The sequence below is a fragment of the Halichoerus grypus genome, chromosome 5, assembly GCF_964656455.1.
Source record: "Halichoerus grypus chromosome 5, mHalGry1.hap1.1, whole genome shotgun sequence".
Classification (NCBI taxonomy): domain Eukaryota; kingdom Metazoa; phylum Chordata; class Mammalia; order Carnivora; family Phocidae; genus Halichoerus; species Halichoerus grypus.
The window spans coordinates 132,635,968-132,708,056 of record NC_135716.1 but is presented as its reverse complement, the minus strand read 5'-3'; the positions used below and the strand labels follow the sequence as shown (position 1 = coordinate 132,708,056).

At 41.7% G+C, this 72,089-nt stretch overlaps 1 pseudogene; it reads left to right on the top strand.

The window, feature by feature from the left end:
- The first annotated feature begins 70,140 nt into the window (after nucleotides 1–70,140).
- Nucleotides 70,141–71,568, top strand: LOC118555140 (flotillin-2 pseudogene; annotated as a pseudogene).
- Nucleotides 71,569–72,089: the final 521 nt, after the last annotated feature.

The following is a 72,089-nucleotide window of genomic DNA, read 5'->3' as shown; positions in this document are numbered from 1 at the left end:
ATGTCACCCTCAGTAAGACCCACTGAAAACCCACTGAGCATCTACACCCATCATGAAGATTACAGTGCAGAGGGGAGATTCATGCCACCAATTGTGCATAGGTAGAAACATGAAGTTACCCTACTCGTCTTTAAGATTTTGATTATAACTACTACACCTAAAAGGTCTAAAATGTGTTAAACTTAACATGTTAATATCACGTGAAATCATCCGATATTCACATTAACCAGTGAGGTTGGTGCCATTTCTTATAAATGAAAAAAACTGAGGCTTTTTTCTTTGTCATATCTTCTCACTTAACCTATATTTTCTTAGAACATATATGTATTTAGATATTTCTTTATTCAGTTTATTGGATTTGTTTTGGTTCATTTTTTGTATTCTTTTAAGCTGTCCTGTGAGGCAGATATATAAATAAATAGTTTACTATATAAATATGTTGCTATTTATCTATCTTAAACCAGGTTCATGGGGCATCTGGGTGGCTCAGTCGGTTAAGTGTCAGATTCTTGATTTCAGCTCACGTCATGATCTCAGGGTCATGGGATTGAGCCCTGTGTTGAGCCCCGCATTGGGCTTCACACTGAGCAGTGAGTTTGCTTGAGATTCTCTCTCTCCCTCTCCCCCTGTGCCCCTGCCATGCTCTTTCCCTCTAAAAAACAAAAAAGCAAAAAACAAACCAGGTTCAGCTTTAGTGACTTGATCAATATTGCATGCTTAATGCAGGACAGAACCTAACCCAGTATTTTTCTGGACCCAAGAGCAAAAATAATAAAATCCTAAGTGTATTCTCCATTTTAGATGTTCTTAAACTCCTGGGTCACACAAGGCTCACATGATTATTAAACACAGAGAAAACTGAACATAGTAAATAATTTTATAAAGTAATATCTTATTTCAACTTCAGTTTACTTGAATTATATTCAGTAAATATTTATTAAGTGTTACTTGGTGGAAGGATCTGTGTGCTTGGAGCACATCAGTGAACAAAACAGATACTTTTGCTTGTGAAGAATTTAATTTCTAAACATGGCATCTTGTAAATAGAAATAAGAAATCATTTTATTATGGGGCTCCTGGGTGGCTCAGTCGGTTAAGGGTCTGCCTTTGGCTCAGGTCATGATCCCAGGGTCCTGGGATCCAGTCCTGCATTCAGCTCCCTGCTCAGCGGGGAGTCTGCTTCTCCCTCTGCCTCTCGCCCGCCTCTCCCAGCTTGTTCTCTCTCTCTCTCTAATAATAAAATCTTAAAAAGAAAAAAAAAGAAAACTTTATTGTGCAAAAAAGGATTTGTGAATGCATTTGGGCAGGATATTGAGTAGGAGCTTATAATGATGATTTTATGGTATCATTTTTTTTTTTTTTTAATTTTCATCAAAGGAAATTGAAATTTGGCATTCATTCCCAGGAATCTATGTGAGCTTTACCCCTGGCAATCTCTCTCTCAGCCTTGCATTCCTCTGGGCGTTTGAATCAAAGCAATGATTTTTATACAGATTCACAATTCATAATCTAAAGATTTCTACATGTCTCCTACCACCACTCTGTCCTTTCAGGCAGAGTCTGAGAGAAGACTCTCAACGTTTCATGATGACCTTTCATTTATTCTTACCCTTCAAAGTTGAATGCAGATTTGGGTTGAAGTTCAATAAACATCCATTTGAGGATATAGATCTGCCATTTAGGGGATATCTTTTATCATCTCACAATCTTATTTATCACTTTTTTGGTTACTGTTTTTCACTTGTTATAAAATTAGAAGGACAAATGCAATAAACTATACACATAACAGAACAAACAAAAATTGTTGCCATCCTGGCAAGAGACGCTGTCATTTGAGAGTTCAAATTCTTGCTCATTGGGTGATGTGTAGAAGGCTAAAATTAGCTTAGAATTGTCATTTTAGGAGTGTCAATGTGTAGTGTATGCAATTTCATACATTGAAAAAATACAAATATGAAAATTTGAGAACCACCTTCGTAAGAACAGCTCATGATCCCGGAGTTCTAATGATTCAGCTAAGAAGGCCAGACAGATACTGTAAAATGAGAGGTCACAATGCAGGGCAGCATAGGACAAAAGGCAAAGAAATGACATGAGGACTAATGGATGGGGCAGGAAACAGGATATTTTGATGCAGATGGCGTACTGGGTGCTTGGAAACATTGTATCATCTAATCCTCCCTATAACAGTTTTACTAATTAGAATGCTGAATGAAACACAAAAGCCATAAGAAATGCTTATGGACACATGATTAGAGAGAAATAAATCAGTTTGTCTAACTTTAAAGCTCAAATAATTGACATTTGAATTTATCAACAATTCAAAATGCACTGACTTCAACTGAATTGAACCTTTTCCAGGTCTTTCTAGATTTTCCATAAGGCTTTGAAAATACCACAAAGGAATGTACTTGGAATTAGAAACACCTGAGTTTGAACCCTGACTCTGCCATTTCCTAGCACTTCCAGCAAGTCAGTTTTCACATCTTTAAATAGAAAGGATGATACTCACCACATACGGAGCCTATGGGCTTAACGAGACACCTTGGCGAATGGGACGTGCAAAGTGCCTGGTAAAGGGAAGGTTTTGAGTAAATGAATACAAGTTGAACCTGGCATGATTGTTCTTCCTATTGCATCTGAGTCTGGAAACAATAGAAGAAAAGGAAGAGTTATCCCAGTCTGGTTCTTACGTGTTCACAGACTCAAGAAGGAGCTTGAAATAGTTTTCTAAATGAGGTTTGGGAATTCTTTGTGGATTTTAATTACCCATCCTATTGCTGGACCTCATTAGCAGACGTAATTGAAAACTGACTCTGTATAATAAGGACAACTGGAATCTCCAGCTCTGAGGCAGTCACTTTGGTGTTACTCATTCCCCATTCTCTCAGAACACACCAGCAGCCCTCCTGCAAACACACCACCTTAGAAGCTGGGGAGAAAGAACTGAAATTCTTCCATTGCTGAAGTTCCTGTGATTTCAGCCTAGGTAGGAGCTTTTGTTTCATGCCATATTTTTGTAACGTGTAGATAAGGAGTGGCAATATAAAAGCCTTGCAGGGGCACCTGGGTGGCTCAGCTGGTTAAGTGTCTGACTCTTGATTTCGGCTTGGGTCATGATTGCAGAGTTGTGCGATTGAGCCCCATGTTGGGCTCGCTCCCTGCTGGCCATGGAGCCTGCTTAGGATTCTCTCTCCGTGTCCCTAAAAAAAAAAAAAAAAAAAAAAAAGAGCCCTTAGAGAAATCCTTGACATTGGCTTCCTTACTCAGAACATGTTTTCTTAATGGAGGATGTTATTGCCAAGGAGGTGAAAATTGGTTCTTAGAAGATGAGTAAACCAGATACTACAATGGTCTGTGTCACTTCATAGTACATAAATAGATAAACAGCATATCTGTGGTATTAAACGTTTATGGGGAGAAGACAGAAAAAAAAAAGTCTAAGGAAGTTGATGATAAAAAAAAAAAAGGTTCAGAAACACTGCCTTAGAGAAAACATAAAATTCTCCAGCTCAGCTTTTGACTCCAGGAAGAAGACCGGAGACAGGGCTATTCTTGGTCCTCCATTCTATGACGGCAATTTCAATGGTTCCAGTTCATAATGATAGTGGTTAAAGAGAAGGGCTCTGAAGACAGGCGGCTTGGTTTGAAGCCCTGGTCAACCAGATTACAGTAGTGTGATCTTAAGCCAGTTAACTAACCTTTCTGCCCCTCATTTTTTGGTTTCATTTGTAAAATGACATGTAAGGTTGTTGTGAGGGATGAAGGACCCAGCCTATATGTGTGTGTGTGTATATTTTTAAAAGATTTATTTATTTATTTTAGAGAGAGAAAGGGGGGAGGGGCAGAGGGAGAGGGAAAGAAATCCTCAAACAGACTCCCCATCAAGCACAGAGTCAGATCCCGGGACTCGGGCTGAAATCATGAGTAGGACACTTAACCTACTGATCCACCCAGGCGCCCCAACCCCAGCCTATATTTTGAAAAAGAGTCAGCAGAAGTCACTCCTGCCTTTATGAAAGAGTTCTGGAGTCCTTTAATCCATATCCTCTAGGTGACCAAATCCAGGCAACATCCTCTTCTTTTAACTTTGAGAATTTTTTGGAAAAATATAGAATATATATAGAATACAGAAAAACAGACATATTTTTCCACAACCTGAAAAGTTGACTTATGTTAGCATTTTGTCATATTTCCTTTAGTCTTTTTTATGCATAAAAATTTTCAATTACATAAAGAATACATATATATATTTATGTTTTATACTCATGTTCCCTCTGGTCTTACATTGTGAAGCAGACTTTTTATAAAAGTGCCTACTGCCTGCCAGGCGTAATTTCCTTACAGGTTTTCTTTCTGAATGGGTAACCTGAGAGACTTAGCTATCTTGCGAAGCATAATCTTCTACCCAGATAAGGTAAATGTCCTCGTTCAGGTTAAGACCCAAATGACATTTTCTTCATTAACTGAAACAATATATCTTGTGCACCTACTGCGTCGGAGATGTTTTTGAACTGGGAGAACTATAGATAGCATCAGGCCCAGAAGTCAGCTTTTCAAAATGAAAATCCGGGTAACTGTGAGACAGTTAGGGACCATGGGAACAAGCCCCCTGTGAAAAACATTACGCACCTGAGGCGCTTGTTGTTGGCTGTTGTTAAACCATTTCTCTTACAGGGCCGGACCAGGATGCGGCCAGGGCGGGACCCTACAGACAAAGGACTTAAAGCAGAAGACCCCCGGCTCCAAAAGTCACCAATGAGCCGCCCGAGTTGCCTACTGATATTGACCAATCAGGACAAGGCCCTTCCAACCAATCAGGACAAAGTATTTTTTTTTCCTCTCCCTGGTTCGCGTGTTGTACCTAGTGGGAACTTGAGCGGGAATTTTCTCTAGGTAAGCAGGGCCTCCCTGCTGTTGTGGGAGGCCAGCATAACTACTTTGCTATTGTTGTGTCTCCCTTCAGCTCCAGCTCTAACCCCAGTCAAGCTTTGCCTGTGCCTTTGATTTTTGGATCCAACCTCATTTCTGTTGTTGTCGGGCTCAAGAACCCACTCCGGTAAGGGCTGGAGTGAGAGTAAAATCAGTCTCCCAGCCTGAGGTGGCATTCCAGATGTTCCTCACAAATGCTAATGACTAACCCACTTCCCATATTAATGACGAATCCAAGGGTGGCATTTGCAGATGACTCAGTCCTTTTGTCTTAAGAGTGTAGATCTCGGCACTGGTTTAGGAGCAGACCTGGGAACCACACTGGTTTGCACACGGGCCGAGAGACCTGGCAGCGGGGAATTCTGTGGTCAGCAAATGCCTAGGAGGCAAAGGAGTCCAAGTCTTGAGTTCTGAGCGAGGCAGCCCTTGGAAGCTGATGTTGCCTCAGGCACTAGGCTGTGACCCAAGGGCCTGGAATCTTATGTAGATGGCAGAGGGCCTGCCTGTCCTGTCTTCAGGTGTGGTTATCTACTCCTTCAGCGGAGCCAAGGAGACAATTTGTTTAGATAACCGAGATTTGCAAGATAATGGCCACTGCCCGAAATGGAATGTTCTCTCCTGGGGGTAACTGTTAGATCTTGGAATTTGGCTAGGAGGAGGAAACAATATGTAGAGCTCTTGCAGAGGTCTGGAAAACAGAGCTGTGGAGTGTACCACGTGGTTTTAATTATGGCCTGAATGTTTTTTCTTTCTTTCTCTCTCTACTTACTTTAAAAGCAAAACTAAATATTTTAAATGTTTTGGTATAATCCACTAAACTGTAAGGATTGATATTAATAATGATAATAACAATACCATCTATCGTGTAGGAAGTGCTTCTCAAGGCCAGACTCAGGGTAAGGCTACTCTCACAACAGCACCAAGAATCTGGAGGAGGTATCTCCGTTTTACAAATGAGACCATTTCACTAACTCCCATCATGCAGACATTTTCTGAGACTTCTCTGCGCTAGGTGCTGTTGTCTCAGAGTCTACAACCTACCACAGCTAACAAGGGAAAATGCTGTAGCTAGAAGACATTTTTATTTTGCTTACTGGAAGTTGCTGGAGGAAAAGAGAGGAACTGCTACAGAGCACTGGCTTTTCAGCACATGTCTAAAGAAAAAAAAAAGATCTCATTAAGTTTGTTTCTATTTCCAAACGAATTCCTGGGGTGGGGAGGGGATGGGAAGGAGAATATATGAAGCTAAATGTATTTGTAGAAACTGCAGAGAAAAAAACTCCCTGTTTAGTGCTTCTTTCTTTTTTTCCAGCTCTCTTTCCTGGGTAAGTTACCTAGTGCTTGGTGCTAACCTATCATAGAACAGTGACTATTAACCAATTGTAGTCAGAGTGGAGGATATCTTATCTTTTTTCCTCCCAGTACCTGGGGGCATTTTAAAGATTTTATTTATTTATTGGGGGGGTGGAAGGGGAGAGAGAGAGAGAGCACTGGGGAGCTTGCGCATGCAGGGGAAGGGGCGGAGGAAGAGGGCAAGAGAGAATTCCAAACAGACTCCATCCTGAGCTTGGAGCCTTGGAGCCCTGTGAGGGGCTTGATCCCATGACCCAAGATCAGGACCCGAGCAGAAATCAAGTCAGATGCTCATCAGACTGAGCCACCAAGGCACCCCTGGGGCACTTTTAAAACCTCATTTAATTTCATTAAAATGAACAGGTGAATGGATGAATGGATGCATGGATGTCTCTTGCGTGATTCACCTGCACACATGAACATGGACTCACAGCTTCATACAGAGGACAAAATCACACACATTCATATATATGCCCAGAGGAAAAAATGACACTGTTGTTATTACTGAAGGCCTCCCTTTGGTGGTGCAACCCTCTTGTATGGTCACCTCTTCCATCTCTCCTCTCCCAAGTCCAATTGTACCAGCTCAACTCCTTCCACCACCACCATCATTCCAGCACTCTCAGCTGACCGAGGAGACACTAAGCTTACTGACGAGCTAATCTAACAGTATGCCTAGAACAAGACCACAGCAATTTCCGGAAGTCCTGACATTTTGACTCTGTATGGCCTTGGAAGGGATTTTGCCATCATTTGTTACCTATTAGGAGAAACTCTTATTTGGGGGAATTTTCAAGTGGATAGGAGAGAGGGTGGCAGGCTCCTAAAAGAGTCAGTTGGATCCAGATGTGAAGACTGTGGAGCTTCCTCAGTGTTTAGGTGTGTGTTCAGGTAGGTGTGAGGGATCAGAAGAACTAACTTTACTGCTTGTCTTTGATGTCCTAGACTCTCTGCTAGATGCTTAAATGAAATGGCTCTTCTAATTGCTGGGAAAATGAAAGTTTCCACATAGGTTCTAGATTTCTCATTTTGTAAATGAGGTAGCTAAGGCTGAGAATGGAAAGGGCCATGTCCAAAGCTAATAGTTAAGAACTGACCACCTTAGGAACTATTCAGATTCATCATGCTGGGGTCATTAGGTAAGTTTTCTTCCTACCTGACATCATTATATATACACAAAATATTGTCTTTAGTATTACTGGTCATCCAGAGATAGGGCAGATCTAGTCTTTGCCTTTAAAACACATATATTAGAATATGAGGGAGTAAGACAAGTGCACACACCATTATGATATTTGCAGAAATGCTCTAAAAGAATTAGCAAATCTCTTGAAATGTTCGAAGAAGGAGTGAACACATCCTAATGAAGGAAAAAATGTAGCATCTGAGCTGGGCTTTAAGGGTGAGTATTATTTCCCTAGGAGGAGATGATGCTGGCAGGGCGGAAAAACTTTCCTCTACCCTCTTATGTTCAGTAGCTGGGAGGCCTGTGAATTAAACTGACAAAAGACAGATTAGCATGAGAAAAGACAGATTTTTATTTATATACATAATTATGGGAGTTTATAGAAAAAATGTGACCCCAATCCAATAAGCCTTTTTATAGCTTACCCATGGATGTAAAAGGTACCCCCAAAAGGGTGCAGAAAATGCAACCCCCATGATCCAAAGTCACCCCTAAAGAGAAAAGGGAAAGAAAGACCCTTATTGTCTCAGACAGTCTCTGAGCTAGCAAGGCAATGAGGAAAGATAGACGAATCCATGAGAGCTGGCAATGGTCAGGAGGGCACCTGCTACAAATCGGGTGCCTAGACTCCCACATTTCTGTAGTTTCTGGGGCCTTCAACCTGATGGTTGGCTGCCTGCAGATGCAGGCCTAATAATCTGTATCCCCTGGCAGGTGGAAACTCAGAGAAAATTCTCTCACTGAATCCAAGCCAAGCTCTTAGGACACAAAATGAGGTAAATAGGATACAATGCCTATCCCTAGTAGGGAAAAGATATATGATCAAACAATAGTCAAAACTGAGAGTCACCCAAGGGTTACAGTACCCCAAAATTAGTTCCTTCAAGTATTTCCTCCTGCCAATCTAAATTTAGAAAGAAAAGGCAAAAGGAAAGTCTTAGCACTCTAGGATCCAGGAGATAGACTGAAAAAGAAACTTATTTCTTTTGAAGTTGCCACCTTCATCAGAGGTCTTGTGGTCTCAGCTTCAATCTCTGGAGCAAGTGGGGAATCCCAAACATCCTATTCTTGTTGCCAAACTGTCAGGGAAGAAATCTCTATCCTCTTAGGTACAGTAACTGGGGATATGCAAATTAAACTAACAAAAGACAGATTAGCAAGAGAAAAGACAGATTCTTATTCACATATGTACACCGTACATCGGAGTTCACAGAAAAATGTGACTCAGGGAGGTGGTTAGAATTTGGGGCTCGTGTGCTATCTTAACAAGGGAAGGTGGGGGAAAGACACTTACTGAAAAACAAATGACTTTTAGGAAAGATAAATGGGCCCTTATGAGAATGGTTAGGAGATATGACAGTTCTGTGAAAATATATGTTTAGATGTGGTGCTGATTTCTATTCACCAGTGATTAAGAGTCAAGCTTTCCTGGTTGCTCCTAAGGGGGAGGGGGTTTATGAATATTGAGTTCTCTTGAGTTCTTTTGGGAGGCTCTGCTCCCAGGCAGATAAGGGAGTTAAGGAAAAAGGCCTTCTCAAATGCCTTCGGCTCAACATAATTTTTATGCCACAGTGACATATTCTAGGTTTCTTCAATGTAAAGAAAGGCAATAATGTCTTAATACTTATTAATGCTTTTTGAAAACTGTGCCATGGTTACATCTTACCTTAAATTAAGCAGGATGTTTTCACAGGGCACTTTTGGCTCCCTGGCATTTGGAGACCTGAAAAAGCCCACCACTAAGCTTATAGTTCTTCTCCTTCTGTTCATCATCTTCATTGTCATCATCTTGTTCACTCTTCTCTAAGCTTGAGGCTGGAAGTGAACTGAGTGTAAGAATAGGCATAAAGGCCAGCACTTGGTTTGCAGAAGATGAGTAGCACATTACGTGATTTTTATTTATTTTTAATTTTTTAAAAAGATTTTACTTTTTAAAGTAATCTCTATCCCCAACATGGGGCTTGAACTCACCACCCCAAGATCAAGAGTTGCATGCTCTACTGACTGAGCCAGCCAGGCGCCCCTGTCTTCCAGAGATGCTGACCTAAATGGAACATGTCCAAACAGAGTGACAGGACCATTTAAAATAAAGTTCTTAGAGGGATGAATCTAAGGTTTATAATCTAGATAGGTTTATAAAATACAAATAGGTGGTTGGGTATAAGAATGAATCTCTGGGTTCTCATATCCAGGTGCTATGGTCCTGGCTTGCAAATCTCAGGCTCCAATGTGGGATGATGAATTTTCTAAGAAGAAACACAGGTTTAGATTTAACTATTGGAAATGAGGGCAGAAATACATCAAAAGGGACCCCTGGAGTGAGAAGCATTAAAAATAAATTTTTTCTGAAACTATATGAGTCTTGGATTTTGATATGTTCTGCAACTGACACCCAATGAGTCCTTAGGGTAGGGAGATAATACTTTCTTTTTTTTCCCTTAAATGTCTTAGACTAATTGGGGGGGGGGGGAAGATACAATTATTACATTAACATTTTTTTTAGATTTAATAAACTCCAAATAACCTAGCCTAGTAAATGTTCTTAAACTTCTTGCTTCAAAAAAGACTAATAACCATTATAAATATGATTTTTTCATGATATTTTCATGACTTCTGAAAAGTCTTTTCATGGATATTTTATTTGAAAACAATAGTATTAGCTTAGTATATTCATGGATGTCTTGTAAATTGGCAAGTCTAAAGAAATAGGCCAGGGCTTGAATACAGGTTTTACAAATTAATCTTTTCCCCTGATGACAGTGTTTAAACATGAATTTATAACACAAGCCCTTTCCTGTAATAGTGCAAAGTGAAGAAAACAACAAAGATATTTTACAATAAAGTGAAAATTAAAAATGAAATAAAAATACACAGTAGGACCACTGCTAGACTCTAAGGAGCATTTGTGGAAATTTGAAGAAAGCCCCCTTTCTTTAGAATGTACATAGCAGGACCACAGAGCATACAGTGTGGCAAGAGAAGCATGGGCTGGATTTCAGCCCCTGTACCCTTTCCAATGGGTGCCCTTGTATAAGGCACAACTTGCCCAACATGATGTGTCCACCCTGCAGAATAACATGAGAATACACTGTCATGGGGCGCCTGGGTGGTTCAGTTGGTTAAGCATCTGCCTTCGGCTCAGGTCATGATCCTGGGGTCCTAGGATTGAGCCCTGCATCAGGCTTCCTGCTCAGTGGGTAGTCTGCTTCTCCCTCTCCCTTTGCCCCCCACCCCCGCTCATGCTCTCTCTCTCTCTGCAATCTCTCAAATAAATAAATAAAATCTTTGAAAAAAAAAATACATTGCCATTTGTGTACATAAATACACACACACACACACACACACACACTATCTCTAAAGAGATACACAAGGAATTGGTAACTTTATGTGCCTCTGGGGAGGAGAACTGGGGAGGAGGTAGGAAGCAGACATGTTTCCTCAAATATCCTTTGGTGCTTTCTGAATTGTATAATTATTGTATGTGTGTATTATTAAAAATATAATAAAAATTTTAAAGGAGTTTTTATTATGAAGTAGGGGATAAAGCAAATACATAAAGGAATCTTAAAGAACACAGTGTATGGGATAATGAGAGGGTTGTGGCCATCAAGAGAAGAGTGGCCACCTCTATTTGGGAGGATCAAGAAAGGGGAGTGGTATTGATCATCTGTTTGGGGGTCTCAGTAAGATTTCAGTTACCAATTAAAAAAAAAAAAAAAAAAGATTTCAGTTACCAGATAATGGGAAGACTGAAGGAGGCATTTCAAGGGGGAGAGAGAAGGGTAAGAGCAAAAACCAGAGGTTAGCAAGGGGACTCACCTCCTGGAGGACTCAGTAGGCCAGGTTGTAGCATAGTGGGTCTGGGCAGGGAGGGGTGGTGGATAAAGTTGGCACGAGTCTCGAATCATATGTGGAAGATTTAGTTTCTAGGCTGAGGCATATAACATTTGTATAACAGATAAATAAAAGAAAGATTTGTAGCTAGAGATGACATCAAGTCTCTTCCTAACAGGTTTACATGATATAGTTTTTCTTGGAAAAGGGAAATTTTTTTAAAAAGTGCTTATTGATTAGCAAATGCTGGCAATACTATGTCAGTTATCTGAGGTTGTATTCTTTAAAAACTTTCTTCAAATTTTCTATGCTAAGTAGAAATCTAACGGTTATTTGTTAAATTATTATTGAATTTTAACTGAATTTAAGTTTTAATCCCATCTCTGCTAAGTAAGAAAACTGCAGTATAACAATAAATAAGATCAAGAAAGGAAAGGAAAAAAAACCACCCAATAATGATCCAAAAGACCAAAATCAGAAAACATGATTCTCTAGATTACAGGTCAGGTTTTGAGCAAGTATGAGGCAAATAAAAATAGAACTCCAACTCTGAGATTATGACTTTCTGTATTGTTGGAGTTTCTCTCTCTTTTTAAACCTTTGAACATATTAATTTAAAATTTTGTGTGCGTAAATGCTTTTTGTAGGTTACATCCAGAAAATGAACTGCAGATATCATATACAAATTCTGGAGGAATGGAAAATGTATTTAAATTAAAATAAGAAGCTTAAATTGGATAGATGAGAATGAAATGCTTCATGGAAGGTATCCATAGAAACCACTTAAAATAAAGAGAAATGTTAATTCTCTTTGTAAATTGAGCTCCCAGAATCAAAATGAGAGTGAGACATTTAGTATAGGTATGAATACACTTTGGCCTTATCTACATGAAACACACTAATTGACAATTATATTTTTTTGGGCATGGTCTCAGCTGATAGTCACAATTTATGGCTATACAGTTGATGGGATTCAGCCAGTAAAATAGCTGAGATACATCGGCCTAACTTGTTGATTTAATCAACCATGTGATCAGAGAACCATGGCTTTAAGTGTCCCAACCTTTCAGCAGTTTTTTGACCAGACAAGAAATAAAACTTTACCATTTTAGAGTGATTATATAAGCAATGTGGGGACACTGTTAAAAGTAATTTGTAAAAGAACAATTTTTCTATGCAAATTTCCCAAGCCAAATCTCCATTTTCCACATTCCTATTCTAGGCCTGTGCACTAACAGTCATGTGTTACATTGCTGCAATCACAATGTTTGGAATTCAAAGTTCTTTCTCTGATACATACATATAGTATATATATATATATATATATGTATATAATGTAAACATTTTCTGGTTACTATATCTCTTCTTAATTTGTTACCTTTCCCTTGTCACAATCAGAAATGATGTCCCTGAGTTGATGATCATTTGAGAAATGCTAACTGTTCATTATTACTAAATATAATAATTCATTATTGCTAACTGTGTGGCTCTTTCTTACTCCTCCCCATTATAGGTAGTTTTATAATGAACTACTTTTTAAAATTTTTAAAAAGATTTTATTTATATATTTGAGAGTGAGAGATCATGGGTGGGGGGAATGGGCAGAGGGAGAGGGAAAAGCAGGCTCCCCGCTAAGCAGGGATCCCCAACAAACACGGGGCTGGATCCCAGGACCCTGAGATCATGACCTGAGCCGAAGGCAGACGCTTAACTGAGCAACTCAGGCACCTCTACTTTTTTTTTTTTTTTTTTAAAGATTTATTTATTTATTAGAGAGTGAGGAGGGGACAAGGGAGACAATCTTCCAGCAGACACCCCGCTGAGCATGGAGCCCAATGCAGCCAGATTTCACCACCCAGGAGATCATGACCCATGAGATCATGCCCTGAGCCGAAACCAAGAGTGGGATGCTCAACCGACTGAGCCACCCAGGCGCCCCATGAACTACTTTTGACTTCACTCACTTCATATTCCAGCTGATGTACTCTAGACCTGCTGTTTATAATGGTCTCAGATATTCTCAAATATTTTGGCTACAGGACATCTTTACACTCTTAAGAATTATCGAGGATCCAAAGAGCTTTTGTTTATGTGAATTATATCTACCAGTGTTCACTGCATTAGAAGTTAAATCGAGAGCTTTACAAATATTTGTTTTAAAATAACAATGGCACATATGTTAACACAAGGTACTCAATTTTTATGAAAAGTGACTATATTTTCCCAAATAAAAAAATTAAGTGAGAAGAGTGGCATTGTTTAACACTTTGCACATCTCTCTAATATTTGTGTCAATGGCAGACAGCTGGATTCTCATGTCTACTTCTGCATTCCATCTGTTGCAGTGTCTCACTTCATGTAGCCTCTGAAAAACTTAGGGAAAAAGGCATGAACATCTTAGTATTATCATGAAAATAGTTTTGATCAGAAAGGATATTGGTCATCCCCAGGGACTTCAGCCACACTTTGAAAACCTGCTGGTGCAGACCCTGGCAAATATGCAAAAATTATTACATGGTTATGGGGCAACACGGTTTGTAGTCCTTGAAGACACTTCCCAGAGAAAAGTCGTCATTTCTTTTGCTGTTCGAAGAAATTGCTAACAGTGGTTGTTTATTGTCAAGGTCTCTTCCTATTTTCCTTTTTCTGCTGGTCAGGAAGTACTCACTGAGTGCTAGTGAATTAAGTTTCAAATTTAATAGTCATTAATATTAACTTTTCTAATTAGAATTGAAGCATTTGAGAGCTGGAAATGCTGAAAGAGAAACAATATCATCTGCTCAAATATGAGATGGGGACTTCTGGTTGTATGCAAAAATATTTTAGGTGAGGTAACTTGAGGTAGTACACAGCTAAAATGTTAAGTCACATCGAGGAAGGGAGTGAGAAGGCTGTTTCCTGTTGGATTCTCTTCCCACCTGGTTACATTGAAGAGAAAGGCTCAGTGTGTATTTGTCAGTACGTCTTCTATATACCTTAACTAACTTGCAGTGTCTTTGACTAACTTTCGTATTTTCCAATTTAACATGAGGTTAGCCTAAGTCTTAGAGCCTTAGGCTGGCAAGAGTGTCTCGCTAGAATTTAAAGCTATTATTTTTAATCATCTTATTTTTATTATTACCCTCTCTTTAGAGCAGGTCAATTTGGTTTTTAACTTAAGTTTACTTCATTTAAAAATATTTAGTTTTTAAAAATACATTGAATTAAGGAAGAATAGTTACTAAATAATGATATGAGTGGTACAAGTAATAGAGTGACTGAGGTTTGGAAAAAAAAACTGATTTAATTCAATCTTCAGTTGACAGGTAGTGAAATTAAGGCATAGAGAAAGTGGACTCGATGGAGCTGGCCACAGTCAGAGACTCTGGCCTCCTTACTCTCCACCAAGAGCTCTTTCTACTGCAGCACAGTGAGTGCTGATATCTAACATCTAACACTTCAGCATTAGGGCTTGCCCCTGAAGCCAGACAAATCCAGGTTAAAACCCCTACGCCATTCCAGGCTGGCTGTGTAATCTTGGGCAGAAAGCTTAGCTTCTAACTGCTAGGTTTCTTCACTTACGAAGTCGACATAATTCCTATTTCACCTTAATATTTTGCCAATATTAAATGAGATAATATTTTAAATGATTTAAAATGGCTCCTGGCAACTCAGGAGACAGAGCTATTTTTATTAGCTGAAGTTACTCTTAGTGAACTGCGGAGCATTTGGAGCAAAAGAATCTTCTTAGCCAGGGCTTGGCTCCAGTGTGTGTGAACTGCATCTGCCACTTGGATCCTGAATTAATTAAAGGCTGGAAATCACTGCATTTTTCTCTGGAGGAGACTAACATGTCTATGGTTGCAGGGAGTGAAGGTACCAAGTGTTAACTGGAAAATTGTGTAACCAAGGGTTAAAATAGCCTTGAAGCAAAAGCAGAAGAGTTCCGGCCTCTGGCTTGTGATGCAAAGCCAAGTGCATTTGCCTTTGTGAGCCCAGGAATGCTTCTGGTGAGCCTTGTTTGTTGTGGAAACTGACAGGATCAAAGTGGAAAGAATTAAAACGATCCATCAGAATAATAGTCGAAGCTGTATATGGACTCCCCAGGCAGAGACTTGAACCTAAACGTTCCCACCGAGGACAGACAAACCAGCTGACAGCAAGCAGCTGCAAAGGAAGGGAAAGTGTCTCTCTAGGCAGACGTGTGCAGCTGGGCAATAAAGACCCTGGGTGGGAAACTAGAGGAGAGTTCAGATTTGGAGAGACGGAAGAGTGAGATGGAGTGCTGCCCTTGTGTTCTTTAGGATCCTTGGAACACCTAGGCTGTGGTTTTCAGGTGTCAGTTGGTGGAGCGGAGTTACTGAGTGAAGCAGGCACTCACAGTATTGAAGCCTTTGGGAGTGGGAAAAGTGCTAATTTTGATGGAGATTCTGTGCCAATGGCACAGCTCTAAGTGTTCAAGGCATTACGTCATGCTTCTCCCCCTAGCAATCTCCAAAGGTTGAAAACTTCTCATTATGATTAAGTAGAATTAAGAGTCTCTAAGTGGCTGGCATGATTTGGGATTGTTTGCTCACTTAGTCCTTTATCCCACGATGAGGATTAAACTCTTTGATATTCTATCAAGTATGAAATGACCTTGGAGGCCCAGCTGTTGCTAAGTTAGGATACCTAAGCGAGGCATCCAAGGAATCGTAAGACAGAAGGGTGGGATAAGATCTTAAAGAAGCCCAGTCCTACTTATGTATTTCAGGGATGGGGAAACTGAGGCCTGGAGAGAGGGAACAACTTGCTCAATATTACAGAGAGTCTGGGGCGCCTGGGTGGCTCAGTCAGTTAAGCGCCTGCCTTCGGCTCATGTCATGATCCCCGGGTCCTGGGATAGAGCCCCAGGTCGGGCTCCCTGCTCAGCGGGGAGCCTGCTTCTCCCTCTCCTCCCAGCTTGTGCTCTCTCTCCCTATCTCTGTCTGTCTCTCTCAAATAAATAAATAAATAAATAAATAAAATCTTAAAAAAAATATTACACAGAGTCTTCTGCTTTTCAGGCTAAGGCTTGCCTGTTGCTATGTCAAGGAACCCCCAGAAAATGGACTATTGGCTTAGAATGATGCCCACAAGAGGTAGTGGCGCATTGTGGGCACATGTAATTTGAAATACTGAAGGGTTATCACTGTTTTTATTTTCGAAAATAATAATGATCTCACTTTTTGTTTGCTTTTTGTTTGGGCTTTTCTTTGTATATATTGGCATATCTTTTTATCCCTGTCCTTCCTGGGCCACATTTTACCAGGACTCTCCTGGACAGCGGCTGGTAGATGCAGAGTGAGGTTTTTATAAAGATCATTAACACACCCAATACTGGGGGCCCAATGAGATAATTTAATAATCATAATACCTTCTATTGAATGCTTTACAAATCACAAAGCACTTTTTAATCTCTTCTTTCATTAATCCCTACATAGTCCTATGAGAGAGGCAGAGAATTATTACCACCATCCATCTTCTGGATGCGCTGAGAGCCCGGTCACTTCCCTCGGGTCACGAGGCCCCAGAGCAGCTGAACAGGGCCCAATATTGTCAGGTTCAGCCCCTCTCCCAGTGAGCAGACGCCCCGACTCCTGGATTCCCCAGGGTACATTCTCTGAGCTCTCGACTTGATGGGGGTTTCAGGAAATTCTTTTTGCAGAATTTGTGATTTTTTTTTTTTTTTCCCCAGAGGTAGGGACTAGGAGAAGCGGAGAGAAATACTTAGACGGAGCTGGGGCACGGTGGTGGGGAAGGGGAGGGTTGAGGGTGTGGGTGGGTGGAGAAGGCAGCCTGGAAATCTTGCATTTAAAAAGGTAAGAACTGGGAAAAGGAAAATGTTTGGGTCTGTAGACTTCAGAGGTGAAATCCCAAGAAGAGGCTGATCCTTGTCCTCTCTAAGGGCTCCCAGCAATGACTTACTTGAGGAAAACGTTTGGCGTTTGCATTTCTTGTTATCTGCCTTGCTGGAGCACCCCGAAGAGTTTGGGCTGACTCCGCTTCCAGGCCCTGGGCTCACTCCGTTTGGCAGTGAGGTACGGGGCAGAGCCTGCAGGCCTCCCGCTGAGCAGCCTGGGGTTGGGAGGGGAAAGTCGGCCTGGCATCAAAGCAGTAAGGAAACCCTGGGGGGCTATTGGGCTGCCTCTCTCCTCTCAGCCAAGGCTTTGCCCCAACTCATTTCCTGCCAGGCCCTAACCCAGGTACCACCCCTTTCCCACCCTTCTTCCAGATCCACTCCTGCTCTAACGTCGCTAAAGGAGGGAACCCAGAAAAAGAAAGCTGGGCCCTCCGGGTTTCTGTTTGTCTTTGGAAACCACTTCTGGAGCAAGAATTGGGGCCCACAAATGTGGCCCCTCTGGAATGACCCCCACCCCCACCCCCCAACTCTAGTTGAGTTACCAAATGAGGCCAATTCATTCTCTGGAATGTAGCAGCCCAGGCAATGATGATTGATACTGACAGGGAAGCTTTCATGTAGCAATATCCCCGGCCACCGGCTGTGAGGCAAAGAGAAAGAACTCTCTGGAATTCACAACATTCCCCCTCCAATTAATCCCCAGCCACCCCGCTGTGTGTGAATGGGTTGTGCTGGGGATTCGTAGCTCTGATGCGGGGGATTTGCTGATTCCTTTGAGCCCCCTGAGGAGAGGTGATATGGAGAGCAAATAATCAGCATGCAGCTCGGAGGCAGGGTAATGAATTGGCTCAGCTGGGCCTGGCTTCACTATTTGTACACTTTTAGGCACCTCGGAAACTGGGTTTGCAGACAAAAACCTATGCTGAGGGGCCCTCCACCCCCGACCTTTTGTGGGCCTGGATCGCTGCCGCCTCTCCTACTAGCTTACGACTGGAGCCTTGTCTCGGAACGGAGGAGCCAGAAGTAAAGTGGCCTGTGCCCCAAAGCTAACCCTCGCCCGCCCCCCACCCCGGTCGAGTCACACACTCGCCCGGGTCAGGCCTAGAGTTGTACTCTGTGTGTGCATTCGACTGAGTTTTCAGTCTAAGTCCACTGCCTTTTAGAATGCGATTTACTTTTCATTCATAGCTCCAGGCTCCCCACTGTGAAGCTTTCCCCCCGGCAAGATTGAGCTGCGGCTTCTCCGTGTTTTCAGAGCATCGTGACAGGCCAACGTGTGAGGGGTCTGTCTCTGTCCACTTCAGTGCCTCCCACAGTGCTCAAAAATCATAATAGTGCCCGACTAAAAAACAGTGACTAACATTTGCTGAGCACTTACTAGGTGGCGGGCACCAGGAGTTTATGCATGCTCACTGTTCAATCCTCACAGTGATCTCTGAAGTAGGTGCCGTTCTCTGCTTTATTTTACAGAAAGGACAAAGAGGCTTAGGAATTCCGAACCCGCACGGAGTCCCAGACTGGAAGTGGTAACTGGTAAGTAGGTGGGGTCAGATTCCAACAAGGGTCTGTCCCTCCATACAACCTCTGGTTCCCACAACCCCTCACTTTTGTTTGGGCTCTCATTGCTTCTCACCAGGAGCACCTGCCACAGAGCTTCCAGCTTCCAACCTTGGGGACCTTCAACGCCCTCCACATTGCAGGCAGGACGACCTCTCTCTCTCAGAGACACCCCAACGGGTCCCTGCCCTCTTTTAAGATCTTCGAAGTTTCCCCACAGCACCTAGAAGAAAGTTCAAATGCCTCAGCTTAGCACACAAGCCCCCTTATGCTCCGGCACCTGGCAAGAATTAAATACAGATTGAGGTGATAATCCTAATAACCCCTTGGAGGAGTCCACTGGGTGGGGCTGTGAAGGGAATGTGGGTCTCTTTTTTCTTAGGCTCTGGAGTCTCCTCTGGGCCTGGCCACGCAGAGGGCAGTTTCCAGTCGACCCTGCCCTCATCTTGTCATTCTTGGCAGTCGCCACTATGTACTTGCCCTCCTGGGCCCCTTGTCCTCCGTTCAGGATGGAAGGTATTGGGTGCAGATTTTTCCTCTGGTTCCCCAGTATCTGAGGGGAATTCAAGAAGAACACTTTCATTTAAAACAATTTTTTTTTGCAATTTTATTCGCTTTAATAAGGTCCCCTAAGCATTGCCCTGATTTCAAAAGGATAGAGATATATCCAGGCTCAGAATTAGGAAAAAGTCTTGTTGATAAGTTCTTGATTCCAATGACTCAGTTATGTTAAGGTATGGCAGTTATTGCACATTAATTAATATCTTCAATGTCAAAATATTTTAATTTCTGATTATATGTATAAATCTCTATTGCTCACTTTGTTATTTTTGATTACCTTTCAACTGGTAAACAATATCCATTGGTTGTTATTATTGATAACTGTTTTTATATTTAATAACTAATGCATAATTTTAAGTATATATTTTTAAATATGTTGACTCAATATAATTTATCTCCATTTTCTTTACCATTTAAAATAATCAGGTTAGCAGTTATTATTACTATTTTTTTAAAATTTTATTTTATTATGTTGTTAGTCACCATTCATTACATCATTAGTTTTTGATGTAGTGTTCCATGATTCATTGTTTGTGTATAACACCCAGTGCTCCATGCAGTACGTGCCCTCTTTAATACCCATCACCAGGCTAACCCATCCCCCCACCCCCCCTCCCCTCTAGAACCCTCAGTTTGTTTCTCAGAGTCCATAGTCCCTCATGGTTCATCTCCCCCTCCGATTCCCCCCCTTCATTTTTCCCTTCCTACTATCTTCTTCTTCTTCTTTTTTTTTTTAACACTTTCATTTTTAAGGGTTTTTGTTGCCAGGAACCACAGGACACTGGACGAAAACTCTGACAGTGTCCCTAACTCTTTGATGCACATTGTCAACCAGTCTGCGTTTTCATATCTTGCATGCCAAGAAATTGCGTTTTGTACCCTAAATTTGGGTTTTCCTTGATCACTGACAAATGAGCCACTCAGGCTCTCCCACAGGTCCTGCCGGCCAGTCCCCAGGGGGTGTTCACAGCAGCGGCTTTGTTTTCCTAGCAGTACTACTACAGTTGTTTAAGGATTTCATCATAAGCTGTCCTTATTTTATAAAAACACATGTAAAACTGACATAGTCAACATCCTATCAGCTAGTACTTACTGAGATGCTGTTATAAGTGGGGAGGCGGACGGTAGCAAACAGGACGGTTAAGGTCCCCGCATTATGTGGTTTATGTCAGAAGGACTGAGAAAGATCATGTACAAACAAATAAATATGCAAGATCATGGTTAGCAGCATAAGGAAATAAAACGGTGATGTGATAGAGAAGTGGTAGGGACTGCTTTAGATTAGTTAGAGGAGGGGCTTTCCAAGCAGGTGATATGTGAGCTGTGACCTGAATGTCAAGAAGGATCCATCCCTGCAAATAATAGAAAGTAAAGCATTCCAGGCAAGTGCTAAGGACCTGAGATGGGGAGAAGCTGGTCTTCTTTGAAGGCACAAAAAGAGGCTAGAAGAGATGAAATATTTTGAATGAGCAGGCGATGGGTTGGGAGATTAGGTAGGGGATGTGAGCCAACAGATCTTTAAAATCTTGTAGGCCAATGGCTTTCAAACTCCTTAAATGTGACCTATAGGAAATACATTTTTCATTGCATTCCACACACACACACACCCTTCCTTCCTTCCTTCCTTCCTTCCTCCCTCGTTCTTTTTCTTTCTCTTTTTCTCAAGGGCAGTGCTTTTCAAACTTCAAATGAAATCTTAATTAAGTTAAAGCTCCAAATAGAAAATGAAAATGGAATAATGGTACCTTCTCCTTTCATTTGTGTAGGGACCTCATCAGCAACTTCATGAAATCCTGGGGTTCCTCAAATGATTAGTGATCCGGATTCATTTCCTCTTTGAGGAGCCTTCAGGTAAGAGAAGTCTCTTATGTCTATGAGCCAGTTATTTACCTAGAGAAGGTAAATAAAGATGATTCCCTGTGACAGGATCACTGATAGTATTTCACCCTAGAGGAATAGTGGAGAGCCGGAGAGCTTACACAGATTGCCTCTTACAGAGAATCATATTTCATTAGTTGATCAGAAATATGGTATACCCAAGGATTTAAATAATTTAATAAAAATACATTAGTGTGATTTTTTCCAAAAGGTAATAAAATATAGTTTAAATAATGTTCACTTCAGAATCAGAAAACTTGAGTTCAATCTCTGCTTTACCTCTCACCAGCTATAAGCCTGGCATAAGAGCAAATAATGTAAGGTCTCTGAGCTTCAGGTTCTTCATCTATTAGTTGGACAAAGAATCTTCCTCATAGGTTTGTTGCAAAGATTAAATAAAAAATAACATGCAGAGCACCTAGTACTTGGCAGTTTTGTCATACAGTAGGCTCTTAACATAAGACAAATAGTTATTATGATTATATTGTTGCCTACTTTGAGTGACAAAGATGAAGGCCTGGGTTAGATATGACCTCCAACCCTATAAATGCTGATGAAAGGAGGGCTGATACTGAAATGGAGCATGACATGTGTTTAAGGGCTAAGTGAAATGGATTTTGTAATATATGGTCATACTTTGGATGACTTCTCAGAAATTTGAGTCTCTTATATACCTAAGGAAATGAAAAAGCCAAAACTTTCTGGCACCTGGCCTAACGGCCTGGATTCTTTTGAGTCAATATAGTTTGTCCTCTTTGTTCTTATTTAATAGAAATTAGGTCCCTAGCACAGCTCATTTCTACAGTCCTTCATCACTGGGATGCCTCCCTGAGTTTTCAGAACAGCAGACCACAGAGAATAAACATAACTGAGACTTCATATTTATGGAAATGGGGATCTGCATAATTAAAATTGAGATTCATTTATTCATTCTTTCATTCACTCCATAAATATTTTTTTAAAGATGTATTTATTTATTTTAGAGAGAGAGACAGAAAGAGCATGAGCAGGGTGGGGTGTGTAGGATCCCAAACAGACTGTGCTGAGCGCGACACCCAACTGGGGGCTCCATCTCACGACCCCGAGATCATGATCTGAGCCAAAACCAACGGTCTGACACTCAACCGACTGAGCCACCTAGGTGCCTTCACTCCATAAATATTTCCTGAACTTGTGTACCGAGAACACATATATACAGACACTGAATTGTGAAAGTGACAAGACAAACAAAACCCCACCCTGAGGTGGGGTCAGACAATAAATAAATACATAAGTAAAAAAAGATAATGACAGGTTGTGGTAATTATGATGGGGAAAATAAGCACAGTGCTGTGATGTGATGGATATGTGATGGAGACTAAGAGTTAGAGAGGGCTTCCCATAGGAGACGGGGTTCAAGATGAGACCAAAAAGCCAGCCATGGGAAGAGTCAAATGAGAAGCTCCTCCCAACTGAGGCAACAGCAAGGGTGCTGAGGGGGAAAGAGCTGGAAAAGTTTTAAGAACTTCAAAAAAGCCGGCATGACTGGAGTGTCATGAAGGATAAAAGGGGAAGGAAGGCAGGAGACAGATCACACAAGCCTTTAAGGTATTTAAAGATTTTCTACGTCTATGGGAAGTCACTGGGGGCTTTGAAATAGGAGAATGACATAAGCTGGTTTTCATTTAAAAAAATACCAAAAAAAAATCCCCAAAAAACCCCCACCTCTGTAGAGAGGGCCGATGGGAGAGGGGCAAGAGTGGGCACAGGAGGACGTCTATGTGGTGACAGATGAAAATGGACGGTAGCTTAGAGCAGAGAGGACTAGAGAATTACAGGATACATTTTGGAGGTGGAGCAATAGCCCTTGCTGACAGATAGTGAGAGAAAGGAAAAAAATCGTGCTTTCTGGCTGTAGCAACTGTCCAGTGGTTCTGTCATTTTCAGAGAAAGGGAAGGCTGTGATACGATCAGCTTAGGAGTTGGGTGAAGAGGGACTCATGTGTTCCATTTCAGAAACGTTAATTTTGAGATGTCGGTGAGAAATCTGCAATTCTGGCAGGTATGCCAGAAAGTCATTGGATGTGGAAGAAAAGTCTAGAGCTCAGAGGAACTGCTAAGCTGGAGATAGAAGTTTAAGGATCTTTAGAAATTAGTTTATGTTTGCATCTAAGGGGATGGGTAAAGTCCTGTAGGAGGAGGAAGAATTTAAAAGGGCCCAGGATCTGCCTTTGGGGACTCCAAAATTAAGATGATTGTAGAAGAAAAATTAGCAGAGGAAACTAAAAAGCCATGGCCTTGAGGTAGGAGGACCATCATAAGTGATGACTACAAGGGAAAAAATAAACCCCTCGGAGAGGTAAGTGTGGTTAAGAGTGAAGTAGTCCACTGTGTCAGAATCCACGTGTATGGGGCGCCTGGGTGGCTCAGTCATTAGGTGTCTGCCTTCGGCTCAGGTCATGATCCCAGGGTCCTGGGATCGAGCCCTGCATCGGGCTCCCTGCTCAGCGGGAAGCCTGCTTCCCCCCCTCCCACTCCCCCTGCTTTTGTTCCCTCTCTCGCTGTGTCTCTCTCTGTCAAATAAATTAAAAAAAAATCTTAAAAAAAAAAAAAAAGAATCCATGTGTAACCCCAAACCTTTCTATATGATACTCAACAGCACCCATCGGGGCAAGATTGATTTTGGCTAAATCTCTTGTAAATATCAGATAGGTAATTTATTTAACCTTTTTTTTTGAATTCAATATAAGAACTTTATTATTTTTAAATTTCAGCTTTATTGAGGTATAATTGAATTATTTATACTTTTTGAGTGTTCGTTTTCTCATTTATAAAATGGGGCAATATATGCATTTCATAGGCATTTGTAAACAGTGACTAAGATAATTTATATAAACTATTCACAAATATTAGGTACACAGTGTTCGATAAATGGCAACTATTATTATGAAGTAGCATTATGTTTAGAAACAAGAAGACCTACATTCTAGTGATTTTGGTGCAGATCCTGCATCAAACAGTGGTTTCCTTGGGCAAAAATAATCATCTGAATTTGTTTCCTTACTAGTAAAAAGGGGAAAATAGTTCCTGTCCTGCCTTCTTTTCTCATAGGGCTATCAGAAGGATTCAATGGTGTAGTGAATATGAGAGGGGTCTATAAGCCATCCAGTGCTAAGGAGATATGAGGAATTTCTATTTGTCCGGTAGAATTTCTGTTGGTGCAAGTGCAAAGCCATATTCACTCCGATATTCCTTTGACAGAGCAGCATGGTCCTACCTCAGGGCCTTTGCACTGAATGGTTTCCTCTGCCTGAAACATTCTTCACTTATATATCTGCATTGGCCCACTCCTCATTCCTTCAGGTCTACTCAACGTGCAGCTTATCAGACCCCTTTCCAGACCAACTTCTTTAAATTAGCACACCCACACTCAGCACCCCAACCCTCCACTTCATTTTCCTTCTGACATTGTCACCATTGTACATGTGTCATGTTTTGTCATTATCTGGCTCTAGTCACTAGAATATAAATTCTATAAGGGAAGAGATTTGTTGGTTCTTTCAATCTTCTTTTTTTTTTAAGATTTTATTTATTTATTTATTTATTTATTTATTTATTTATTTATTTGACAGAGAGATAGAGTCAGAGAGCACACGCTGGTGGGGGTGGGGGGGAAGACAGAGGGAGAGGGAGAAGCAGATTCCCCGCTGAGCAGGGAGCCCGATGTGGGGCTCTATCCCAGGACCCTGGGATCATGACCTGAGCCGAAGGCAGTTGCTTAACCGACTGAGCCACCCAGGTGCCCCTGGTTCTTTCAATCTTTTATTTCTAATATCTGGTGTATATCAGGCACTGAATAAATGTTTGCTGAATGAACAAATAAATGAATCAAAACCTGATGACTCAGAAAAGGAGCAAAGACACTAGGAGTTTAAAAAGACATGGAGATAACTCTTAATTCTATCTTTCTCCATCCAGGAGCCTTTAGGCACATTATCAGTCTCAGTTTCTCTGGCCTCTGACGTGGGCTACCTGACTGCCTCCCTTAGAGAGCTGTGGGGATTAAAGGAGACAGGGAATTTACCTGTAATCAGGGCAAGAGAATTCACATTTATTGAGCATCCTCTATGGGCTGGACCGTTTACATAAAATCATTCTCATAATACTCTTGTAAGGCAGCTGTCATTTTTCCAATTTAATTGGGATCAATCTGAAGCTCAGAGAGTTGGTACCCACACCACACAGTAAATGGCAGAGTTAGGGTTTTCAGCCGGCATCCCTGACCCTTTTCACCACGGGCCACCTTCACATGTCCGTGGTCATTTTCAGGACGGCGTCAGGAGCCAAATGTGGCAGCCAAAGTTGCACATGGAGTTGTCATCAAATCTTGACAGAAGGACAACAAAGTGAAAGAAGAGCTTTTGGCCAGTGAAACTTGTCTCCTTGTTGTGGTTAAATCTTGCCAAGGTGAGTGCAGCCGGCTCTCCTGAGAGCACTGTAGTCAACTGCAGGGTCGGTCACCGCTTCCTCAGTCTCTGCCTGACCGGGGGTCCTGACTTGTTTCAAAGCCGCTCTGGAGCGTTTGCTGGCTCCTTTCACCTCGGCTCTTTGGCAGACGTGGGGTCTACCATTTACTAAAGAAATGCACCACACTTGGCAGGCTCTCTTTGTGTGCCACAAAATGGAGAGAGAAGGGCCAGGTCAAAGCAAAACCCTGGCTTTCTTCTTTCGAAGCGCGTTCTGGTCCTTCCTAATGCGTGGTGTGATTGCTACCCAAGGCTCCGGGAATTTCATTTTTAGCTCTTCTACGTCCCAAATACATTCTCAGTGAATGATGTCTTCTCCCCTTCAGGGTTTCTGGGCCACCTGGGTCCAGGTGAGTCACCTGTCTCAAAGGAATGCTGCTGATGCTGATAGAAAGCTCCACGAATGTGGATCTCTGTCTCACTAGTCTTATTTCCCTTTTGGTTGTACTGGTGAGGAAAAAGCACTTTTGGGACATAATAAATTGCTTTTACAAGCAGGGTTTCCCATTTGTTTCTCAACTTGGGCGGGGTGGCAAGTCTGGTCACATAAATAGGTTTCTTAGAACAACAGTTCTCACACTTTTCATGTTCCTGGTATTTTTAGTGGCAAGACTTGAAAGGATTGAAAGATTCATCCAACAACAGTAAACAAGTCAGCAGTCATTACCAATCAGTTTGAACTACAGAGAATAGTGTTGTCTCACATTTTAATTTTTTTTCAGTATTCCCTTGATCTCCCAGCACTGCTGTTGCTGTTTGATAGAAAATTTGACTATCCTAACTACTCTTTCTTATATACACAGAAGACAACGTTCTCAAGTGTTCCAGTAAACACTTCTTTCTTTGGTAGCTGCTTGAATCTGTGATACAAACCTTTCTGGTTCACAGCAAGTTTTGCTCTGACTACACCATGTTACCCAAGGCACTGAACACAATGCTTAATTGGTAGGTATCGCTGAAGAGAATATCCTTAGTGATAGCCGAAGTGTATTGGGCATGTTGATAAAGAATTAGTTACACATCCAGATTGTTTTGGGGTACATAAGTGTTCTATGTCACACTATTGGTAAACCATTGATCTGGACAAAAGCAGTCCAAGATTCTGACTTTCTCTGTTCTCATTTATTTTCCTCTTTTACATATAACTGTATTTAACTTCTGCTTTTGCCAAGATAGTTTGTGGCAAATACCAACCTTCCTTTTCTTTGAGTCAAATAAGGTCACAAAACAGCAATATCTAAACACAACTCTGGGGCGCCTGGGTGGCTCAGTAGGTTGAGCGTCTGACTCTTGATCTCAGCTCAGGTCTTGATCTCAGGGTCATTAGCTCAAGCCCCACATTAGTTCAAGCCCCACATACTTAAAAAACAAAACAAAACACAACTCTGGTTCTCAATAAAGGAATCCAGTTTGGAGAAATTCCATTAGCGAAAAAAATATGAATTTGATTTCCAGCCACTTGGTAAGTGGATGGTGTTGGTCTGAACTCCTATTCCTTCCTCTCTAAAATAGAGATAAAAATACTTGGTACCTGTGAAGACTGGATAAGATAATATACGGAGTATACGTGGCACAGTGCTTAGTCAGTATTCATTTCCTTTTCTCTGTGGCCTTCTCCTCTTCTGGGGACCTCTGTGTGTCTGCTGGCGCTGCTGTCTGAAGCACTGGGGTGAGGTCTAAAGGACAGATGACTTGGAATTGACAGCCAACAAGTAAGCAAGAGCTAGAGGCTGACTTCCTGAAGTGGTGAACAGATGCATATTAATGATACTCTTCGCAGGATGTTAAAACATAGCCCCCTCTTTTCATATACCTGAGATATATATGTATATATATATATATATATCCCCCACCCCAGAAAATCTTAGTAATTCCATTCTCCCTTGGCCTCGGTTCTTTTACTCCTAGACAGCAGGGCTGAGGAAGAAGGAGGGGGAGATAGGGATAGTGGGGAAAAGCCAATATAAAGGTGCAATAGCAAGCTGGTCATGTGTGGTATCAGGTGAGTTTGTTACGTGATCTCATGGGGCTTTCTGAGAGACCACAAAAACAGTGTCTTCTTAAGGCAGTCCTTCCAGGGGAGAAAAGAAGGAGAATTTATCTATTAGCTCCCATTTCTCATTGGCCAAATGTTTGCTCCCTAGAACATTAATTCCTTTGTACTTCTGGGCTGTGCATATGTGGTACCTAGCAGGTCCCATGTCATTGCATCCCTCAGCATCCCCTGGAGTTGAAGGCAAGATGTGCATTGTTGGACATGTGTAAAATGCTGTTAGGTTGTGCTCACATTAGATTAGTCAGAGTCCAACCACAGTTTGTCAGTATATTGGTTATTGGTGCCGTAACAGTGTGGCATCGCCAGAAACATGTGAGGTCAAGAGAATCTGAAGCAACCGTAAGTGGTATATGATACAATCCACCCCCTTGCACTGTTCACATCAACCCATGTGCTCTCATGATATCTGGCTACCACATTACAGTAAGATCTCTCTCTCTCTCTGTCTTTTTTTTTTTTTGGCGAGAACAGCATGCTGTCAGCTTCAGTTGATTCCAAGGGTATAATAAATATCATCTCCTTTCTTCACCATCTGTTCTAGAATTACCTCACCTTCAGTTGCTTGCCTGCTGGAATGACATGGCTCCTCATCTCTGAGGGTATGGATCCATAGTTGCCTTGCCTTTGTCAAACTGTGGTTGCTACAATTGATTATTTGCTCAGCATAAAACCACCAAGAGATCCCTTAGTGAATTCCTAGGTTCCTGACACATCCTTTTTTATCCCTATTGTATGGTAGTAATTCTGGATTCCTTCTCATGATAATGAAGATTAGTTACCCTGGACAAGACACTAACTCCTTTCTTGTAAACTGACATCATTACTAGATTTCTATTTCAGTGAGACAAAATCACTACCCTTTTCATGGTAGAAGTGGCCTATTGTAATCATCCACTGCCAAAGTTTTGGTTGCCTCAAAGGATGGTGTCGTAATGACAGCTCAGAGTTGGTCCCTTCTCCTGGGAAACTGGATATTCACTATGGCAGTAGCTATATCCATCTTGGTGAGAGGAAGTCCATGCTGTTAGGCCCATCCAGTGTCTTTCTTCCTACCATGTGGCCATCTGTTGACTGGCTCATTTCATGAGTCTTGAGGCTGCTAAGGAAAGGCGCAAACAATGACATGTATAGGAAGTCATTCTGTTCCCTTCATTGTTGAGAGCTTCTTCTGCAGTGAACACTCTAATGAGCATTATGGTGAGACACAAAGATCTGCACACTTAGTGCTCACTTCCACAGATTCATTTACATACTTCTTCCCCGGAACTACTTGTCCTAAATCTTCCAGTGGTGTTCAAGGCCCCTCGGCAACTAGCCAAGTCATGCAACCACTTACCAGAAGTCTAAGTACCTCAAGCTACATGTCCCTCCATTAGAATTCGATGACCAAGTATACAGCTTGCAGCTCTGCCCCCGGGAGTATTTCTCTTCACTATTGTCCTCTAGAAATACCCCTAAGTGGAATTGCAATGACAGTTATCCCTTTTCAGTCAGCACCAACATATTATACCAACCCATCTGTGAACCAAGCCCAGATTCTTTCCTTTTCTGACAATTGGTTGTAGGGAATCCCCCTATGAACTATAGGTTTGAGTTTTAGGAGAGAGATTGATACAATAAGGATAAGTGAGGGGGAGTCTAAGCTACCTGTTTTTGCAGTTTTACTTGTGCCTTGTTGAATTACTTGGGCACAATCCCTAATGTACCATTTCCATAGATTGTGTTACACCTGTTTGAACTTAAAATGCAGTGGATCAAACAATATCCAGCATATGAGGGGCAGCTCTGGTCACAAGTCCTTGATATCAGTACTTAGGCCCTCCTAGGGTCTGGTAGAAGGCCAGGTATTGATTTTCAAACAGAAAGTCCTTCTCTGCTACGAAAGGTATGACTTTACCCTCAAGTTCTAGGAGATTACATAGCAACTCTCTTATTGGGGCTTGCCTGCTTCTCCACCCAGCATCCCCACCGGCCACTGCTACCTTCCATTTACAGCCAGAGTGGGAGGGCAAGTAGGTCTACAGCCTCAACTTACTGCAAACCCCTCTCTTGCTCTGGGTCCTATGTGAAGCTGTCAGCCTTCTGAGTCACCTTATAAGCGGGAGGGAACAGTGTTCCCCATTACCTCGTGCTTCTCCAGAACCTAATGAGGCCACCTTAGTGCTTGGAGGCGCAACTCTTTCTTAATGGGAGGAGGGGCAAGATGCAACACTTGTGTTTATCGTAGAGATATGCTGTCCAATAGAGTAGCGGCTAACCCCATGTAGCTTTTTAATTGAAATGAATTAAAATAAAAAATATATAAATTCAGTCTCCCGGTTTCACTAGCCACATTTTACATGCTCAGTCGCTACCTGTAGTCTGTGGCTATTCTGTCGGACATACAGACACGGAAATATGACTGGGATGGCAGACGTCCTGCCCAGCAGCGCTGCCTTTGAGGCTATGTCTCTGCGTGGCAGGTTAAGATTTGAACACAGGCCGATGTAATGTTAAAGGCCATGATTTTAATACTCTGGCAAGTTGCAGAGGGTCCGAGTCTAAGCAGATCCTTCGCCGCGATTGTGTTCAAGGGCGACATGAGCTCTCCAATTAGATTTCTGTGCATCGAAGTTTTGGTTCATGCAAAAATTCTCTTTGCATTTCAACAAATGAAAAAGGCATTTTATCCAAAGGCCAGGTCTGCTGTGGCAGCTTCCCATATCTCACCTCGATTTGTGGGCAACAGTCGACTCAGAAAGCAGTTTTCTTTTCAAAGAAAGTTTTCATACAGCTCAGAAATATTATGCATTTCCAAAGCAATAGGGCTGACTAGAATTCTGTGGCAGACAGCAGAATCTCTCTGAATGCCGCAGTTCTGCATTTCCATCTGCGCTCCATGAAAGGCAAGGATCATTGTCCCCACAGAATGCAGCTAAATGGCAGCTGGAGCCTGAATGGACAGGAAAAACACTCTCCTCCCTCTAATAACACCACTTACAGCAGACAGGCGAGGTTCTCGTCTGAATGTGGTAAAGAGATGCTGTTATGATAAGAGTAATTATTATACATTAGTTAAAATCCCATTTAGGGAACGTTATATTGCTGCTATTTTAGGAGAGGTTTGCTAACCTTCCAAGTTGTACGGAGAGATTAATTAGTGTCAATGGAAGGATCGCCAAGATAAAAGCAAATTAAGCCTCCTCATCCAGCCTTGCCTGGGTGTCCTTGAGTTGCCGCTTCCTTTGTGACAGAGATAGTATTTGGTCTGATCTATTCTGGTTGGAGAGAAAGGAAGGGGACGCACATTTGCTGAAGGGAATCTGATGTGTCAGACACCATGATAGGTACTTTAAAAGAAGAAGGCACCTTTGAACTAGAATTTCCCATTGTTCCCACCCAGCCCACAGGAGAATATTGCTAAATTGAGGCATTTGTGCCCTAGGACTGTGTTTGTGACATAAATTGAATCGTCTATTTTGGGTGGCCCCTCCCAAGCCATTCTAGATGATTTACTTCCGTTTCATTCCAACGGGCAAAAGAAAATGGGGGATTAAACACACACACACACACACACACACACACACACACACACACACACACTTCAGTTGTTTGCTTCTTTTAAGTTCTTCTATGAATACTGAAGACATTTGCTCTGGGATTGCTGGCTTAGAGGACATGTTTAAAATATGGCAGGTCCAATACCACCTGAAATAAGTGTTACTCATTTTTATCCTTTGTCTAGTCCCTCTGGCTATCATATCTCATCATCCCTCCCATCAAATGTTTTGAACTTGTAGCCCAGATTTTCTGAGACAAACCTCATTTCAGGCAACTCTTGCCAGGCAAGGCAAATCACTACATAGGTACTTATATGGATTTTGATTTTTTTAATCTTTGTGAGATTTGTTAGGTAAATAATCTCATGGCATGTACCTATTTCTAGTTTCAGAAAACTTATGCACCTATCACCAAATCTTGACCTATTCCATGGTTTTCAGTTGGTTTTACTAACTGTGTAACTTTAGGCCAATTATGTAGCCTTTCTGAGACTGAGTATTTTGACCAAAAAAAAAAGGAGGGGGGGATGATAACATTCACCTGGTGAGGGTTTCTCTGAGGATCGAATTAGATGATGTATAAAAGCGTTTGTGACTTTCCGTTCAGGGAAAGATTGGGACAACAGGGACCAGATTTACCCTTGCTAAAACAGACCCAAACTGGCTAAAATATATGAAGCAATAGTTTTTAAGACATGGGGCGACAAGCAACAAAAGACAGTAATTCTTGAGGTGGGAAACAAATGAGGGGAGCCTGCAATTGTCCCAGCTTCCTGCCTTTAAAGAGTTTCTAGGCAGTGAAGCGCAGAAGCAAAGTAAATTTCGGAGCAAGGAATATTACCACGAATAATAAATGTCATTTCAATAATGATAAAGGGGTCATTCCATCAAGAGGACAGAACAGTCCTAAACACATATGCACCTAATGACAGAGCTTCAAAATACGTGAGGCAAACACCAACAGAACTGCAAGGAGAAATAGATCCATCTCCAGACAGCTTTCTTAAACAGCTTTTGGTTTTGCCTGGGATGAAACATTTGTCAATAATGTGACAGATTAGAAAAGTCAACATGTTTTGCAAGTAATGTTGTAGAAAATAACAAATGAAAACACAAATGAAGAGCAGCTCAGCTGCATTTATGAGCCAGGGTGTCTGGATCAGGGAGCATTAGGAAGCTGTGAAAGGACTGGATAGTGAGCAGCAGGTGCGTTCTAGAGAGAGGGGCTGAAAGTACCGTGGAGCGCTGGCAAACGGGGCGACCATGTGGAAGAGGGCAGGGTGAGGAGTTAGGTGGTAGTGTCACAGCCTAAGTCCTCAGACTTTCCATTTTGTGAGATTGCCTTCCTTCAAGGTTGAACCAGATGCTCACTATAATCCAATCTCACTTGGATACAAATCTAAAAGGATGATGTATTGGTCAGGATAAGCTATTGCCCAAAATCCAGTGGTTTAACACAATAAATATATAATTTTTCCTTTGATGTGACGATCCAGTAGAGTTCTGCCCAATGTAGTCATTCAGGAACAGAATTTTTTTGTCTTGGGTCTGTGTTCCTTCTCTACCTCCCAGATTCTGTCTATTTAGCTAGTGGATGGGGAAGGAGGACCAGGAATGCATGAAGGAGGTTTTAATATATATATATATATTTAATAAGTTTGACTTATTTTATTTTTAAAAGATTTTATTTATTTAATAAACTTTATTTATTTATTTTTTAAAGATTTTATTTATTTGGGCATATGTGCCAGAGGGGGGTGAGGGGCGGGGGGGGGGGAAGGGGAAGAGGGGGAGCGAGAGGGAGAGGGACAAGCAGACTCTGGCTGACCACAGAGCCCAAAGTGGGGCTCCATCCTGTGACCCTGAGATCCTGACCCCAGCCAAAATCAAGAATCAGATCCTCAACCAACTGAGCCACCCAGGTGCCCCAAGGAGGCACCCCAAGGTAGCTTCACATCCCATTGGTAGACAGTCAGACACGTGGACATGGCCTCAACTAACCATAGGATGTGGTCCAGCTACGTGCCCAGAAGAAAAGCAGAGCCTGGTATTTGTAAACACCAGCAATCTGTGCAATCAGTGTCCTTATTCCATCTATTTATTGATGCTCTGAGAACCACATTACTTTGTTGAACAAAAATCCTAATTCCCAATTTATTTTCTAAGTGAATTCAGTGGTTTTTATTATAGTAAATGCTCATGGAAAGAATTTGACCTGAAGTCAAGCATGAATATTTTCTAACCTCACTGAATGGAAATAAAACATTATACAAAGATATAAAAAGGCTTAATACATCATCACGTTTTGGAATGCTAGAAGAGAGCAAGAGTCTTAAAAACCATCTAATTCAGTCTCCTAATTTTGCAGCTAAGTAAATTGAGACCAAGAGAGGCTAAATGATGTGTCCAAATCTAAGTAAACAGTGAGTAAGAGAGGTGGGGTCAAAACCTAATTGGTGTGGCCTCATGCTTTAAATTACCAACAGGAATTTAACACATCAAGATAAAAAGTCTCCGTGTTATACTTTCATAAGACACAGAACAGGTAAACAGTTTTGAATTTAGTAGGTCTTTAGATTACATAGTCACATAAAGGAAGCTCACATTTATCTTTGATAGACATTTTGCTATTTCAATTAATGGGAGGATAAGGGTCTACCAGAGAAGCACCTGCTGCCCATGGACAATGAATTGAGTTGTTATAGCAGTCAGGGTGGGTCTTCTTTAGGAAATAGTTGACCAATTTTCTTGGTTTTCATCATTATAAATTCAGATTAAGTCAGAAATCTGACAATGTACAGCCCTTTGAGTTTAGGATAGTTATATTGTTCAGTTCTACACATAGACTTGCTTTGCAGTCAATGTTCTTTCCTCAATCTGATCTAAGTGCTCTCATTTCCCCCTTCATCATTTGTATACACTGCAATAGCTCACTTACTTGGATTTGACACTGGATTCCACATGAATGGGTTTTCCAGACAAATGAAGTTTACCCACATTACCAAAAATCCAATAATTTTACAAGGAAATCTTTCTAGACTATATCGTGTACTTATCCATCACCTTAAAAAAAAACAAAAACAAACCAAAACTTTGATGTCTTCCTTTTAATATAGAACTAAGTAATCAAGAGTAGGGGCCTGAAGCCCTATGGCTTCAGTTTAAGACCTGGATCTGACTCTTAAGCTGTGTGACCTGAGGCATGTTACTTAATTTCTCTGTGTTTGAGTTTCCTCATTTGTAAAATGAGAATAATATTAGGACATTCATCTTAAAGTGGTTGTAGAGATGAAAAGTTGATACATGTAAGACACTTAAAGCAGTGTCTGCTCTATAACACGTACTGAGTACATAGGAGCTCAAGGCATCACAGCCTATACTGTGGAGGGGGGAAGAGGGAGGGCAGGGATTAATTACTGGAAAATACAAATACATTTTGTAACTTATGACAAGTTATAGGAAGGGAAATTGCTAAGTGCTATTAGAGTGTTAACAAGGGAACCAGATTTAGCCTGGCATTGTATTATAGAGTTCTTTACATTTTAGTTTTTCCCACTGATGTGTGAATTTTTTGAAAGCAGGAAGCATGTCTTAATCTTCCTTATGTAACTGTCAGTAAGCACAGAATCTGGTGCATAGCAGGGGCTCGAGACTACTTTGGAAAGAGAGATTAAAGGAAAGAAAGAAAGAAAAATCATGAATCTACAGGTATCACTATGAGAATATAGAGATGTGGGAGGCAAGTATTCCGCAGGGGGTAGTGAATTATGCTCCCTGGTGACCCCCACCTGCAGAGGTGCAGCACCTCCTGCATGAGGGTCACCATCCCAGTGATTCCGGGCATCTGCAGCTTAATGAGGATGTATCCATTTATGCATTAAGGCTTATTCACTTTGTTCAAAGCAATCCCTCAGGTCTTTCCGGAGGACTGGTTTGCTTATTTTATACAGGATTCTTAGAATACTGCTGACATGCTTGATAATCAGGGAGTCTTGGTTGGGGGCGGTGCTTCTCTTGGGGAAAGGCAGGGAGCTACATTTGAAGGCGGGCTTTCCTCCTCTCTTGAGAGCTGAGCAGTTTGAAAATAGGCTGCCTTCAGTCTTGCCTGGAATCAAGGGTGAAGGAGAAATACAGGGACTCAGTATCCAAGGGGCTCTGCCATTTTCCTGGCCTGGAGGTGAACTCATTCCATGGATCACCTGCTAAGAGTAAGCCATAGAGGAGAAGAGGGAGGAGTGGGTGGCCAGCCTTGCCCCAGGGCACGCAGTGGCCGAGCTTGAAGACCTCAGGCCTGTATGCTCCCAGTCTGTGACCCTACACCATAACAAATGGGATTTTGAACAAATGAAACAACTTTTAAAAATCAATAAATAGGAGAGAGAAGAGAGACTGAACTGTGTGAACCTCCAATTTTAAATTGTGTTAGCCTGGATGAAAAGTGCAATGAAAATAGCAGCAAATACTTATATGTTACTTACTATTTGCTGAGCATCATTCTGAGTTTTATATGTATAAGCTTATTTAATTTCCATAACAATCCCATGACCTGGGTTCTACTATTATCCCTATTTTACAGATAGAAAACTGAGGCATAAGAGGTTAAGCAACTTGCCCCAGGTCCCACATGTGGTAGGCTGAGGAGTTAGGATAAAGATTTAATTAAAGGAAGGCAGGGTCATTATTAAATGCCTACTATGTGCCAGGTGCTTTCCATCTTTGTCAGGGTGCACTCCTCTGTCCCTTTAAACTGGCCCCATTCTCACCCATGGTAGGGACAGATCTTTCAGTGTCATTATACATCAAAGTTATGCTGAGGAGACAATCAGGATCGGCAAGAGAGGCTTGTTTCATTTCCGGAGCTCTGCTTGGAAGGTGCCTGGAATAGGGCTTGTCCCAGGCTCAGCCACGAGGAACAGATGGTACCCATGGCCAGGACCCAGGGCAGAGGCTAGAAAAGGAAAAGGAAGTAAAGAGGAAATAGAGATCACAAATTCTCTGTGGACTGAAAAACAATGTTTGCAGCATCATCTGGATTCCAAGTGGGTTTGTGATCCAGCTACAAGAAAACCAGGCTCTTTCTGGTAATGGTCGATATCTGCATGCCTTCCCAGATGCTGTAGAGCCTAAAGGTAAAAACCTCATCTTGTCCAACTGTCAAAGTTGCCCGCTGAGCTAGATAGTTTATTCCCATGTATAGAACTAAGTAGGCTGAGATCGAGATAGCTTACCCAATATCAGACAGCGAGTATAAGGCAGAGAGGGCCTGAGACCCAGGTCAGCAGTGTTAATTAAAATGGATACACTTTCCCATACTCCAGATGTTGGTTAACTATCTATCCCAGTCCAGAAAGACTTCCCCTTTTCTCATAAGTTAGCTGAGTGAGGATACTCGTTGTATGAGTATAAGTTCTGGGACCCTCTTCTGCCCCTCAGCCCCTCAGCCCCTCCTCCCCTGACACTGCCCAGAGTCAGCAAAACCAGGGCCAGGTTGGGAAGTCCGAGGAGCTGAATGACGGGGCTGTGGCAGGCTGTGTCACTGGAGGAACTCAGGGGTGGCCGTGGGCTCCCAGGGGCCCTTCTCATCACCTAGGTGCTCACTAACAGACTATCAATAACATCTCGAAATAGAGAGCATCAAATAGCCCACCGACCCAGACGGCCAGCACAGGGAACATTAGCACATTTTGCTCTTCTAGGAATAAAAGAACCGCAACTGTGTCCTTGAATCTGTTAAACAATGTTAACTAGAGGGAGGGGTCAGGAGAGAGGTACGTGTGGTGGTTTATGGGCAGGAGATGAGAGAAACCACACGGCTCATTTGCGCAGCGCTAATGGATCTGAAGTGAGGAGCCTTGATGCCAAGGGGACTGCTGTCTTGAGATGAGAAGAACTGAGAACAAGGGAAGTCCATTAGTGTCATGTTTGTATTTCTCCTCCTCTGAAGCTGCATTCCGGGCGCTCTGGGAGAAAAGACCAACAATTCCCATCCTCAATAGTTTTGCCCATTAGTGTCAAATTATCCCAGGAGGGAGGAGGAAAAGAAAAAAACACCAGCAGTGTAAACAGAAAATTTGGAAGCTCACTAGAAAGCCTCTCTCCCCTGTCCGTAGTAGTCGGACGTCTCAGGAAGGCGATTCGTTGGTAATTGGGGCAGGGGCTTTTTCCTTCCCCCTCTGCACCTACAGGTTCTCGGCAAGAGATGGCCTCACCTATAGAGGGCGTGAAGCAAGTTCCACTACCTAAGTTAAGCCGTCATGAATTTCACCACAACAAAGTGGTTTTGATCTACAGAAATCAAAAATAAAGAAATAAAATAGAAATATCTAATATTTGTAAGCACTTACTTTGGGTTTGGTATTGTTTTAAGTGCTTTACAAATTCTAACCTGTTTCACTGTTAGAGTAGTGCCTTGAGGTAGAACACGTTCTCATCTCCGTTTTCAATCGAGAACACTGAGAGCCAGTAGGAGTAAGTGTTTCATCATCTCTTACCTCTTAACAAACTACTCCAACACTTAGTGGCCTAGAACAAGAATTTATTACTATTATCTCATGCTTCTTTAGGTCATGGATTCAGGTAGAGCATAGCAGAGTCAGCTTTGTTCTGCTCATGAACTTTAAACAGCAGTGGGGATGACTTGATTGTCTGGTGGGGGGGGGGGCGTTGCTCAGGCATCTCTTTCTCTTCCTGGTCTCTCTACATGGCCAGCTTGAATTTCCTCATAGCACGGTGGACTCAGTTGGGCTTCTTGCATGGTGCCCCAGGACTTTGAGAGCACCTATTTTCAGCATGGGCTGAAACTGCAAGGCTTCTTATGATATAGCCTCAGAACCCCCTGAAGGTGACTTTACCACAGGCAAGTTATTAAGACTAGCCAAGATTCAAGGAGAAGGGAATAGGAGGGGCAGCAAGGATTTAGACTCATTTAAATTTGCTGCAGAAAGTCATCAATCAAGTCCTATAGCCACTAAGTTGGAAGATAGCATTTTAATTCAGACACTCATCCACTACACCAAGTTTAGTAATCTGGAAATTGAATTTATGTATCATTAAGACAAATCCAGCAGATGATGGATATTTTGGCATTCATCTGTAATTTAGTTGTTTGGACTACAGATTATATTGTCTTCTAAAAATATGATGTTTCTTGGGCGCCTGGGTGGCTCAGTTGGTTAAGCGACTGCCTTCGGCTCAGGTCATGATCCTGGAGTCCCGGGATCGAGTCCCGCATCGGACTCCCTGCTCAGCGGGGAGTCTGCTTCTCCCTCTGATCCTCCCATCTCTCATGCTCTCTCTCTGTGTCTCATTCTCTCTCTCAAATAAATAAATAAAATCTTTAAAAAAAAAAATATGATGTTTCTTTCTCTCCCTCTTCCTTAGACATTTGTTAAACACCAACCAACTTTGTGCCAGGTCCTGTCCTAGGTAATAGGTATATAAAACAAACAACTACTGTCCCTGCTTTTAAGACTCTTGTGGATTACTAAGAAGGGGATAAACGTACTTAATTAGTGTTCAATGGGATTAGTATTGCATGATAGGAACTAATGTGGAAACTGAAGAAGAAACATCTAATTCCACCTCAGGGATCTGGGAAGGCTTTCCAAAGGAGATGAGATTTGATTGTAGCTTAGAGGAGTAAGAGGAGCTTGCCAGGTATTATAAACTGAATGTTTGTGTCTCCCCAAATCCACATGTTAAAGCCCTAACTCCCAATGTGTCTGTATTTGGAGGTAGGGCTTTTCCCAAAGTACTGGAGGTTAGGTAACATCCTAAGAGTGGATTCCTGATCTGAAAGGATTAGTGTCCCTATGAGAAGAGACACCAGAGAACTAGGTTCCTTTTCCCCCTCCACCCCATGCACCAAGGAAAGACCGTGTGAGGACATAATGAGAAGGTGGCCTTCTATAAGCCAGGAAGAGAGTCCTCGTCAGAAAATGAATTGGCCAGGGCGCCTGGGTGGCTCAGTTGGTTAAGCTACTGCCTTCGGCTCAGGTCATGATCCTGGAGTCCCTGGATCGAGTCCCACATCGGGCTCCCTGCTCGGCAGGGAGTCTGCTTCTCCCTCTGACCCTAACCCCTCTCCTGTGCTCTCTCTCATTCTCTCTCTCAAATAAATAAATAAAATATTAAAAAAAAAAAAAAGAAAAAGAAAATGAATTGGCCAGAACCTTGGTCTTGGACTTCCAGAAACTACGAGAGAATAAATTTATGTTAAGTCATTCAGTCTGTGGAATTTTGTTATGGCAGCCTGAGCTGATTAAGACACCAGCTAAAAAGAGAAGGAAGAGTATTCCAAGGAGAGGCAACAGCATATTTAAGGGAGACTTAAAAGAGCATGGCAGATTTAGAGAAACAACAGTAGCTCCCCAGGCCTGAATATTTTGGGGGAGGCAGTGGGAAATAGTCCAGAAAGATGCCAAAATCTGGGTACTTTGACCTCCATAAATCACTGAATTAACCCATCTTGGGGCTGTCTGACCTCTGGATTTCTCCTTATGTGAGGTAAGCGTCCATATTTTTTGAACCATTGTGACATAAGTTTTCTGTTCTTTGTATTCCCAGGCATCGAAGAATCATTTAGGGTGAATCTTGGCTGCATGTTACAAGAATCCCAGAATAATCATGATTTAAACAATATAGAATTGTAAGTCTCTCTCTTTTTTTTTAAAGATTTTATTTATTTATTTGACAGAGAGAGACACAGCGAGAGGGGGAACACAAGCAGGGGAGTGGCAGAGGGAGAAGCAGGCTTCCCGTGGAGCAGGAAGCCTGATGGGGGGCTCGATCCCAGGACCCTGGGATCACGACCCGAGCTGAAGGCAGACGCCTAACGACTGAGCCACCCAGGCGCCCCAAGAATTGTAAGTCTCTCTTGATACAAATGTACTGGTGTTTGCAGTCTAGGGTAGGCATATACTCCACAGTGGCAAAGGCCTGGCATCCCTCTATGATGTTGTTACCTCATTCTCAATAGATGACTTTGGGATCATGTCATAAGAACCAGCTGCCATGTCTACATTCCAGCCAGGAAGACAGCAGGATACAGATTGCACACCTTCCCTTTTTATCCCCTTTTTATAGAAACCACATTCAACACTTCTTGTCTGCCATTGGTCGGAACTTAATCACACAGGAACACACATGTGGGAGGTTATGCTTCCAGATAAAACTGACAGATTAACTAAAGAAGAGGAGTAGAGATATTGAAGAACACTTACCAGGCTTTCCCATGTAGAGACTTCTCTAACTTGTCTAGATGATAATGCAGTTGTAGGAAGGGTGGTGAGGGGAAAGAGGAAGTGAACTCCCAGAGGGGATCTTGTGGGCTTTTGTGGGTAATTCTGGTGCAATCAAACTTTTGCCATGGTTTCTGACATGCAAATCAGTTTCCTGCTGGAACAAAATGTATTCTCTTCCAATGTTTCTAAGACTACTTTCCTGGGGCTTTACAGGATTTTCATGTAGCTATCTTTGTAAATAAGGAAGAGACATAAAATAGAATATTTTTATCAGTGGGATAGATGTTCTTGTTATTTCGTAGTATTTCACAGTCTGTAAAGTGCTTCTGTATCACAGAGCCCACTTGGACAGAAAAAATAAGAGCCATATTAAAGAGTCATTCTGGTTTAAAGAGGAATTCTGGCTTTGACTACTTCAACTGCTGGAGTTTAGACTAATACTCAGGTAGAACACACCAAGTTCAGATATTTATAACAGATCCTAGAGAGCTTCCAACTCAGGGCTGGAAGGATTCAAGGACGGAATTTATACTGGAGGCTGAGAGCCTATGCACTGTATGAAAGCAGTATGCTAAGATCATTTATAAGCAACAAGAATGTGTGCTTATCAATTCGGGTCTGCCATTTTCTGTTCTCCTTTCCCCTGAGGAACTGATGAACATCCTTAGATGGCATATTACTTTCCTGGGGCTGCCATTAAAAAAGTACCATAAACTAGGTGGCTTAAGCAACAGAAATTTAGGGTAGAAGTCCAAAATCAAGGAGTTGGACGGGTTAGTTCCTTCAGAGGGATGTGAGGGAGAATCTGTTCCAAGTCTCTCCCCTAGCCTCTGGTGGTTTGCTGGCCATCTTTGGCTGGTAGATGACATCCCTGCTGTGTCTTCACATCATCTTCCTTCTATGGGTGCCTGTCTCTGTCCAAACTTCCCCTTTTTATAAGGACACCCATTGTATTGGATCATATAAGCATGCCCTCATGACCTTCTGCTAACTTGATTACTTCTGTGGAGACCTTATTTTTGAATAAGGTCACATTCTGAGGTACTGAGGGACTAGGAGTTAGTTCCAATATACCTTTTTGTGGCGGAACACAATTCCATTCATAGCAGGTAGGTAGTGTTGAGAAGGTTAGCTTTGATGTTGATATAGTTTAGATTTATCTTCTAGCTTCCTCTGATTTTCTTCTGGTGCCCCATACTCTTTGTTCACAAGTTACTCTGTGCATATTGGTTAGGGCACTTAGTAGTAATTACTTATGGTATTACTTAGAATAAACATTGAGGATCAAATTTTATTATCAAGATTGCTGAGGAGACTAGATCCTCCCAAGCCTGCTGCAAAATGCTGGCCGCCTGCCTTTGTACTGTGGGAATGGTTTTGCAAGGTGTTCCATCTTTGTTTCCCTCATGTCATCTCTACACTCTGGGGGCTGAGTTTGTATATGGTATTGGCCTCCTCTGTTCTTTCCCATCCCCCTACACGTATGTTAACTTTTTTTTTTCTTCTCTATTTGCTGCAATGAAGGGAAACTTTTAGTAAGAAAAATTATTTTCTGATGGGAATCTAACCTCTTTTCCCCTAAGCCATGGCACCTTCCGTGGAACACCATTAAATATCCCCTCAGAGTGCTCAGGGCACAGTTTCTATTTACTGCTTCTTTCTCAACACAGTATGCTCTATGTGCCTGCCTTATTTTGGAATAGTCAGTGATGTTTCCTGCCACATACAGTATCCCTTGGCCCATCCGCAGCCCCTTAATCAGAAAAGTAGTGGTTGGCTGTTCTTGGAGCAAAAATGGCCACTGATTGCGCCAGGATGGGCTTGTTTGGAGATAACTGGGGGGGAGGGGGGGCTCTGTTTCATGGAGGCCATAATGACTTGCTAACTCACCCAGATCGGTTCACTTTAGGATCCCATCTAGATTATATACTGAGCACTAACCAGACAGATGGAGAGAAACAGATACAGTGAGAAAGAATTTGAAGGCCTTGTCTGGTCCTCAGAGGGGTCTCAATTCCTGACTGCTTCTTGTTCCTACTCCAGACAACATAAATCCTGAAAATAAACTTTCTCCCTTTTTAAACCAAGAAAAAAACTTCTTCCTCCCTTCCTCCCTCCCTCCCTCCCTCCCTCCTTCTTCCCTTCCCTTCCTCCCTCCCTCCTTCCCTCCTTCTCTCCCTCCCTCCTTTCCTAATTTAATTTGATCCCCATAATAATTTCTTGAAGCTCAGAGACTTTAAGAGATTTGCCCAATGCCACACAGCTATTAAATGTTAGAGCTGGGACTTAAACCTGATTGTTTTAGTGACAAATGCCATATGTTTCTATTTTAAAGTATGATACATAACTGTTAGTGAGAATGTGCTTAGAAGCAAGACACAAGGATAACATCATGTGCCAGAGGAATGTGGTGGTGCTAGACGTGGGATAACAATAGCAGTTCCCAAGGGGTTTCCTTTCTGTTTATCTCACTAATTTTATTGTATCTTCAGAGCATGAAGGGCAACTTTATCTTCAGTTTTAAATGCAGAAATTGAGCTTCTAGAAGTTAATTGACATGAGTAAGGCCACAGAATCAGAAAATAGTAGTGGCAGAGATTAAGACTGTCTTTTTAATTTTTTTAAATTTTATTTTTTGTTTTTTAAAGTAGGCTTCATGCCCAACACATGGGCTTGAACTCATGACCCTGAGTTTAGGAGTCACGTGCTCTATGGACTGAGCCAGCCAGGTGTCCCAGGACTGCTTTTTAAATAACTAGCCCAGTGAGGGGCACATTTGATAAGTGTTTTTAAGAAAGAAGAACATAAGGGAAGGAAGGAAGGAAAAGGAGAAGAAGGGAGAGTCTCTTTTCATAATTTTAAGCTATGGTCAATATGCAGCGAGAAAGACCCAGCTCTTATTATCATGCCTTCAACTAGGCACCACCCAAGCCATGCTTAACAGTCCCCAAGCTTATTTCTTGTAAGCTCTGTGTTGGGGATACCTAAGGCCTCAATAATTCTGTACTTAGTGAGTCATCCTCTCCTCCATCTGTTTATGTAACAAGTCTAACCACAGCCATTGTTGCTGATTACATGCTGGAAATGACCTAACAATGTTGTATTTAATGATCTCCAATCATTTCCATCTGGTCCGTGGGTGGCTGCATAGTCATTATTCATCAATGAAACTTTGCAAACACAAACACATATGTATGTATATAATAAAACCTCAATAATTTGCACTAATTGGAGGGAAGGCCTATCTGAATTAACAAAAAGTAAGAAATGCTGTTTTATTACTTTCAAGCTCATGATGTAATTAACCACCTAATGATAATGTGGCATGATGGAAAGAGCACTGTAATGGGAGTTTTGTGAACTGGATGTTGTTAAGGAGAGAGAGGAGATGAATAGAGCAGATACGTAGGGTAGGTCCTACAAGTACAACACTGGAGCTATGTGGCCACATTTTACCGTCTGGCCCTTAGATCTGTATGTTCAGAAATGTGAAATTGTTGGTATTGCTAGACATGATCTATTTAGAGAGGCTGGAAGACACATCCCACACAATAAGGAAATGAGTCATGCTAAAAAAAATCATATATGACCTAGACATAAAACTTAATGCTAATTTGTTAGTTTTGTTTGAAAGCCATCTTTCAGGTAGACCAAATATATGTGTTGGCCGATTGGTACATTGTCTCTCACATGGGAAAGTCCTCATGGTAATCCGGTGCTGACTCATTAGGTTGCATTCTGTTGCAAGTAATAGAAACTACAATTCAAAATAGGTGACGTGAATGGGGGGGTTTGGTGGTTTCTATGGTTGGAAATCCAAAGCAGAATGAGATGTGGAGTTCGACTGACTAAGGCATTCAGCCATTTTATCAAGTTCTGGGTTTAGGTGTTTGTTTGTTGTGCCTGTGTGTGTGTGTGCGCGTGTGCGTGTGTGCATGTGCTCAGGTGCCTTACCTCTGCCTCCCACGATGTCATTTTCATTCTAAAGCTGGTTTCTCTTATGGTAGCCAAATGGATACATCGGCTTTACATCTGCATACCACATATCCCTCTATGGAGTGGGTCTGAGGGGGTGAGGGAAGAAGATAAAGGGAGAAGAGGGGGGAGGAAAGGAGAAGAGAGAGGAGGAGAGGGGAGGAGGGGAGGAGAAAGGAAAGGAGGGGAGAACTAGAGGTTGAGAAGGCAAGGATATTGTCCTAACATATGTTACCCTCCGGTGTTTAGGAAGCACAGAATCAGAGAAGAAAGCATTCCCTGGGTGAAAGTAGTAGCCAAGATCATCCAGCTCATGGCATCGCCTCTCATGGGCAGAGTTGGAGGCAACGTGGCCAATTTATATTCTTTCCTGGACTTTTTGTACTTCCCATACGACTCCCTTTCCATTGTCATCTTTCTTTAGGAAGATTAAAATTCATTAAGCCACAGCTCTTTTCCCACCGTCAACTGTATTCTGTTTACACCTTCCTGAGACTTCATCCCGATTATTTTGACTAGACTGAAAATATCCATGTTTATTAGGCTCTTAGGATGGTTGACTTTTTCCAAGTTTGTGTAGATTCCAACAGGTCCCCTTGTTAGACAGGATACTAGTCAACAAGTTCAGGGGGACATTAAGTCCATTTAGTAAGCTTTTTCTGTGTGGCAGCCACTGAAATAAATGTGAGCTTAATGCAACATACATATATTATTTCAGGTAATCCACAGAAGGTATTCGTCCCATTTAGAAAGGTTAAGGATCTGGCCCAATAACCAACAGCTCTGAAAGATGGAGCCATTGCTTCCTGCATGGCCTCCGGTTCTCAGAGAAGTAGACGTTTTAGTTCTAGCTCTGCTATTATTTATGTGTGTGGCCTTGGTTTCTTCACCTGTGAAATGGCAGGAGAGGATTGGATGATCTTCAGGATAGTGTCTAATTTTAAGATGTTTTGCATTACGTATGGAACTATGGTCTTACTTTGTGTGCTTTACCTAAATAGATAAACAAGTGCAGGAGTAACTAGCAATGTGTAATGTGAAAATAAACATGGCAAAGGGCCTTGAAAACTCTTTATTCCTTCTTACCTGTTAGATATTGCTCCTAAAAATATCCTAAAAAGTCACAAGGTGAGCTCCAGCCCCACTATGATGGAATGTGGGTGCCCGAATCAGGACTTCACTTACCCTGGGGATATGCAAGATCATCCCCCATTAAGAATAGTGTCTTCTTGGGGCACCTGGCTGGCTCGGTTGGTAGAGCATGCAACTCTTGCTCTGGTTATAAATTCAAGCTGCATGCTGGGTGTAGAGATTACTTAAAAATAAAATCTTAAAAAAAAAAAAAGAATAGTGTCTTCTCTTTCTTCAGTGCCTCTTATATCTTTCATGGATGAAGGACCGTCTCTCTAGCATCTGAGTAGTCACTGAGCTGAAGCACAATTAATAAACTTTTATTATAGGGACGCCTGGGTGGCTCAGTCGGTTAAGTGTCTGACTTCAGCTCAGGTCATGATTCCAGGGTCTTGGGATCGAGCCTCGCATCAGGCTCCCTGCTCGGTGGGGAGCCTGCTTCTCCCTCTGCCTGCCTCTTCCCCTGCTTATGCTCTCTCTCTCTGACAAATAAATAAATAAAATTAAAAAAAAATTATTATATATATGTTTGTCCAGAAAACAAACGAACTGAGGTGTGAATATTCTCAACAAGAAAAAACTAAGCAAATTCACCTAGGTGGGATTAGATTTACACTTGTGTAGCAATGGTTGTTACTTTGTTTCTTTTCCTAGTACCCTCTACTTTGACTGTCAGAGAGAACAGGTCAGTGTCTCCTGAGCCTTCATCCCCAGGGTGCAGGGTAAGCAGAAGATAATTCAAACATATTCAGGGAAATTTAAAAAATGTTACTTATATGTGTGAACCAATTGGTTTAATTATGAAAATGGTGTTTGATTTGCCTTCTGTGATCAGCCTTCTCTGCTACACGACTGTTACAGTAGTACAATGAGCACCAAAACTTGGAGTCAGGCGGGGGGTGGAATCTGGTCTGCCACTTGCTGGTTGTGTGACCTTTCATTTCAGATATTGCTGTTGTTTGCTTTCTATCATACCGGTCTTTTTCATATCCTTAATTTTTCATCATGCTTGTGCTTTCCTCCACCATCTTGAACATATGGAGTATATTTATAGAAGCTGTCTTAACATCCTTGTTTATTATTTGTATCATCTGTGGTATTTCTGTATCTGTTTTTATTGACTGATTTCCCCCCCTAGGTTTTGGGTCATATTTTCCTGGTTCTTTGAATGCCTGTTAATTTTTTGTTGGGTGGAAGACATTGTGGATTTTATGCTCCTGGGTGCAGATTTTTTTTTCAATCCTTTGAATATTTTTTAGGCTTTTTTTTTTGTGGGAGTGCAATTGAGTTACTTGGAAACAAATTGATCCTTTTGAATTGCTTTTAATTTCTCCTAGGCAGGTCCAGAACAACCTTTAGTGGAGGGCTGATGCAGCCCTCCTGCTAAGGTGATATTTTTTGAGTAGGCAAATATTAGGAGATCTTTTCACTAGCTGGAAGGAACAGAAAATATTCTCAACCCTGGGTGAGCTCGGGGAGGTGCTCCTCTCTGATCATTCTCTCCCTGGGTCAGCAGTCTCTCCACATCCACGTGCTGATTAGTACTCAGCTAAAGATGCAAGGGGAATCCTCTGCATCTCTCTGGAGTTCCTTCTATGCAGTTCTCTCTTCTCCAGTTCCCTGAATCAGAAATTTTAGCTGCTTTGGCCTCCCAGAACTCCACGCTCTGTGTCCTCAAATTGCTGGGTTCTGCTGGGCCTCTCTTCCCTTTGGTATAGCCCGGAAACTCTGCAGACAGCAAGCTGGGGCATCCTAGGACTTACCTCTTGGTTTACCTTCTCCTTGGGGTCACTGTCCTGCTCTGCTGGTTGCTGAGGTCTGAAAATCATTGTTCCATAGATTGTGTTCAGTTTTTTAGTTCTTTAAGGTGGAAAGGTAAACCTAGTCTCGCCATGGCTGGAAACAAGTCTACGTCTTCTGCTTTATGAACCATAGTCCCACTGCTTACCCGCTGTGTGGACCTAACCGAGTTACCTAACCTCCCAATCCCTCAATTCCCTTGGCTATAAAGTGGAAATTATAGTGATCTCAGTGTATAGTGTGGTTGTGAGAGTTAAGTGAAATAATTCATATGGTGTTCTTAGTATACTGCTTGGCATATAGCAATTATAGTTGATCCTTGAACAAAATGGTTTTGGATGGGGTGGGTCCACTTGTAAGTGGATTTCTTTTTAATAAATATACATATAGTACTATAAATGTATTTTCTCCTCTTTATGATTTTCCTAATGACATTTTCTTTTCTCTAGCTTACTTTATTGAAAGACTACAGTATTAATATATACAGTATTAATATATACAACATACAGAATATGTGTTAATTGACTGTTAATGTTATAGGTTAATGTTATAGGCTTCCAGTCAACACTAGGCTATTACTAGTTAAGTTTTTGGGGAGTCTCAAAAGTTTTATGTGGATTTTCAACCCCACATGAGGGTTGACCCTAACTCCTGTGTTACTCAAGGGTCAACTGTAGCTATAAAATTCTAGCAATGATGATGATAATGATGCTCAGAATACATCTGTTTAAGCTTAACTCAAGACCACAAGTTTCATGTCTATAATGGGACTAGGATCTATTTTTACTGCTGTGTCTGATCTGGGATTTATAAGGTTCCCTCTGCTCTTTAGAGTACCCCTTGGCAAACTATGGCCTGTGGACCAAATCTGGCCCTCTGCCTGCTTTTGTAAATAAAGTTTCATTGGAACACATCACATCCACTTGTTTATTTACTGTCTCTGGATGCTCTTGAGCTGCAGCGCCAGCATCTGGTAACCATGGCCAACATCACATGGCCCACAGAGCCTAAAACATTTACTCTCTGGCCCCTTATGGAAAAAGTTTGCCCACCCCTGTCTGGAGGCTGGGTCAGACAAATCCAAAAGACGTTAGCAGATTCCTGCCTCTTTAAATCTCCATCTCTGGTGATAATACAAAATGAAAACCCTTCTAGGGTTTCTAGTGGTGGTTGACTTTTTTAAAAAAAGCATATATATAAAATAATATGAAACAAAAACCCTTCTGGGGTTTCTAGTGGTAGTTGACTTTTACAAAAAAAATAAAAGTATATATATATATTTATATAGTATTTATAATTTATATAATATTTATATAAATATAAATATAAATATAAATATAAATATATATATATAAATCTCCATCTCTGACTCAGAAGAATGGGCTGCATATATCAGGTCATACAAGGGGCTTCTCTGGAAGAGCTTGGAGTTCATGAGATTTATCCTAAACCAGGCCTTCTGTGGGCCTTCACTCGTCTTGCTTGCCTGGTCCTTCTCCATGGCAGATCCCCACTTGTTGCTCCTAGCCACGAATTCCTGGAAGTCTGGGAGTACTGAAATGTCACAGCCCAAGGAAAAGGGCCCAGTAAAATTTGAGAAATGATGTGGGCTTGCACCTTTTATTTTGTTTCACTAAGAATGTTTTTTATTCTGTAAACGAGAGGACATTTAATCCCTAATGATAGTTCCTATATAGAGTAAATTTGGCTTTATGAAAAACTCACAAGAATATTCTTATTTTTCTCTTTTCACTGCTGATCACGTATCATTTGCCCAGAGCAGATGCTTAGGAATCACTGCTCTATGGGTTCCCTCTAGCCCCTGGTCCATCTCCCTCTGCAGTTCCTGACATATCAGTTCAGCGTCTGGCTCTGTGCTTCCCGCACTCCAGAGTTTCACATCCTCCTGTAACACCCTCCTGTGGTACTCTCTTCCGTCAGTAATACTTACTAGACTAGTGTCTGGGTTTTTTTTAATTTTAATTTTAATTTTTTTAAAGATTTTATTTATTTATTTGACAGAGAGAGAGAGAGTGAGAGAGGAAACACATGCGGGGCTCGATCCCAGGACCCTGGGATCATGACCTGAGCCGAAGGCAGACGCTTAACGACTGAGCCACCCAGGCGCCCCTAGACTAGTGTCTGTTTTATTCACTACTTCACGAAGAGTAACTTGATCACTGTCACGTGCAGAGTAGCTTCCACAAGCCTTAAGTATTTATTGAATTGATTGCATTTTAATTTGGAAACTTTCTCTTATTAAATGCTGTCTAGTCAGATAGCTGCGGCATCCCTGCCCTATTACACCCTTTCATCTCCTGATTGAGCTCAGAGACTGTTCCCTGACCCATCCCTGTGGTGGAGGAGAGTTGAATGAGTGGGAAATCTGGGCGCATATATCAAAAATGCCCACCGCATATGGGAAATTGCTTTGAAGTCTCAGGGTTTAGCTTGAAATTTTATCTGACTGTTATTTCTACTCCATAATATATCCATTTGCTTAGTAGAAATTTTTTTTTAGTTAACATGAAAAGGTGCATCTTTAGGGAGGTGCCAATCAGCACATTAGGTGAATGCACCAACAACAGTGAGATACCACTTCATACCATTAGGATGGCTATTATAAAAACAACAACAGGGGCGCCTGGGTGGCTCAATTGGTTGGGTGTCTGCCTTCAGCTCAGATCTTGATCCTGGGGTCCTGGGATCGAGCCCCGCATCGGGCTCCTTGCTCAGCGGGGAGTCTGCTTCTCCCTCTGTGTGCTGCTCCCCTTGCTTGTGCTCTCTTTCTCTGTCAAATAAATAAATAAAATATTAAAAACAACAACAACAAAACAATAGGATGTAAAATGGTGAAGCCACTGTGGAAAAGAGTATGGCAGTCCCTCAGAAAATTAAATGTGGAATTACCATATGACCTAGCAATTCCACTTGTGGGTATATAACAGAAAGAACTGGAAGCAGGGACTTGAACAGATATTTGCAAACCAGTGTTTACATTCTTCACAACAGCCATAAAGGGGAAACAATCCAAATATCCATTGATGAATAAATGGATAAACAAACTCTGATGTATCTATACAGTGGAATATTAGCCTTAAAAAGGAGGGACATTGTGATACATGCTACAACATGGGTGAACACTGATGACATTATGCTAAGTGAAGTAAGAAGTAAGCCAGACAGAAAAAGACAAACATTGTATGATTCTACTTCGATGAGGTGTCTAGAATAGTCAAATTCATAGAGACAAAGTAGAATGGTAGTTTCTAGGGGTAGAGTCAAGGGGGAGTGGGTGTTATGATTTAATGGGTACAGACTCTCAGTTTGGAATGATACAAAGGGTCTGGAGATGGATGGTGGTGAGTGGTTGCACACAGTGGGGATGTACATAACCCTACAGAACTGTACACTTAAAACTGGTTAAAATGGTTGATTTTATGTTATATGTATTTTACCACAATAAAAAAAAAACGAGTGACAACAGTAATAAAAGTTCATTTTAGAAAGTTGAGAGATGACAGAGGGGTATACACTGGATGTAAATACTAACAGTTTGATATATATTGATTTTATCCTTTTTCTGAATGTGTACAAATTTTTAAGGACTGTGGAACCATGCTGTTTTGTATTTTTATAATCAAGGATGAGAATTAACATTATCGAATCCCTGTATGTGCCACTTTCCTTACTCTAATTTCATTCTCACAAAAACACTGTGAAATAAAAGGCTTTATATCTCCATCTGGTAGATGAGGACATTTAGAAAACTTTTCGGGGTTTGTATAAATGGCAAGAACAGGATGTGAAGCAAATCTGTGTGTTCACAAAGCCCATATTCTTTGCAGGATTCTATATGGCCTGTAGCCCTGGAAGACAGGACAAGGAGTTCAGAGACCTGGTTTATGCTCATTTTACAAAGGAGGAAACTGGGGATTGGAGAAATTAAAGTGTGACATTACAGATCCATTTTCACAAGTATTTCATGAGGCACAAGACATGGTTTTTGAGGGAGGCAGCATCAGATTCTTCAGAGGGTGCCTTGGTGCTTGCCTGGGTCACCTGTAGCTCTCTACAAGGGCATCTGTCACGTAGTAGATGGGCTGGAGAGATGTCACTTGACTCTTGGAATGCTAGGCTCTCCTCCAGTCGTGAGGCAAATCAAAGTGTCTCCTTTGCAGAAAAGCACTGGGATTTTTGCTTTCCCTTCTCCTTTTACAACCTGATAAGACTCCATTCCAAAGTCTTGGCTGCTGCCAGGCTGGAATGTTGTTTGTTTTGGTCCTGAGTCCTGGAGGCAGGTCCTTCCTGGAGATGGAGGTGGAGCTAGGGAGTGGCCAAGCAACCATGTGGCAATCCTGCCGGCTAGTGGCGACACAAAGTATGGGCCGAAACTGAGGACACCGCAGCCTAGGGACTAACTACCCAGGTTGACTCAGAGTCAGAGGCATGGGCTTTATCACCTTGATTTACACATGATGGGAGGGAAGGGTGCCTAGAGAGAAGAAGTGATGTGTCCAAGGTGTTGACAGAGTTGGGACTGGAATCTGGATCCCAACTCACCTGAGACATTATGAAGCATGCTCGGCAGCAATGACAAACAGGCTACTATGTGCAAGATTATTTCTATTTCTCACAGCACTTCTCCAAAGAAGATATTTTTAATGCCTATTTTATTGATCATAAACGTAAGCCAGAGAGATGATTTGTTCAAGGCTATTTGGTAGTGAAATTAGGGTCCACCAACAATACTTGGGTTTGCTGAGTATCAAGCCCTCATAATATATTAGTAGGTGCAAATTATTTTAGTCCCTGTCACAGTGTCCTTCAAATACTAGATAGAAAATAAATATATATATATTTTTATAAATACATACAGAAAAAGCAATAACAACAACTATTGCTTTGACCCTAACTAAAACGAACCTAAGTTAAAAAAAACAAAAACAAAAAACAACACAAAAGCCATCATGGAGGAAGTGGTATTGAGGCTGGATCTTGAAGAACTGATAGGCTTTCAAAAGGCAAGTGATCTGATAATAAAAGGCATCCAGGAAGAGTGAACTGCATGAGAAAAAGTATGAGAACAGTTTGAGAAATAGTAAATCATCCATTATTGGCTAGAATTAGAATGCAAGTCTGTAATTTGGGGAACCGTGAGATATATGAGCTAGTTTAGGACCTGATTGCAAAGGGCTTGGAAGGGCAGTTTGTTTTTTTCCTTGAACAAGTGAGAGTGAAGGAAAGTTTTGTGAACAGGAGCATGACATGAGTGAAGCTATACTTTAGGAAAATTTTTTTGATAGCTGCATATGGGGCAGATAATAACGGGGCACAATCCAAAAGGAGAAGCAATAGGAAAGGAAGGGATAGGTAATATGTCCTATGAAGAGGGGTACTGATAGGTATGCACGTCTCGGGAGAGAGAGAGGGCCAGGACATGGCTATCCTGTTTGTTACAGAATAATAAAAACAGCAAAGTTTTAAAAATATGCCTTATTGGCTGTATATATAAAATTGACAAGAATATCAGCTGCCCATATAAAATTATTATTTTCACAAATTTAGATGTGGTGGGCATGCTGATGGAGATTTGGGGGAAAGTTAAAGGCCCCCATCCCAAGCTACCCTTTAGCACTGCTACTGACTGTAATTGGTCCCCTACAATTGAGGTCAGTCTTTGAACTGCTTGTAATCTTCTCTCCTTAGAACTGTGATCCAGTATAGTTTTCTGGGATTTGACAAACTCTGCTTCTTGAGGCTTGGGGTTAAAAGGGGGTGAGGAGAGATTCTGGAGTTTCCTGGAGATACTAATTTATGGGAAAGTAATATACTGACCGTACAGATCTCGGGAAGTGTCTGGGGGTGTGGTAGGGATCTCTGTACGTAGAGTTCTATGCGCCAAAGCGGGGCACTTTGCAAAAATCTCCTTCTTGTAATCTTCATAAAAGCCTTGCAGAGTTTTTCTTAACCTCCTGCTTAAAGATGAGGAAACTAAGACTCAAAGAAGAGAGAGAATTTTTCTGATATCACAACTATGTGGAAGAGCTGAGATGGAACTCAAGTCTGGTGTGCTCCAAATGCTGTGCCCTTTCTACTCTGCTTGAGAGATGGGGCACAAGGAAGTGGGGGAAAGGAAGGAGATGAAGAAAAATCCAATTTTTAAAATTGAATAAGTCTAAAAGAATAGGAGTAAGGCAGGAGGATGAACTGGTTTGTTGAAGACAAATTCAGTTTGGGACATGTTGATCTCCTGTGCAGATGGACTATCAAGTACATAGTTGCTGATGTGAAAATAGGGTTTGGAGGGTGTGGAGTGAGAGGTAGATTTGGGAGTTATCCAAGAAGATACTGAGGGGCAGGGCACAGAACAATAGTTCTCAATCCTTTGGTGGAGCCAAAGATATTCTATCTGTCTGTCTATCCATCTGGCCAACAATTTAGAAGAGTTAATTTGTGTTCATGGTACAATTTATACAGTGAAAAGTAAGATTCTTTTCCCTGGCTTTGGTCCAGCCAGAGTCAAAGAGTATGCCCATTTTAATTTATAAAGGTTGCACGAGGTGCACTGTGCATAAGCACATGGGGACGGGGAAGAGAGAGGAAGAGAATGAATTTCTAATTTATTTGCCTAGAGAGAATGCCTTTAAAAATGTGCCCCCAAGAACTGATATCTGCTAGTAGTATCCCCGTCTCTATACAGAGGCAATCCATCGCTACCAAAGTAATGCATATTTTTCCAGAGATTGCTCAGGCATTTACAAACATAGAGGTATATGTCCTCACCTTTCCCCACCCCATGCATGTTGTTCTGTTCCTTGCTTTTGTCTCACAACCATCTCTTTTGGAGATTTTTTTCACGTCCATACAGCTAGGACTGCTTCCTTATTTTTAGGGACTACATAGCATTTCAGTGTTCACCATATACACCATAATTTAATAAGAAAAGTATTTATCTGGTACAAATAATACTGCATTGAATATTCTTATATTGGCACATAACCCCATTGTAAGTTGAGGAAGATCTGTAATTATATTTTATCTGTAATTGTATTTTAGATGAATACCATGATCTTGTAGAAGGGAGCTAAGGAAAGGGATAGAAAGGAAAGGAAAAGGAGAAGAAGGAGAAAGGGAAAGAAGGAATTCAAGTTAATTAGTGAACCCAGTATTTGATTATATACCTTTAGTTGTGGGCAGCGTAGGGTGTGGATAGGTGTGTGTGTTGGGGTTGGGGGGTTAGAATTGGAAATAAATTCTGAACTCTTCTTAGTGGTCTTGTTTATTGTAGTAGTATTGGAGAAGAAATTCTGAAACTATTTTAGATGTATTATTAGACTCAACAATTGAATAAATATGATATTGGGAACCAAGAACCTCTTTATGGAAGAAGGGAAATACAAATGTGGAATATGGAGAAACAAGAAAAAACACTTATGGGTATGAATTAAATTGGTAGTTTTAGTGTGGACCCTTGATTTCTAAAAAAAGAAATTGTGTATGTATGTGCATTTTTATATGCCTATGTATTTTTATAAATTTATGTATATATGCATATTTGTAGGCATGTGAATACATAGGCTTCCTAACTCTGGTTGAAAAAGCCAAGAAACAAAGACATACATATCATTCAAATCTTGATTTCTCTCTCTCTTTTTTAAAGATTTTATTCATTTATTTGAGAGAGAGAGAGAGCAAGGGGAGGGGGAGCGGCAGGCAGAGGGAGAAGGAGAAGCAGGCTCCCCCCTGAGCAGGGAGCCTGACATGGAGCTTGATCCCAGGACTCTGGGATCATGACCTGAGCTGAAGGCAGATGCTTAACCAATGAAGCCACCTAGGCACCATCAAATCTTAATTTCTAATACCATTCCCCACCAAAAGGAAGTAGGGGTCCTCAGAAAAAGGGCTGATTGCAGAATTGGAGCAGAATAGGTACAAGATGGACCTGGAACATCTTATTATACCAGATAGCAAAGAACTGCTACTAAAAAAAAGTCACAAGAACGTGGGAGCTAGCTTTGAAGGGCTCCTACTGGCCGAATCTGGGACAATTTAAACAACAGAATAATTAAGTACAGTAATGAATTCTAAACTATTGAAAAGCATAGAAATTCATGGGCCCATACTGATGACAGATAAATGGGGGAGAAAGAAGGGCTCTTGCTTATAGTAGAATGCTAAGGACTGACTGTTCTGTGGTGAGAAAATCATAAATTTTACCACCATCATAGTGAAGATTGAATTAGGCAAGCATCATCAACAGATGCTAAATCTAGAGGGAGATTTTGCCTAGGAGCAGGATATTTACATGGTTTCTTAGTGTCTTCTTACAGATTTCTTATGAGTCATGAGGAGGAATTTAAAAAGCAGTAAGTACATAGCAGAGAAGTCAGACAACGCCTTGACCAGGTGATCCAAGGTATTTCCAATGAGGGACAGACAGAAGTTACTGGGCTTCAATTATGAGACCCTCAGAAGGACATAACATAACCTATGCATATGCTGCCTGAGAATAAATTTAATCACATGGACACATCGGACAATAATAAAATGAGAAAAACAAAGGGAAGTGGGACTGTATTCTTCAAAAATGTTAATGTCTTGAAAAACAAAGACAGACTGTGGAACCGTTCCAGACTAACAGAGGCTGAAGAGACATGACACCTAAACACAGCAACTGACCCTAGACTGGATCCTTGATTGGAGAGGGACATGCTGTAAAGGACATTAGTAGATCAGCTGATAATATTGGAATTTGGACAGTAGATTATATAATCGATTATTTGATAGACTATCCCTATTCTTAGGAAACACACATTGAATTATTTCGGGGTAAAGAATCATGATGTGCAACCATATATCACAGAGTAAAATGTTAGCAATGGACAGATGTGGATAACGAGTGTATGGGTATTCATTTGTACTATTTTTATTTTCGCAACTTTTCATAAGCTTGAAATTACTTCCAAGTAAAAAGTCAATTTAAAAATGGCATATTTTATAAAAGCGTTAAAAATAACAGAAGAGGATCTAGAACAAGTATTATCTAACAGGTGGGACAAATGGATGGATGCAAATTATTATGGCAGTTAGACAAAGGCTCCTATACAAAATTTGCTTGATTTATTAAGTAGACAAGTGGAAAACAAGCTTGTGGTATTGTGCAATAGTCCTTTAAAGACACAGCCTAACTGTCTTCTCATCATCATCCATCTGTTTCTAATGCCACAGGAAAAGTTATAAATATTTCAAAATGAATCAACTTGAAAAAAAAACAATTCAAAAGTTCTCATTCTTAAAACCAAATAACACTGTTTATTCAATCAGTTATAATGTGGCATTTATTTGGCAAAGGGAAATACGATTAATTCAGGGAAACAACAGAACTGATTTCTTAGCAAGTCTAACGGAATCTGTTTTCAACTAAGAACTACCTAAGAACTTCCTGTTAAACAGGAAGTGTAATTGTTTACTGTCAAAGGACAAACATTCTCCAACTGCTGTTTGCATTGTATCTTTGGCAAGGTGTTTTTTTTCCCTTTCAGTTGTGCATTGTTTATTTTGAGCACTTCCATCATGTCAGACACCTGTTGTGTGCTTCTCACCTGTCTCTGATGCCTATGGCCACTTGTTCCAGCCCCAGGCACTGAGCACCCAGCTGTGCATGAACTAGGACCAATTCCACGGAATGATCTGACATCATTTTGCCTTCTTCCCTTTCTGTGCATCTCTGGCTTTCTGTTCTGTAGTCACTGGCATGAGACAATGAAAACATGCTCAGTGTCCACAGACATGCAACTCAGACATACAGAGGGTATTAGTACCCCACTGGGTGAGACTTTGACGATGAAAGATTGAGCCAGTCTGCATAGACAGTTCTACGAAGCAGCTTCTATATGTGGCCTTTTGGTGGAAGGCGCCGTAGGATCTAGGAATCAGTTGTACATTGGGGAGGGTATGTGCTATGGTGAGCGCTGTGAATTGTGTAAGACTGTTGAATCACAGACCTGTACCTCTGAAACAAATAATACATTATATGTTTAAAAAAAAAAAAAAAGAAGAAGAAGATAGCAGGAGGGGAAGAATGAAGGGGGGGAAATCGGAGGGGGAGACGAACCATGAGAGACTATGGACTCTGAAAAACAAACTGAGGGTTCTAGAGGGGAGGGGGGAGGGGAGATGGGTTAGCCTGGTGATGGGTATTAAAGAGGGCACGTACTGCATGGAGCACTGGGTGTTATACGCAAACAATGAATCATGGAACACTACATCAAAAACTAATGATGCAATGTATGGTTATTAACATAACATAATAATAAAAACAAAACAAAACAAAACAAAACAAAAAACAGCAAGACATGACCTGTGCAGTAATGCATCTTCTTGGATTGTCTCTCTCTTTTTTTCCCCCCTACCTCCTGGCGAATCCAGGTTATTAGTTGCTCAATGAATATTGGAAAGTATGGGAAAAATCCGAAGTCCTTGGCTTGTATTTTTATTTTGAGGCTTAGCACCCTCTAGTGGAAACTATTTTTCACTTTCAATCATACCAAGACAGCCCCCAGAAGGGTTATTTTGTGTACCATTTAGCATTTCCAAACAGAAATGGGTCTGGCTGATACAACAGGAAATAAAGAAGCTGTTCTCCCTCCTGCTTTTGTCTATTTCAGGTGCCAGAGTTCTTACATATTTCTGTTGCTATCTGGAGGAGTACTTACTTATAAAATGGAAAAAATAAGTAAGACTGACTGAACCCATATTATGTAATGTGAATCAAACATAAATAGAAAAAAAATCAACTCTGGTTATATCACAGCAAGATATCTGATGGACCTTCCAGAGAATCTTCATTTAAAAAATGGATTTTCTTGGATGTGTCTTATGTTGCTTTTGCCCCATGCCGCCTGTGTTCTTGTATCAAGCCAGTTGTTACTGAAAGCCCATAAGTCTTGACCTCTGCCAATGCTCAGAGCTGATTTTTAAGTACCCCTTGTTTAACAGTTTAGATTTTCTTAAATGTCCACCACATCCTGCCTGTTGTTAATTTCAAAAGTCATGTTCACCTGTAAGGATAATTATCTTTTGTTTTCACTACCCATGTCTACTATCCTTTTGGTGGCAAAAGCGCCTGATGTTGTTTTGGGATGTATAACCCTCCTCCATTTTCTGCCATGAACTTCTTTTTGAAGATGACTTAGCAGGATCCAATTAGCGTATATCATCGTCCTAGCAATAGTGATTGGTTCAGGGTTAGGTCTATGCCCAAATCAAGACCATAAAGGATAAAAGGATTTGATTTTGAAATTTTTTGTTCAACTTTTTGGAAAGAGAATTTCCTCTTGCACTGAATGAGGTCTTGTGATGATGTGCACTTGAACCTGCCAAGAGCCACCATGCAAAGTTTGAAAATGTAGCCAATCCAAAGGAAGCAGAATTGAGAGATGGATCCTCGTGTTACCATCAATTCTTAAATGAGGCCACTGGTGAAGCCAGCCTTACTTATAGATTTTACAGTTACATGAGCCACCATCTTCTCTTCTTTGTTTAAGTTAGATTGACTTGAGCTTTTTTTTCCCTATTTTATTTTTATGTTTTTTAAATTTTATTTTATGTTATGTTAATCACCATACATTACATCATTAGTTTTTGATGTAGTGTGCCATGATTCATTGTTTGTGTATAACACCAAGTGCTCCATTCAATACGTGCCCTCTTTAATACGCATCACCAGGCTAACCCATCCCCCCACCCCCCTCCCCTCTAGAACCCTCAGTTTGCTTCTCAGAGTCCACCGTCTCTCATGGTTCGTCTTCCCCTCTGATTCCCCCCCTTCATTTTTCCCTTCCTACTATCTTTTTTTTTTTTTAAACATATAATGTATTATTTGTTTCAGAGGTACAGGTCTGTGATTCAACAGTCTTACACAATTCACAGCGCTCACCATAGCACATACCCTCCCCAGTGTCTATCACCCAGCCACCCCATCCCTCCCACCCCCTATCACTCTCAACTAAAAGATTCCTAATTGGTAAACTGTTTTAATTCTGAACTCAAGGTCTTGCCCTCCAATTTGATTCTCTTTTGTTATTCATGATTTTAGTGAATGCCATTATCATTCATCCAGCTGGGCCAGCTAGAAACCTGAGTCATCCTGACACCTTTCTCTTTCTTGAGCCCCATATCTGGTCCACCAATGAGTTTTGGATATTTTGCCATGTAAATATTTCTTGAATCCATCTACTTCTCTTTGTGCAAGATAGTTTCATCTTTCTCCTAAGCTGCTAAAACAAAACTAAACAAAAATAAAACAAAGCAAAACAAAATGAAACAAATAAACAAAACCTCTTAAATATCTCTGAATATCCCCTCATGCATCCTCCAGTCTGTTCTCCATTCTTCATCCAGAGGGATTTTTTTGATCATATCATCCTCCTCCCATCCCAATCTTCTGTTTAAAACCCTAGTGTTATCTTAGGGTAATGGAACTTATATGAGAAGGTTTGCTTCTCACCTACCTTTCTAGTCTAATCTCACACCCCTACCTCAGTCACTTAGAGCCCCTGTAAATGTTGATTCTTCTGCCTGAGTGTGAGCTTCCCTCTCCTTTTCAGATCTTAACTTTGAGCTATTTCCTCAAATAAACCTTCCCTGGTCCCTTCGATTAGGTTCAATAATGCTATTAGAGACTCTCACATCATTATGTGCTTGATTTGAGATCTATCCTGAATTAGGGGTGGTTTCTTTTTCTTGGCCACATTTAAAATTTTTTTTTAACAAGAATGAAATGCTAAGACAGAAACCAGTGGAAAAAAATTATACATCCTTTTGTCAACTATTAAAAGCAATGTGCAAACTATACTTAGACTATTGCCTACACTGCCATTTGTCAGAAGGTGGTCTTGCTCCCAGAGCAGGTGTTCATAGGACAGGTATGTGGTTGAATGGCGACAGGAGGCAGTGAGTGGGAGGAGGGAGTGAATGGGTAAAAGGATTGATGTAGAGCAGATGGACCAGGTTTCCTAGTTCTTTTTTAAAACCTGCTGAATGAAAAGAGATTGCCACTGGTCTTACTACCCTGGTTTGGAGCAGAATCTTTATAATTTCACTATCATGTCCAAGTTTGAAGCCCAATCCATCATCACAGATTAGACTTCGTAGATCTTGTGGCAGCTAATGGTGTATTTGCTCATATCTCTCTCGATGTGAGAATATGCTGCAAAGAGAATAGTTAGCTGGCAACCTCCAGATGCTGTATCTTTGGGAAATCTTTGTTCGTTTGTAGCTAAAGGTGTGATAAAATGACATGTATATGACCTTTTATAATAGCAGGGGTAGAATCCAAAGGAGAAGGCACTCTGGTAAGCCTCCTTCAATACATCTACTTTCTTTTATTAAATTAAATTAAATTAAATTAATTAATTATTGTTGTTTTTGAGAGAGAGGGAGAGGGGCGGGGGAGGGCCAGAGAGATAATCTTAAACAGGTGCCACGCTGAGTGTGGAGCCCGACGTGGGGCTCGATCTCAGGACCCTGAGATCATGACCTGAGCTGAAATCGAGAGTCAGTCACTTAACTGACTGAGCCACCCAGGTGCCCCAACACCATCTGCTTTCTAATGCTGTGCTTCTTTTGGGATTTCTTCTCAGCCTGAACGTCAAGGTATCTCTCGCTCAGAAGTGAATGACTTCCACTGTGTGAAAAGAACGAAGTGTTTGCCACATGCAGCGCCTTCTGAAAGTTATTTTCAGTGCATCTGTTAAGATCTGTATGACCGTGTGTACATTATTTAGCAGTCTCTTGCTAAACTTTGTCCACCACGAGTACATGGTTTGAACTGGGCCACTGGGACTCACTGGGTTGTATTTCCCAGGCTTTTATAGTATCACCATGTCCATGTGCTAGAGCACATTGTTCCTTAATTATCATATTGATGGGAGTTTAAAAATGAGTGATCATTAAAATATCATTTTGGTACAGTGTCATTTCTTGAATGCTGCCAGCATTTGTACTTCTAGATAAGGGGTTAGCAAATTGTAGCCCACCAGCTGTTTTTGTAAGTAAAGTTTTTTTGGAACACCGCCCTGCTGATTTGTGCCTTGTCCGTGGCTACTTTTGCACTACATTGGCAGAGGTTAGTAGTTGCAGTACAAGCCATACGGTCCTCAAGTGTAAAATATTTACTATCTGGACCCGTACAGAAAAAGCTTGTCTGCTTGTGTTCTTACGTGTGATTATTTCTGCAGAAGAATGTTCACAACTAGGACATGCAAGGTGGGCTTCTCGCACCTTCTCTTAGGGGCAGATCTTTGGCCACTTCTCACAAGGAGGGAGGGTGGACATAATTATTTTCTAGAATGTTTTAGTTGGGTTCTATGAGCAGGGAGGATAGAAACAATCAATGCTGCTTCCAGAAAACCTATCATCCCCTGCCTAATGGCCCTATTCCAAGTTTATCCATAGGCATGTGGCCTTTAGGACCCAGCTCCCCAGTTCTTTAGGGATTACAACAATATAACACTTTTGGTTTGAATGAGAAGGGAGAGGACGATGGTTAGATTTTCCCTTTCATCTATATTTTGCCTCAGATTGGCAATCTTTCCTCTCAGCTTTAGAACTCAGCAATTACCCATGCTCTTTTGATCTTAATAATCTGCCTAGCAGGGGGCAGCTTTTGAAGTCACCTGAATTTTGCAGTTGATACAGCTCATATTCCCTTCAGAGTTTCCTTACCAATTGATTGAGTATGGCAGACTGTCTCCTTCATGTGTCTTATCCTCTACTTCATAGCTTCCTTTTCTCTCTCTGGGCAGTGGTTTGTAAATTTTTGTTTTAATCTCTATCTTCCAGTTCACTAAATCTCTCCACCGCTGAGTCTAATCTGCTGCTTTCTGATTTTGATTCTTTTTTCTATTTCTAGAATGTGTATGTGGTTCTATTTTAAATCTCGCTGGCCAATTCTAATAGTCTCTTGTGCCTTTGCAATATTTTTAATGCTCATTTTTATTTTTTGAAACATATTAAACATACTTTTTTAATATTTTGATTATTCCAACACCTAATCTTTATTGTTTTATTCTATTTATTCTGCCTGCTAACTTTTATTCATCATGTTTTTTTTCCTTTTTGCTTTGATAATTTTTGATTGTGAACTTATATATCTTAGAATTATATCTCTGAGAATTTTCTTTGAGTCTGCCCCTAAAATTAATTTCTCTAGAATGGATTTAATTTTCCTGCCAGGTTTCTGAGAGCACTATCAACCCAAGGGTCACATTACCATTGGCTTGGGGTTTTCAAATACATGGGCAGTGTGGATTTTGGCACTTAAACCATGAGAATATAGATTTTGTGAGAAATTCCCAGGGGAGACATTTCTTTTTCTTTTATGTTCATATTTTTTCTTTTCACATTAAGCTAAGGCTGAGAAAGGCATATATCACTATGAGTCTCTCCACAGGGAGAGGTTGTTTCTAGTTCACTCATTGAGGGTATTGCCCTTTGGTGGTCCTGACTTTATAGAAGGGTCTTTGATTCAACCTCCCACTCTACTTAGGCTTCTGACTGTGTCTCCTGCATGCTGACCGAAGCCCATTAAAATTCAGATTTTAGGCCACCAGGAATCAGCAAGTACCTCCAAGGAAAAAGTTGGCTTTTGCACTAACTTAGTTTTTTGTGCATTATTGGACTCCTTTGAATAATTCCGTTCCTTCCTACCAGCTCACTTACACATTCAAAATTTTGTTGCATGATTTTTTTGTTAGCATTTTCTGGTGTGTTGTATGAAAAGGGGTTCCACTTAACATTTATATAACCATATTGCCAGAAATGTCCATTCATTTAAAAAGATTCTTTTTATCTATTCTTGTATGCTTATGTCTTGCATCCCCACATCTCTTGCATTTTTCCTTTATTCCTCATGTTTCTCATTCTCATCCTCATTCAAATTCAAGTCCTCTGCACCTTACATTTGGACTATTGCAAGGGCCTCCAATATGGACCTCCTTGCCTCATTTTCCAGTTCATCCTGCATGTGATAGCCAGAAGTCTACTTAGACAAACGAAACTCAAAACAGTCAGCAACAGCATTTTGTATCAGCATCTTGGAAAAGAGCTCAGAAAGAAAATCATCAGCAATCCAAGGAAAGGGTATATTGTTACAGGTTTACTTACAGGAAACCTGCAAGTAAATAAATATACATGACAATCAGATGAGCAAAGCAGGTCCAAGAGACTGTCTCTGGGATCAGAGAGAAAGGAGAGATCCAAGCTGACTGGATAGAGGAGTGGGATTCTGAATGGCCTTACAGAAAATGTGGTCTCTCTGTCAAGTCTTGAAGTTGTTATTATCCAAAAGAAAAGATTTTTGAGAATACAAGGGAAAGTATTCTGGGGACAGAAACAATATGTGCAGACACCACTGCCAATGGTTTGTTTGTAGACGAGAAAGCTGAATAAGATAAAACAGAGGACGACTCGGTGGTAGAAGAGCTAGTTGGAATTTGGATTTCTGTTGTGCAGAAACACGTAACAAAACAACACCTCTCCATTTCTTTCCTATATTTTATCATAGCTCACCAACCCAACAGGTTGGCAGAGAGGTATCTTATAGTCTAGACTACTTGAAGCTGCTTTAGTCTATGCTCTCTAGTCCATGCCATATCTGAGGTTTAAATTTTCTCCACTGCATCTTTCCAAATGGGTTTGGAGTCTCTTCTTTAATGCTTTTATGAGCAGAGTGTGTGGAGGACAGTTGTTTAGACCAGGCTCAGGAGTCAGACTGCCCGCATTTGAATCCTAGCTCATGACTATGGTAGACCGTGGCCAGACCTGCTGCATTGAAGGCTAAAATGGGCACTCTGGCCAAACAAGAATCAAAATATGGAAATAATTAGATTAAATACCAGTGGCTCAACCAAAAATTATGAAGCTGGAGCCTCAACACAAGGGTCTAAATGATGTGGTTCCCTCCAGCCTAAAAAGGAATGAAGGGCAAGTACAGTATTGAAGATTCTTCTAACCTGGAGGGTCTATGTGACTTGCTGAAATGACTACTTTAGGCATGTTTCCTTGAGAAAAAATGTCGTCACTAGAGAGATTTATATCCTTCCCATCCTGCTCTTAAGTGTATTATTATTATTTTGCATTGTTTACTGGTTGAAGCACTAGTAAAACAACAAGAAAATTAACCTGATCACACTCAGAGTTATCAGTTTTGCCAGTCTGGACCCAGACCAACCTCTGCATAGTTTAATCACTTATAAATTTGATTTGCTCATCTGTGAAATGGGACTGATTTGAGGATTAAATGAGATAATGGCATCAAAGTCCTTGACAGGGCCTAGCTCATAGGAAGTAGGAGTGAAGGTTGGTATTATTACTAAGTCATTGTCTCAGATAGTTACCTGTTCTGTTGGTGCCACTGCTTTCTTATCCTGAAGCAGAGGGTCATACCTACACACTCTACCTCTTGGTTTTCATCCAAATTTTTGTAGAATCAGCTAAATTCTTCCTTCTTGGCTGTTCTCTTTTCATGTTACCTTTAAATCATTTAGCTTGCCTACCCCATCTTAGCTCATGGGCCTCCATCTTTCCATCTGATTACACCAAAAATCTTAGATTCATATCGACTCCTCTCTTTTTCTGATATCCCAGGTGCAATCTGTTGCATCTCCCTTCCACACCTTGTCTGAGCCACTGTAATGTCTCTCCTGGCTTATTGCAGTAGCCTCCTAATTGGTCTCCCTGTTTCTGTCCTTATCCCCATTTAACTTATACTCAATGCAGCAACCAAAGTGATTGGATAAAATAAAAATTGGTCTAATCTTTTACTCTTTTATTCAAACCCTTAAATAACTTTCCATCTCATTCAGAGTAAATGGCAAAGTTCTCTTAATATGAGCTAGGAGGCCCAAAATAATTTGAACGCCTCTATCTCTTATCTCGTTGTCTCCTATTCTCCTTCCTCACCCCTATATACAATGACTTCCCCAATCTGGTAATTTGTGCTATGGTGTGAATTTCTGAGTCCAAATGCATGACTTTACATTATCTGTATACAAGTATCTCTTGTAGTTGTGGTTTTTCTTTTTTTTTTTCAAAAAAAATTTTTTTTTAAGTAGGCTCCACACCCAGTGTGGGACTTAAACTCATGACCCTGAGATCAAGAGTCACATGCTCTATTGACTGAGCCAGCCAGCTACCCCTAGATGTGGCTTTTCAACATCATCTCAAATTCTGGTGCTCTCATCCAGCTAATGACCATTCCAAGGGCATGTTGTGTTTACATTTGATCAACATGTCAATTATGTCCTCACTCATGTAAGCCATAATAAGAATTTTGAGTAGATCAGATTGGAGAACAAAGACCTTTCACTTACCACCCGAGGCTCATTTATTTATTTATTTATTTATTTATTTATTTATTTATTTTTAATTTAAATTTTTAATTTAAATTTAATTTAGTTAACATATAGTGTATTATTAGTTTCAGGGGTAGAATTTAGTGATTCATCAGTTGCATATAATACCCAGGTCTCATTACATCAAGTACCCTCCTTAATGTCCATCACCCAATTACCCCATACCCCGATCCACCACCCCTCCAGCAACCCCCAGTTTGTTCCCTATAGTTAAGAGTCTCTTATGGTTTGCCTCTGTCTCTGTTTTTATCTTATTTTATCTTTCCTTCCCTTCCCCTATGTTCATCTGTTTTGTTTCTTAGATTCCACATATGAGTGAAATCCTATGGTATTTGTCTTTCCCTGACTGACTTATTTTGCTTAGCATAATACCCTCTGGTTCCATCCATGTCATTGCAAATGGCAAGATTTCATTCTTTTTGATGGCTGAGTAATATTCCATTGTATATGCCACTAGAGGCTTTTAAGATAACATTATTAAGACTACTCATCCAGTTGCAAATACATGTATCTCTTCATTTCATATGTCTCAAACTTGTTCCTTAGCAAGATGAGGAAATGTAGAAGAGGTAAATGTATTTCTGAAGGACATATGGCTTATAAGCAGCAGATGTGGATCTAGACTGTTGGTCCAAGGTCTTTCTGAATATTGCATAATACTTTCAGCATTTTCGTATTTTCCACCACACCAAACACAGTATTTTGCAAGTCCTCAATAAACATATGTTTATTGTTGATTAATATACCTTGCCTTGGCTTTCCTACAAAGTAAGTCCTTCATTTAGACCTGTGGCTCTCAACTGGAGGCAATTTTGCCTCCAGGGGACATTTCCCAATATCTGGAGACAATTTTTGACTATCACAAATGGGAAATGCTGCTAGCATCTACTGGGTAGAGGTCAGAGATACTGCTAAACATCCTACAGTACACAGAACAGCATCCTACAACAAAGAATTATCTGGTCCAAAATGTGCTGAGATTCAGAAACCCTGATTTAGAATGTAGCTTATTGATTTATAAGCAGTTAAGAGAAGGTCTAAAAGTGCACCAAAGCAAGCTGATTATTTTTTCTCTCTGGTGTCCTTGTTAATGGACCCAGCTTTTAAATAAAACAAAAGAGCACTTGAGTTGAAAAAAAACAGATACACAAATAAAACCTTGCAGCCCAGCTCCTTTTAGTACCTGAAGTCCTTGTACTTGTACTGAGGGATGATAACCAAGCAACAACCTCCCTCCTCAGCTGGGATAAAGAAAGTTGTACTCATTACATATTCATGTTTGCAATGGCATTCTTCGCTTAAGAGATTCAGGGCACATCATTAATTAAAGCAATGAATTCCCCGGAAACAACACTAATTAAATCTCAAAATCAAAACAGAATAAAAAGGCAGACCTCATTTTTCCATCCCATCTGAGCAACTGAGAAAAACCATACAGCTTCACGAGGCCGAGTGAGGAAGGGTGGTGGGATTTATCAAGAGGGCAGACCAGCCACCTTCACTTACACTTTCTCTCCTTTCTTGCTGCTGGTTCCAAAAGTGAGCCATAGGCAGAACTGCCAAAAAGCAAAGAGCTGGTTGGTAGTGGCAGCCCTAGCATTTACGTGGTTTTATCTTCCCTAAAGAAGCAGTGGGACTCCCGAGCAGCAGGAGGGTGAGAGTTTAAGGGGTCAGAGATCCGCTCTCTTCACAGACAACCTTGGCCCTCTGCTTTTCTACTCCATATCTGATATTTGGGCCACCTCATTGTTTAACTCCCACATATTTACTGATTACTTCCATGTCTCTATTTCTCATTCTGGGAACTGCTGAATGCTTTGCATGCATTGTCTTTTTAAAATTCTTCAACAGCCCTATGTACTCTTACTCACATTTTTTAGATTATGAAATTAAGGTTTAGAGAAGTAATTTGTCCAAGATCACATGTATAATAAGTGCAAAACCTTTCTTTTTTCCCCTCTTCATTCTCAATTCCATTGTTTGGTTCAGCTTCCCATTGTTTCTCATCTGGATCATTGTCCCAGTTTCCTAAACTAGACTCCCTGGTCTTGCTTCCTTGCATGCCATTCTCCACTCTGCAATCAGAACAATCTTTCTTTGGAAAATGCAGATCCAAATAGGGGCGCCTGGGTGGCTCAGTCGGTTGAGCATTCCACTCTTGACTTTGGCTGGGTCAGGATCTCTGGGTTGTGCGATCACACCTCCCGTTGAGCCCCGCATCAGGCTATATGTGCTCCGCACAGAGTCTGCTTGGGATTCCCTCTCTCCCTCTCCCTACCACCACTTGTGCTCCAAATAAATAAATAAATAAATAAATAAATAGATAAATAAAATCTTAAAAAAAAAAATGCGGACATGATAATGACCACTGCCCCCTGTTAGCCTAACTAAATGATTTATGGTTCCCTGAATTCATCAGAATCTATGTCTTCAAACATGCTGTTTATCTGACATCTAGTTTTCTTAAAAATCCAGCTGAAGAGATAGCCATGTTGGGTAGAAAGGTAGTCTTACCCTTCTTTAAATAGAGACCATGTTACCTGCCTTATTAACATTTGTTAAAACAAAAAAAGAAAAAAAAGGTAAACTTTCTGAGTAATCCTAAAATGTTTGTAAAATAATTTCCCATCCACAATATCAGAAAACTTGTTTAGTTATTTTGATTATGTCATTGACATGGATTTCATTAGGTCTGACCATCTTACCATTGGACGATGATGAAATTTATCACTTTTCTTTTTCCCTTGTCTCTAAAATGCCAAAAATGTAATTTTTAAAAGTGTTCTGAAGGCACCCCAAACATATTTCACTGACCTTTTTTACCCTGAAAGTTAAACACATATGCAGGGCATACATGTCTGTGGATGTTCCAGTTGGCTCCTCTCTCAGTCCCTTGACACTTTGACTCATTTGGTCCAATCTTTCAGGAGGTGCTACATTCAGGGAAATACAGTCCTTCTGAATCTGCTGTACTTGCTTTTCTAGAAGGACATAAATGGGGCTGGAGATTATATCCAATGGCTACCTCCTGTAGCACCCAGGAAATTTTCCCTATCTATGCCATTCCATCCCTACACTCTTTCTCAACCTCCTCCCACTCTTCCTCTCCACCCACCTGCTCCATCACTTTGCAGCTGTCTCTGCTCTCTTCCAGATAACCACCGAGTCAGCTTTTGTATTTTCTACACCTCCCACATTCCAGGGATTCCATTACATGAAATCTAAGTAGAGTCTGGTGATATCATGAGAGCAGAGGGAGAGCAGACAACGTGGGCAAAATCAGGTCACTTATACTTTAATAATTTAATCCCATCGCAATTACAATTTTTTTTTTTTTTGTAGGATAGGGACCATACTTCCATTTGTAATTATGATTTTGGTGGTGCAAGGAACCTTAGGATCAGATAGTCTACTTTTGTAATTCTGTAGGTGAGGAAATAACAAAAGCCTGAATAGATGCGCCTTGCCTGTGGTCACACCATTTGTGAATGCCATGGTTAAGCCAGACCTTCTGCCTGGGGGTCAGGATATCTTCTAGTATTCTGTGCTGTGTAAACTCCTCATTTGTTGCTCAGCACATTGCCTCTTGTGAGATATGTACGAGGTAAATGTGAGAACAAACAAAAAGAGATGTGATTTAGTTATTACACTTAAAGTCGAGGCTCCTTCTCCCAACCACACCACGACAGAAGAAGAACCAGAGGGAGTAGCAAAAGAAGGTGGGTCTGTCAGTCTGCTTATGCTGTTTTAGTTAAATTTTGTTACAGACTACCTGGGGGTCTAGTATTCTATTTCAGTGATATAATGAACATTTAAAATGAAAGTGAACACATCCCACTCCACCCCAAATGGCTTTTTTAGTTGCTATTGACTATGCTTTTTTTTTTTTTTTAAGATTTTATTTATTTATTTGACAGAGAAAGACACACAGAGAGAGGGAACACAAGCAGGGGGAGTGGGACAGGGAGAAGCAGGCTCCCCGCTGAGCAGGGAGCCCGATATGGGGCTCGATCCCAGGATCCTGGGATCATGACCTGAGCCGAGGGCAGAGGCTTAATGACTGGGCCACCCAGGCGCCCCTATTGACTATGCTTTAATAATAATAAAAATAGTAACAAGAATACTAGTAGCTACGATTACTGGTTGCATTCTATGTGCCCAGCCTCCCACTTCCGGCGGGCCTGCGAGCGCGGAGGGGCGCGGGCGGGGGCCCGCCGCTGGGGGTGGCGGGATAGGCTGGGCACGGCCGCTGGTGCGCGCGGCGCTGTCCAGGTCCCAACGGTGCCAGTGGGCCCTCCATTCCGCTGGCACCATGGGCAGTTGTCACACAGTGGGGCCCAACGAGGCGCTGGTGGTTTCAGGGGGCCGTTGTGGTTCTGACTATAAACAGTACGTGTTTGGCGGCTGGGCCTGGGCCTGGTGGAGTATCTCTGACACTCAGAGACTATCTCTGGAAGTTATGACCATCCTGTGTCGCTGTGAGAATATTGAGACGTCGGAGGGGGTCCCGCTATTCGTAACAGGGGTTGCACAGGTAAAGATCATGACGGAGAAGGAGCTCCTGGCAGTGGCCTGCGAGCAGTTTCTGGGCAAGAACGTGCAGGACATCAAGAACATCATCCTGCAGACCCTGGAGGGGCACCTGCGCTCCATCCTCCAGACCCCGACTGTGGAGCAGATTTATCAGGACCGAGACCAGTTTGCCAAGCTGGTGCGGGAGGTGGCGGTCCCTGATGTCGGCCGTGTGGGCATCGAGATCCTCAGCTTCACCATCAAGGACATGTATGACAAAGTGAACTATCTGAGCTCCTTGGGCAAGATGCAGACTGCCGTGGTACGGAGAGATGCGGACAATGGGGTGGCCGAGGCCAAGGGGGATGCAGGCATCCGGGAAGCAGAGTGCAAGAAGGAGATGCTGGATGTGAAGTTCATGGCAGACACCAAGATTGCCGACTCCAAGCGAGCCTTTGAGCTGCAAAAGTCAGCTTTTAATGAGGAGGTCAACATCAAGACCGCCGAGGCCCAGCTGGCCTATGAGCTGCAGGGGGCCTGGGAGCAGCAGAAGGTCCGGCAGGAAGAGATTGAGATCGAGGTTGTACAGCGCAAGAAGCAGGTCGCCGTGGAGGCGCAGGAGATCCCTCGCACCGACAAGGAGCTCATTGCCACAGTGCGCCGCCCCGCCGAGGCTGAGGCCCACTGCCTACAGCAGATCACGGAGAGTGAAAAGGTGAAACAGGTCCTCTTAGCACAGGCAGAGGCTGAGAAGATCCGCAGACACGGGGAGGTGGAGGCAGCGGTCATCCAGGCGATGGGCATGGCAGACGCTGAGCGAATGAAGCTCAAGGCCGAGGCCTACCAGAAATACGGGGATGCAGCCAAGATGGTGCTGGGGCTGGAGGCCCTGCCCCAGATTGCTGCCAAAATCGCCGCCCGCCCCCACCCCTGACCAAAGTCGATGAGACTGTGCTCCTCAGCGGGGACAACAGCAAAGTGACATCAGAAGTCAACCGACTGCCGGCTGAGCTGCCTGCCTCTGTGAAGGCCCTCACAGGCATGGACCTGGCCAAGATACCCCCAATGGAGAAGGTCACCGGTGCGCAGGCATGAGGCTCCCGAAGGCCTGCACCCTTCAGCAGCCGTTTTCCTACCACAGTGACAACCGGAACACTGCTGACTCTGGTGCCTCATTTTATAGGGAGCAGAAGTGTTGCGTGCTCAGGCCTTCTCTGGCTGTCTTCCCCCTCCCCTGTCTCTGGCTCTCTCCTTTCTCTTCTCACCCTTCCCACACCTTCGCTTTCACTGCCACGTCCATCTGGTTTGTCTCTTCCACCCTCGTCTCCCATCTCCCTGTCCGTCTCTTCCTCTGTCTGTCATTTTCTCTCCCTCTCTGCTCCCACCCTCTACACACATCATGTAGTTTAAGCTGAGGACGTTTATTATAGCCACTGTCTGTCTGTGGGGGGTAGTAGCCCTGCTGCTCCTCAGAATCCTGGTGCCTTGAAGTTCTGTGTGCTTCTGTCCCTCCTCCCTGTGGTCCTTGCCAAGATGCGGCATGGGTGCAGAGGGTCTGGGTAGGCTGGCCACCCTCCTCTGTCCTGGCCTGGTCTTCCCAGCCCTGAGCCTTACCCCAGGAAGTCCCCAGCCTCCCCAACTCCGGACCCCCTAGGCCTCACTGGCCATTGCCCTCTTCAGCCCCAGGCCTGCTCTCATACCTTACCTCTCTCTCCCTACCTAGGGGCACAGAGGCAAGGCACTCTGGTA